Source organism: Sphaerodactylus townsendi, linkage group LG02 (assembly GCF_021028975.2).
Source record: "Sphaerodactylus townsendi isolate TG3544 linkage group LG02, MPM_Stown_v2.3, whole genome shotgun sequence".
Classification (NCBI taxonomy): domain Eukaryota; kingdom Metazoa; phylum Chordata; class Lepidosauria; order Squamata; family Sphaerodactylidae; genus Sphaerodactylus; species Sphaerodactylus townsendi.
Window position 1 is genome coordinate 54404061 of NC_059426.1, and position 72089 is coordinate 54476149.

Sequence of the window (72089 nt, forward strand, 5' to 3'; positions counted from 1 at the left end):
TATCTAAGCTTAATTGTGCTCTCTCAGGCTTAATTGGACCTCATGGGAAACATCTAGTCACATAAATTAAATATGAAACATCAGTATCTGAAGGTTAATTATTAAACTGTAAAAACTGAAAATGTCTTTAAAATGGAAGATATAACTTTGGAATCTGGATAAGAGCCACTGACTTACCCTGGTAATATTCAGAGTTTTCCTGTTTTCCAATCTGATATCAACTTAGGAACTTTTGAAGGACTTTAAAACAGCTGGATCCTTGGGTTTTTTCCTATCTATTTGTAACATTGTGGTGCTTTTCAAAAACAAACACAGTTGCACTGCAGATTCTTTTTCTATGATGTGGGCAGATCATTTGAGTCTTTAGTATGCAGTAGGCACACTCTCTTCTTCTGGAATGCCAATTTCATGAGAAGAGACATGCATTTTGCTGTACCCATGAGGTTCACCTGCAGCCCCATTAGTATCTCATCACAGAAAACTCCCCTGTGATCTTGTGTGAATGATATTATGGCCTGACTTTACTACTTTGTTTCCTGCCCCTCCATTTTATTGTCTTATTATTGATAGAGCAGAGGAGACAAGTTCAAGCAGGCCACTGTAGAGATGGAATAAACAAACAAATAAGTTTATGTTCAACTAAAACTTATAGGGAAATGTTGCCAAACTCTTTACCATCTATCATTGTATTCTAAGTACAGGCTTTCACTGATTACAACTTCACCTTAGAGTAGATCTTCTAGCCCAGGGGTAGGGAACCTGCGGCTCTCCAGATGTTCAGGAACTACAATTCCCATCAGCCTCTGTCAGCATGGCCAATTGGCCATGCTGGTAAGGGCTGATGGGAATTGTAGTTCTAGCCCAAGTTTCTCAAGTTTTGCTACATATAAATATATGAGAGTTTAGAAGTCAATTAAAATTCAAACCATATTGTCTCTAATGTATTCTGAATATACCAAACTAACGACAATTCCTGGAAATCTGTGGAAAATGATTATCTGGTATCTTGCTGTTTCTTTTCATAGTTTTACAAAGTGCAGGCAATGGGAATGACTGCAAGAGGAGAGAGTGACTCTGCAGACAGGGCATCTTTTATCCAGAAAGCACAGCAGATGGCCTAGCAGGCGATAATATTCCTTAATGAGTATCTCTCTGGACAGAGCCATTTACTCTGCCACTCCACTGACCAAATGAAAGAGATACTTAGGTTGGACAAAGATTCTTTAGGTTCCTGAGACTCAAAATATTTCTTCCTGTTTTAAGAAAGAAGACATTCTAGTATTTCCTCTTTCTGTTAATCATTGCACTGTCCTGTTGGTGTTGGAAAGATTTTCTTGAACCGATATAGATGAAAGTTATTTTTATTTTACTTGCTATTTCATTTTCCACTGTATGGCTCCAAGTGACTGCTAGGCACAAGATCAAACACTTTGCTTGTACTCTGCAAATGCATATAGAGTGGTAAGAGACAGAAGCAGAAGGGAAATCTAGCCTACATGATACATAAGACAAATTTTTGTGCAAAATGTCACAGGTTTGCTGAAAAAAACACAGAAATCTAAAAAAAAGTTTTTTTCCAAAAACACTGAAATGATAAAAGTTCTTTTGTAGCTTTAACAAATGGATTTCCTCAGCAGCTGTTGCTAGGCAACCATGCATTCCAGGCTGGGTTTCAATGAGTAAAAGGTGAGGGGGTAAGGCCCTTTTGAGGTCTATCTTGACCTTGGAGGGAGTACTGGAAATTTTGGGAGAGTCTGAAGAGAGCAAGCTGAGGGGAGGGGCTTCAGTTAGATATAAGGCCATAGAGTCCACCCTCTATAGCAGCGAAAAGCAACCTAGTAGCAAAAGGGGATGGATCTCTGTAATCTGTAGATCACTCGTAATTCTGGGAGATCACCAGGTTTCACCTTGAAGTTGACAACTTTAGACCTGGCAGCAACCAGTGTGTGACTTGATACTGTTGAAATCAGATGGAGGTGCTGTGAGACATAGAGAACCTGATTTGCGCGACTCAACTAGGCCTGCTTGCTTGCTACTGTTCAACAGCGGGAAACCTATGAAAGCCAGTGTAGTGTGGTGGTTAAAGCTTCAGAGTAGGGTCTGGAAAACCAGGGTCAGAATCCCCATCTTGCTGTGGAAGCTCACTGGGTGATTTTGAACCAGCCACTTTCAGCTTAACCTACCTCATTCACTGGCTGTCATATGCCTTTGGAAGAGATCAAGGGAGCTTTTACCCTTCTAACTGTCTGTTGAGGTTGTAAGACAGTATTATTGCAGAGAACTTCAGGGGTACCCTGAGCAAATACTCTGGTGGGGTGAAGGTGTTTTTAGATTGATTTTTAATGTATTGTTACATTTATTATTTTAATGTTTATTATTTTATCTCTTTTAATATTGTTTTCATATTGTTATTTCCTCCTTGGCTTCTGAGATGGTCTGGAGAGAGGAAATATTGAAATATTTTGAATACCATAAATAAAATGTATTCCGAAGCAGACGACCTAAGCGTGTACGGAGAATGCATATGAGTGGTATAGGATCAGCATAGCAAGTTTTGTGACTGACATGTATGCATTGATTAGACTGTGTGTTCATGTGTGCACACTGTACACACGTAGGATATATAGGTGATCACATGCAAAGAGCATCACTCACAATTTGAGTTCCTGTAGATGAACATTTTAGTGAATGCTGCTATTACCAGTGGGGCTTAGCCAGTGGTCTGAGTACATGAGTGCCTGTGTATGTTCATGCTTTCACTGGATGCACTTAAGAATTTCTGACTTTTTAAAATTGATTTCTGACTTTTAAAATTGATGTTATCACCAAGCTCTGCATCAACAGTCCATTTGAATAAGAATCAATTATTAAATGAATAGGCTTTCTCTTGTGGTTGAGATAATTGTGTTTTGAAGTTGTTATTCTCATTTTTCAGTTAACATGATTTCATTTTTTATACAAATATTCAGTCTGTTGGGAAAACTAAGTATCCTGCTTAGTGAAAATATTTGCAGACAAATAATGCAACTTACTTATTAGCATGATGACAGCCAGTACAGTGTAGTGGTAATGGACTAGGACCTGGGAGACTCCAGATTCAAATCCCTGTTCTATCATGAAATTTTATTGGATGGTCTTGAGATAGTTGTGTGAACTCGGTCTAACCTACCTTGTAGGCTTGTTATGAGAATAAAATGGAGAGGACAGTAATGTGATCTGCTTTGGGTCCTCATTGGAGAGAAAGGTGGGTTATAAATAAAGTACATAAATAAATATTATAAATCCTGAACAGTGTGGTATTTCAAGATTGTTAACAAACACAACTACCCCACCCTCTCTATGCTATGTTCAGTAGAAGTAATTTGGAGTACATTCAAATATTAATGTGTTTTAAGAACAAAGAGGCCTGTAGGTCCCACCATATGCCTGCCAGTATCATCACAGATGACTCCATCTGATCTCTCCCAATCTTTCCTACCTTCTCCCTGCCATGCATGAAGTATCTTTTTCATCAAGAGAAATATCTGTAGCTTTATTGCTCTTTTTTGAGATTTGTGGAATTGTGTTATTGTCCTTTTGGTCATATTTTATTAACTGTCTTCGATGGATTTTGCGTGGGCCAAAAACAGCAGAGTGAAAACAGTATAAACCCTTTTACACCGTTTTAAACCCTTTAATGCTTTTTTCACACTGCTGTTTTTGGCCCATGTGGAATCCACCTCAGTTTAAGTAGAAATGGCAGGAACGCATGGCTGCGAACATCAAGACCAGCAACAAACAGTTCTTCAAGTACATCAAAAGTAGGAAGCCAGCTAGGGAAGCAGTAGGCCCGTTAGATGACAAAGGAACAAAGGGTGTGCGCTAAAAGATGACAGGGAGATTTGCATCTGTCTTCACCCAAGAGGAGGTGAGGAAAATTCCTGCACCTGAACCATGTTTCTTGGGAGGTGAATCCGAGGAACTAGCGAAGATAGTGGTAGACAAGGAAGAAGTTCTGGCAGCCATTGATAAACTAAATGCTACCAAATCCCCTGGCCCAGATTGCATTCATCCAAGAGTTCTTAAAGAGCTCAAGCATGAAATTGCTGATCTTCTCACTTTAATATGCAACTTATCCCTGAAATCAGGCTCTATCCCTGAAGACTGGAAGATGGCCAATGTCACACCAATTTTTAAGAAAGGATCTAGGGGGGACCCGGGAAATTACAGGCCAGTCAGTTTGACATCTGTTCCTGGTAAATTAGTAGAATCTATCATTAAAGATAAAGGGTCACTATCCACTCACCATAAGCCGCGGGGTCACCTCTTTAAAAGCCACGGGGGTCCTGGACGCTCCCCACATCTCCGGCGCTCACTGCGCGGCTGCCAGGGATTTACCTCTCTCCCGCCTCCTGGCTGCGCGGCAAATTAGCTCCGCTAAAAAGAGCAACTTTTTTAAAAACCCCGCGGGTGCCGCGGGGTTGTGGGGAACCTCGGCTGTTTCTTGGCGGCTGATTAAGCTGTGGCAGCGCACCTCCACGGCCAATCAGGGAACAGGGCGCCATCTTGTTAAGTGGGGGTGTCCCCGTCTAAAAGTCTTGGCGTAGTGATAGCGTAGAACGTGTCGACGCACGCAGTCAAGTCGCGTCTTCCGTCTCAACTTGTTCAAAGCCGTGCCGAGCAAATGGAAAATGTCGGCGCCGAGCGAATGAGGTACAAGAGGCGTGCGTCGCGAGCTGGCTTCTGCTTTCACTTCCAAACACTGCTGATGGCGTGTCTCCACAGAAAGCGCAGCCAATGATTTACTGCTGACGTCAGCATGTGCCGAAGTCTTAATAGAGGGCTGTTAGCGCCTCTTTGATGACGTTCACACTCACGCTCGTGCGAACCTATCATAAACAACCTCTTCCCAGCCAATCACACTGGAGACCCGCCCTCGGCTGGCCGCCACTTTCACGTAACTCATGACGCACACGTTCGACGGCCAATCGGAGCGCTCCATTCCCCTCATTGCAACGGAACTCCCGCTCTTTGCTGCCCGCATTATTTCAAGAATTGCAAACGTGTGGGGAACAAGTGTCTCCGTGGTCAGAAGCCACGGAGGCTTTTCATTGCGGGGTCGCAGCGGCGTTGCAGTTTAGTGAGGTAAGTGTGTAGTGGCCTAAAATTATAAAACATATAGAAAAGCAAGACCTGCTGAGAAAGAGTCAGCATGGCTTTTGCAGAGGCAAATCCTGTCTTACAAACGTACTAGAGTTCTTTGAGGGTGTAAACAGGCATGTGGATAAGGGGGACCAGTGGACATTGTCTAGTTGGATTTCCAAAAGGCTTTTGACAAAGTTCCTCACCAGAGACTATTGAGAAAACTCAGCAATCAAGGAATAAGAGGGGAAGTCCTCCTATGGATTAAAAACTGGTTGAGAAACAGGAAACAAAGAGTGGGTGTAAATGGGAAGTTCTCACAATGGAGAGATGTAGGGAGTGGTGTCCCCCAAGGATCCGTTTTGGGACCAGTGCTCTTTAACCTATTCATAAATGACCTGGAAGTAGGGGTGGGTAGCGTGGTGGCCAAGTTTGCAGATGATACTAAATTATGTAGGGTGGTAAGAACCACAAAGGATTGCGAAGAGCTCCAAGCGGACCTTGATAAATTAGGTGAGTGGTCTAAGAAATGGCAAATGCAGTTCAATGTAGCAAAATGCAAAGTGATGCACATAGGGGCAAAAAATCCAAACTTCACATACAAGCTACAAGGGTCAGTGCTATCAGTCACAGACCAGGAAAGGGATTTGGGTGTCTTAGTTGATAGTTCCATGGGAATGTCAACTCAATGCATGGCAGCTGTGAAAAAGGCAAACGCTATGCTGGGGATAATTAGGAAAGGAATTGAGAATAAAACTGCAAAGATTGTCATGCCCTTATATAAAGCCATCGTGCGACTGCACTTAGAGTACTGTGTCCAGTTCTGGTCGCCGCATCTCAAAAAGGATATTGAGGAGATAGAAAAGGTGCAGAGAAGGGCAACAAGGATGATTGAGGGACTGCAGCACCTTCCCTATGAGGAGAGGCTGCAGCGTTTGGGACTCTTTAGTTTGGAGAGGAGACGTCTGAGGGGGGATATGATTGAAGTCTATAAAATTATGCCCATGGGGTAGAAAATGTTGACAGAGAGAAATTTTTCTCTCTTTCTCACAATACTAGAACCAGGGGGCATTCATTGAAAATGCTGGGGGGAAGAATTAGGACTAATAAAAGGAAACACTTCTTCATACAACGTGTGATTGGTGTTTGCAATATTCTGCCACAGGAGGTGCTGATGGCCACTAACCTGGATAGCTTTAAAAGGGGCTTAGACAGATTTATGGAGGAGAAGTCGATTTATGGCTACCAATCTTGATCCTCTTTGATCTGAGATTGCAAATGCCTTAACAGAACAGGTGCTCGGGAGCAACAGCCACAGAAGGCCATTGCTTTCACATCCTGCATGTGAGCTCCCAAAGGCACCTGGTGGGCCACTGCGAGTAGCAGAGAGCTGGACTAGATGGACTCTGGTCTGATCCAGCTGGTTTGTTCTTATGTTCTTATGTTCTTATGAGATAAATATTTTAAATAAAAATCACTCAAAGTTGGTTTCTATAGTAGTATTCAAATATCAGACAGTCTGGTGTGATAAAATATCTTATAATGATATGTCAAGCTTGTGTTTGAGGAACTCATCTGATTTCACTTAATGCTAACAGCATCAATCAATCTGTTTCTCAAATGAATTTTCATTTATGTATGAAATGCCAGATTTAGAAGCCACAGAAACAACCTGATTTCTTTTTAATCCCTTCTGACTGAGTTTATTAAAAACGGAGGGTTTGAAGTTGAATGAAAGATAAAATAAAATATGTATTCTGTGCTGTTGCAATTAAAATAGATGGCTTTGATTTTTTGTGCACCTTACACTTGTCACAACAGTGTGTAGAATGAATCAATTGAGCTGGATAAATGTCTAGCAATGCTTTTAATTGCAACCACTCTTCTGATCAAGTAATACCTGCATGAAATGACAATAACATTTATCCCAAAACACATGAAGTGATTAAAGCTTCATTTTGCTTTTGTTGTTTGCAGAAATCTCAGTGTCATTTGAACTGACAAAAGACTGGATTTAGTAGTAACATGTTTCTTGAACTTCCCTGAGTAACACACAAAATGTCTATTATATGGTTTAACTCAGAGAGAACTGAAGAACCTTTAATGTAATGGCTGAGTCAGCTACACTTGCTCCCTTCTTCTGGTCTTTTTTATTCACTTTTGTATCTTGTTATCTTTCTAAGATTTCCAGCTCCAGATTGGGCATTTTTGGGAGATTTGGAGATGGAGCCTGGAAAGAGTAGGTTTAGGGAAGGGGGCTCCAGAAGCTATAATGCAATAGAGTCCACCCTCCAAAGCTTCCATTTTCTTCAAAGGAGATGATCTCAGTAGTTGTAATTCCAAGAAATGTAATTCTGGAAGACCACGAGGATCTACCTGGTATCAACCCTGTCTTTCTTTCTTTCTTTCTTTGCACCAGGCCTACCACTGAAAGAACACTTTCTACTTCCTCAGAAGCTTGAAGGAAATGTCAGGAGAAAGGCATTGGAGAAAACTTTAATAGATCCACAAATGCCTCTTTTAATTAGGTGGGCTACACAAGGCATGAATAGAGCCACAGCCTAATAAGAACTAACTGGGTGAGAAAAATGGCTTCTCTTCTCCCCACTGTCAACTCGATTACCTTAAATTTTGGACAACTGTAATCCATATCCCTCCATGCTGGTAAGCTTAGCGTCTACACTGCTGTTGAAGGCTGTTTGAAGACCACAGCTGGTACATAAAGCTTTATCTACCCTGAAGTGTACACTGTTTATTTGAACTGCTTTCAATATTACTGCTATTACTGAACTATAGTAGTCCAAATGGCCATAGAATTTCTAGTCTCTTGTTCCTACCATTGTAACATACACAGGCAAATGTCAATACAGTTCTGAGCAGAGGTATACACTTCTAAACTCATTGACTTGAATGTATTTAGAAAACTTTGGCTTGCACTGTGCATCTGTAGGGAACTGATCAGCCATGGTTATCCATGCTCTGATTATTTCAAGGTTAGGTTACTGTTATGCCCCCTAGACCTTTAAAGATTTCTCAAAAGGAAGTCTCGTGACGAGGCTGCGCGAACATCTTATAGGACGTTTATGAAGGTCTATGAGATGGCGATGAAGGAGGCGAAGAGAGTATTCTTCTCCTCCTCTCTCGCATCTGCTAGCTCTCGCCCAGCGCAACTGTTTTGCACTATTCGGTCGCTTACCTCATTATCGGAGGGTTCAAAAAATGATCAATTGGCTATTAGCTGTGAGGCATTTATGAGCTATTTCACAGATAAAGTTGCGTTGCTCCACCAGGACCTTCCTGCCACCTTGGAGACAATTTGCGAACTGGAGGCTCCCTTGCCGTCTTCTGGCCCTTGTTTGGCCCAGTTTTCCCTGCTCTCTGAAGCCGCTGTTGACAGAGCCCTGGCTGCTGTTAGACCTACTACCTGTCCTCTGGATCCGTGCCCCTCTTGGCTTATTAAAGCGTGCTGAGAGGAGTTACGACCCCACCTGTTGAATATCATCAATAGCTCCCTTGAGCAAGGAGTCTTTCCTGGTGGGTTGAAGGAGGCAGTGGTCCGCCCACTCTTAAAAAGACCGTCATTAGATCCTAGTGATCCGACCAATTACTGCCCCGTTTCGAATCTTTCGTTTCTGGGGAAGGTGATTGAGAGAGTGGTGTTGGAGCAGCTTCAAGGTTTTCTGGAGGACGCATCGGTCTTCGATCCCTTCCAGTCCGGCTTCCGTGCTGGGCATGGGACGGAGACTGTTCTCATCGCCGTCACAGACACGCTCCATATGCAGCTCGACCGAGGCGGATCGGCGCTGCTGGTATTATTGGATCTTACCGCAGCGTTTGATGTGGTCGATCACGATCTTTTGACCCACCGCCTGGCCGCTTCCGGGGTGCGGGGCACTGTCTTTCAATGGAGTGCCTCGTTTCTCCGGGACCGGAGTCAGCAAGTGTGGTGCGGGGACAAGGCCTCCCGAAGGTGCTCGCTTTATTGCGATGTACCTCAGGGAGCGCTGTTGTCCCCGCTGTTATTTAACATCTATATGCGACCCCTTGCTCAGCTGGTATGGAGCTTTGGGCTGGTCTGTCATCAGTATGCTGATGACACCCAGCTCATTCTGTCAATGGAGGGGGAAGCCGTCACCGCCCCTGCAGCTCTGCAGCATTGTTTGGAGGCAGTTGCTGGTTGGTTGAAGCAGAGCAGGTTAATGCTGAATCCAACAAAGACGGAGATCCTTTGGCTAGGCCGTGGGGGGAGGCGGGGGACTTTCAGTTGCCGGTGTGGGAGGGGGTCTCATTGGCACCGACCCCCTCCGTCTGCAGCCTGGGGGTCCACCTGGATTCGTCTTTCAATGGAGACCCAGGTGGCCCATACAACCCGGGTTGCGTTTTTCCATCTTCGCCAGGCCCGGCAACTGGCCCCCTTCCTCTCCCAGGCGGATCTGGCCACAGTGGTCCATGCAACGGTCACCTCCAGATTGGACTATTGCAACTCGCTCTAAGCGGGCCTTCCCTTGCGGCTGATCCGGAAATTAAAATTGGTCCAGCATGTGGCGGCGCGTCTGCTCACGGGCGGTGCCTTTAGAGATCATATTATGCCTATGTTGCATCACCTGCACTGGCTCCCAGTTGAGTTCCAGATCGTCTTCAAGGTATTGGTTCTAACCTTTAAGGCCTTGTGCGGCCTGGGACTCTCGTACCTACGAGACCGTCTGGCCCCATATGTCCCACGTCGGTCCCTGCGTTCTGCGGAGGCCAATCTGCTGGTGATCCCCGCCCCCTCTATGATGCGGCTGGCCTCCACCAGGGCCAGGGCTTTTACGGCCCTGGCCCCTGCCTGGTGGAATGCTCTCCCTCCAGCTGTCCGGGCCCTGTGGGACCTTAATGAGTTCTGCAGGGCCTGTAAGACTGAGTTGTTCCACCGGGCCTTCGGAGAGACCAGCTGCTGATGTGGGTGCCCGAAACAAACATTCTGAGAAATGCTCTAAGACCTACTGTCCTTCTCTTAAGAGGAGTTTTAATAGTCGGATGCCATCTATTTTAAACTTAAATTGGTTTTGATAACTGAATGCTGCATTTTAAGTCTTAACTTAACTTTTATTTTGTTTTATTGTCTGCTTGTTAGTGTTGTACACTGCCCTGAGCCCTCTGGGGGAGGGCGGTATAAAAATGCAATAATAAATAAAATAAATAAATAAATAAAAACTTGGAGTAGTTTAAAAAGGTATATTTTTATTCCAGTTGTTACTGTTTAGTTGTATTTTAATATGTTTCAATATGACTTAATGATTCAGTTTAAGGTTTTTCAAAATGTGATATTGATAATGGGAATTTATTGTATTGTGATAGTATTGTAGGTTACAATGGGACATTTTTCTGAAGACGCATGCTAAAAATCTTTTAAATGCATAAATAAGCTGCTTATATACACATCGGGGAGGAAATTCCAAGTCATTGTTCCCCAGCTTTTCAACTTTTTTCCCCCCTTTAAGTCTGGCAGAGCCAGGAATGTCTTCCAGCTGTAACAAAAGACTAGTGCAGAGCTGAGACACTTGCATTTCCTAAACAGTTGCTCCCTTCAGAAAATATAGCCTTCTCCATTTCATCTATTCCTGGCAAGTGTGTAAGTGGGGGAAAATATCCATGTACCTTCACAGTCCAGCTTCATTTCTCACTATTCAGAAATGTTAGCCTGTTGCTTTCAAGCACACCTGGTTACTGCTTGTCTACAGTTTTTATGTGGCATAATATCTTCACATGCAGTGTGCAATATTAAGCATGTATACTCAGCGGTAAATTTCCCTGAGTACAATGAGGCTTAGTACCTAGTAAGTGTATTTAGGAATACAGCATTAGCCAGTCAGGTTTATTTAGATGATTATCAGTGTAATCCTAAGACTTCTATGTCTTTCTAAGGCTTCAGTAGACTGAGTGTGTGGCTACAGGCACGTGAGGCTTATGGAGGGTTAGGGTTAGGGTTAGGGAGTGGAGGATCCCTTCACCCTGGCTTTGTTTGCTTTGGTGATATCACCTAGTTCAGGGGTAGGGAACCTGCGGCTCTCCAGATGTTCAGGAACTACAATTCCCATCAGCCTCTGTCAGCATGGCCAATTGGCCATGCTGGTGAAGACTGATGGGAGAAATGGTCCTAGTATCTGGAAAACTTTCACTGATTTCAGACCAAATCTGATTGCTATATGATAACCTCAGATTTTCTATGAGGAAGGTTGATTATCTTAAAATAGTATTGATGGATAGCCAGTTTGATCTCAAATGTTTGGAAAACATCTTGACTTCCAAATCCTATTTTTGCCCCATAATTAAAATCTTGGTAAAATTCAATGCAGCACTACACCCAGAGGTGGGATCCAGGGGGTTTCGAAGGTTCTGTAGAATCTGTTGTTAAAATTTAAAATATAACTTTTTTAATACTTAAAATATTTTTATTAAGTATTAATGTTTTTAATTCTTAAAATAAAAAGTGATATTAAAATAGTTTTAAATACTTTTTAACAGTCATTATTTGAATCCCACCATCATCGGAACCTGTTGTTAAAATGTTTGAATCCCACCACTGACTACACCCTTTTTGTCTGTGCACTGGATACCATCTTTGTGGTGCTAATTTTTGAAATTATTGAATTTCCAAACATTTATAAAATTCATGCATGGTAAAATGGATGCAAAATGAGCCCTTCGGGGATGGGGCGGTATAAAAATCCAATAAAATAAAATAAATAAAATTTTGGAGAAAATGTAACTATGGCCCTTTCCGCACGGGCCTAATACGGCGCCCTGGGGACAGCAAAAACACCATCCCCAGGGAGCCGTTTGCACAGGGGGTGCAGCTGCTTTGCAGCCGCGCCGCCCAAGTGGCGTAAAGCCGCTGTTTTCCTACCTCGCTTCCTGAGTGAGGTTTATGGAAAACGGCGGCTTCGAGCCGCTGCCGTGTGAACGGCAGCGGCTCGAAGGCGCCTTCCCTCCCCCTATGTCCAGTCAACCTACCTCCTCTGCGGCCCCCCGGCGTGTCGCTGAGGCCTGGGGACATACCCCCTCTGCCCTGCGACTCCGGAGCGGTCGCGCAGGGCAGGGGGGCGTGTCCCCTGGCCTCGGCGACGTGCCGGAGGGCCGCAGAGCAGGTAGGTCGACTGGACGATGGCGCAGCGTAGCGCCGTCTCCCGGTAGGTTCTGGGACCATTCATGCAAACGGTCCCAGAGGGGTTGGGTCGGCGTCATGTACGCCGAACTGACCCCTACCGTGGCTGTGCGAAAACGGCCTATGAATCAATGGGAGAGTCTTTGGACTAAAGGAATTAAATTTACAGTATGCCAAATGCTAAGAGAAAACTGGAATAACAGGTTTTCAGACAGTATATTGCACCTAAAGATATAGCCAATGGAAAAATTGTTATAATAGAAAATGCTGGAAATGTCAGAATACAAATGTGTGGTGGACATGTCCAGCAAGGAATTATTGGATTATGCTACATGGTGAAATGCAAAAGTTATTAGAAGTTAAGTTTATATTAGATCCAAGAAATATGTTATGAAATATTTTGTCAAATAATGTGTAATGAACTGTTTAAATATATGGTGACAGCAGCCGGAGTTGTATTTGCAGCAAGATGAAAAGCAGACCACTAGCCAGATCTTACAGAATGGATTAACAAAATAATAGAATATTCAACAGTGGGATAACAGGTACATAACAGACCATCCACAGAGTATGGAAGAAAATGGAATGTTCTTTTGGACTACATAAGCCAAACACTCAGATAACCAGGGATAACACAGACCATATATATGTATATATATACATATATATAACAAAATGTTCGTCTTAGATCTTATTTAGAAGTTGTAAGTTTGGACATTAATAGACATAGGCAAGCTCCACATTACTACTTTATCTGTAACAATAAATTTTAATTAAAAAAAATAAGAATTCATGTAAAGATTTCAGGTATGGACAGAAAGGGTTTTCCCCCCTTCTGAACCAATTCATCATTTTTAGTTGTCATATTCGTATTCTGCCAAGGATCTTTGCATATAAGGAGCTACCTCATTTTATTCCCACATAATTAAATTAGATTGAGAAATAGTGTTTGATTCAGTGAGGGTCAGGGTGTGTAGGCATCTGAACCCATGTCCAAATCCTGCACACCTTCCACTATGCCACACTACACTGGCTTAGGAAGACAGCAAGTATTACTTTTTTAAACAAAGTGATAAAGTTATTTTGATCTACTCTTATCTTCTTATAGATTTTCCTCTAGTAAATGAGATACACTTTTTGTGTAGCAAAATACTAAACAAAGCTATTTCAAGTGTTTAATACCTGCATAGTCTTTGGACAACCACCGTTAAACTGGGATAATGTGTTCTTTTTTCCTTTTAATTGCGATTTCAGTGCTTTCAGTAATTGCAATAGTGGCATCTACTAAAATGTTGGTTCGGTATTAATAAGAGAAACCATGTCTAATCTTTGAAAGCAATAGTGTTATCTGTAGTTGTAGAATTATATACTTACAACAAAAGACTTAATTATTTCTACTTCTACAGTTTAATCTGGGTTTGGTAGCATACAATTTTTGAAGACCTTACAATGTCTGCTATTGTGACCAGTGCACAAGATGTGTGAAAAACCTAAATTATATAATTTACTAGTTTAATTTTCCTGTCAGTGAAGTAAGTTTCTATCACAAAAATCTACAGTACACAATGTGATGATGGAGAACACTAGAGTATGTTCCTACAGGTAGGTGAGATGTGAGGAAAATTGTACGTTTTGAGATTGATTCCCTATGCTTTCCGAGCTGGATTTAGCAGATAAGGTTAATATGTAGTTGTCTAGGTAATATTCCTGTCGAAAAGCTTAGCACACAGACACTTTAATCAAGGACAGGAGAGATTAATTGTGCAAGCAGTTAGGCTCAGAGTTTCCAGTCCAAAATTCACCTCCCCAAAGTGGTCATCCTGGACTGATCTCTTCTTTCTCCATCCAAATCTATGCTTGAACAGGAATTTCTTCTATTAATTTATATAGTGGCATTTTTGTTATTAATATGCAAAAAAAGTTAATGTAATCAACAACAGTTTAATACAAGATCTTAGTCTGTGAAGAATACATTTGTTCACCAACCAACTACCGCAAAAGAACTAAGAAAGGAGGATGAGCACTGATGGTTGAAATAATGGGGGGGGGAGCAGAAGACATTGCCAGCTGACAGCGCTATTTTCTGTAGTGGAACACAAAATAACAAGTTCCTTAGATTGTGGAGTAATTCAAAGAGTTCGGGTACCTCATGGCAGTGACTTATCTGAAAGTAGGGGAAATCTCTTCAGTGAGCACATGATCTCATTTCATTCTCACAACAGTTCTGCAAAATACCTACTGAGAAGGAGGTAAGGACCTAGCATCTCTCACATTACATTGGCTGTCTTCTGTATCTTGAAGAGCAATGAGCAGTAATCATTCTACAACATGTAGTTTTTGGAAGAAACACATATTGAGGAACTGAAATAGTTAGTTAATAAACTGCAACAAAACACTTAAAATACATTTTATCATACTGACAAGAGTGTGTAAATACAATGGAAGCAGACCTATCATTTTTCTCTAGAATGTTTTAATGATTTCAGTTTGTTGCATTAGTTTAGACCATTACAAAATAGCTACCCACCAGAGACCGAATCAGACCTGACCTTCTTAAAATGAGCAAATTAAGCAGATGAATTAGAATGAACAACAGAAAGAGCGACACTGTCATTCCATACTCCACATTGCAAACATTTAGAAAGAAAATGTTATCAGAATTACAGGGAATTACTTCAGCTGATATTACTTCAGCTGATATTCTAGTATTTCTATTTTGTTGTCCATCTGATTAGGAAGTAAATATTTACTAACTTCCTTTTAGACAAGTAATAAACCTCCTTTCAAAATGCTTTGCCCTTTCAACATATTCTTCCTACAGTAAATCCTGCTGGTTTGATTCAGTAATTCAGTATGTTGATGTCCTGAATTGATTTGGCAAATAGATTTTTTTATATAACGTGACCTTCTTGGGATGCTTTTTCATATGTCAAACATATCAATTGTTTACTTCATGCATTCCCCCACCCCCCCAATGAAATCAACATAATACCAAATGGATAACTCTCTCTACAATATGTTCTGTGAGGAGTTGAGGAGGCTTATGTTCTAACATTTTTAATAATGTAAAATCACATACAAATATATAAGCATTCTTTTGCAACTCAATGCATTATGATATCTGGCCCTGATCAGCTAAGTTATCCCCTTAAACATTAAATTCTGAAAGCATCAGAACCAAACCTGGGAATAGATACAGGACATGGGCTGGATATTGGTGTGCATAGTAGCAGAAACTAATGCCCAGAATTGTCTCGTATCATTGGATAATACTGCTTAAATTAGTCTGTCCCATTGTGTGTTAATGGCATACATCCTCTTGTAATAATTGAGCAAATTGTGTCCTGAGTTCGAAATATTCTTGGGGGTGGAATTGTGCCATTTGAATCTGTCTGCCTGAAGTACATAGCCCATGTATCGTTGAAGGCTTTCACGGCCGGAATCACTGGGGAGTTGTGTGGTTTCCAGGCTGTATAGCCGTGTTCTAGTAGAATTGTCTCCTGACGTTTCTTCTGCATCTGTGACTGGCATCTTCAGAGGATCTGATGGTAGTAAAGTAAGTGGAGTATATATACCTGTGGAATGTCCAGGGTGGGAGAAAGAACCATTTGCCTGTTAACAAGTGTAAAGGGTGCAATTAGCAAGATTAATTTGCATGTGTTGAGTGGATCCACCCATTTAGCATGTGAGTAACCATGAAAATAGCATAATCAACTAGTGAGTTGATCATCTGGCATTGTAGTAATCATCTGCATTGTAGTAGCTGGGCCTTTTGATCCCTTTGATTGCTTACTGCCTAGAGTGGTGGGTGGTGTTCTGGGTGGTGTTCACTAGCCCTTTGACTGCTTACTGCCTAGAGCAGGGGTAGGGAACCTGCGCCTCTCCAGATGTTCAGGAACTACAATTCCCATCAGCCCCAGTCAGCATGGCCAATTGGCCATGCTGGCAGGGGCTGATGGGAATTGTGTTTCCTGAACATCTGGAGAGCCGCAGGTTCCCTACCCCTGGCCTAGAGTCATCCTTTGTCTGTGTGGTGTTCATTAGTCACTGTCTTGATTCTAGTGTTTTTCAGTACTGGTAGCCAAATTTTGTTCATTTTCATGGTTTCTTCCTTTCTGTTGAAATTGTCCATGTGCTTGTGAATTTCAAGGGCTTCTCTCTGTAGTCTGTAGTTGTCAGAGTGGTCCAGAATTTCTGTGTTTTCAAATAATATTCTGTGCCCAGCTTGGTTTACCACTTGTTCTCCTATTGCTGAGTTTTCCGGCTGAAATTAGTCTGCAGTGCCTTTCATGTTCTTTCATTTGTGTCTGGGCGCTACATTTGGTGGTCCCTATGTAGACTTGTCCACAGCTGCACAGTACATGGTAGACTCCTGCAGAAGTTAGAGGATCCCTCTTATCCTTTACTGAATGTAGCATTTGTTAAATTTTCTTAGTAGATCTGTAGATTGTTTCAATATAGACAAGATTCACATATTTATGTTTCTTCATCAGTTTCCCTATACAATCAGTGATTCCCCTGATGTATGGTAAGAACACTTTCCAAAGAGCTGCATCAGAAGAGCTGAATGACCAAGAACAAACCACAGGAAATAAGATAAACAGTCACCCAGAGAGAAAGTGTTCTTACTATACATCAGGTGAATCACTGATCGTATAGGACAGGGGTCTACAACCTGCGGCTCTCCAGAGGTTCATGGACTATAAATTGACCATGATGGCAGGGGCTGATGGGAATTGTAGTCCATGAACCTCTGGAGAGCCGCAGGTTGCAGACCCCTGGTATAGGGAAACTTAAACTTAAAGAAACATAACCTCGAAACAACCTACAGACCCACTAAGAAAACCTTGTGGTTTAATTCTTGTGCCCATAATTTCCCTTCAGTTACTGGATAGAAATGGAGAGCTCTAGTAGAGTGCATGTCCAGCTCAGTTGATAGATATCTCCTTGGACCATACTTGACCCAGTGGGAGAGAAGGTCCATTTTTGGCATTGGATCTTCTAAGAGGAGGGGACCTTGGTTTAGATGGGTTGGTGTCCTTGGAAACAGTATTGAAGCCATGTTGTTCCTGTAACAGAGACAGTATAGACTGGGTTTGAGTTCCAACTAGAAAGTCTGAGACTTGAGACGACTAAGCAGTCATTGTGAAGTGAGGCAGGACAAGCCAATCTACTAGTAAGTAAACTTTCTTTCAATAGGTCTAATCTCTCTAAGATCCCTTCTTGTTCAAGATCTGACAGAGATAGAAATGAGACTTTAAGATTATCTTCCAAGATCACATTGTTCAGCAAAGGAACATTTTGGTTACTAGCATTAGAGCACAGTTAAGTCTGATCTAGATATTCCCTATTCACCACATTAGTCAAGTCAACATTTGGTTGGTTTAAAGTGGAAGAAATTGGTAGTAACGGTGATTTAGTCACCTTCTTGAATACACAAGAAGGAAAAAATCCCTTGAAAGCAAGGAGCACTCTGGAACGAAACAGAAGTGATGGAGTGCATGGTGAATTAAATAATAGAATAAGCCCCTGACACTGACTTGAATTGTTTATAACTTCCACAGAGGTCAGGTCACGTTGCAATGCCTTTCTCTTAAACAATGTGAATAGGTGTGATTTGGCAGACCACATTGTAGTCCAAGACAGCCAGCATCCTTTAAAGTTGCAGATGATCAGACAGACTTTGTTTGTAGAGAGAACAAGCTGATAGAACCATTCTTTCCCTTTCCCTTTTGTGAATTGGAAGGGGTTGGTTATAGACTGAAATACAATCTTGGCAGCTGGAGATTTGTTAAGAGTAGCAGTCGACCTCAGGCTGATGAAAGAGTCAATTTTGGAGTTAAGGAGCTGAAGTTCCTTACAGATGTATTATATGGTCAGCACCATAAGCTGATATAGACTAGACACCCCGGCCACCTCCCCAGTAACACTCCCTTTTCTATCAGTAGGTACAGGTTCACATGTATTTCTAACAGATCCATTTTCTATTGCTCTATCAGCTGCCCCAACAGCAATATTTTCATGAGTGAAGGCCTCTTCATTGCATGCAGGTGTGCGAATGCTCGCTCTATTGACCACTGACACAATTCTTAGTTGGAACAGAATTGGGCCGCAGCCCATTTATTTGTAACAACATGAGAAGCTGGGCAAGCATAAGGGGCACATCCTGGCCACCAGGCAGCCACCGCTGAACCTGGGCCCTTTGGACAGCCACTGCTGAACCCGGCACCATCCCCCAAAGGGGATTGGGACAGAAAGTTACTAGGTGCCACTTGAGCACAAACCCATTTAGTGACCACCCTCCCTGCCAGGAGTAGCAAGCTGTCAGGCAGAGCCCCAAGGCGTGCACCATCCACTACTCCCAGACCTCTTATTGAGGCCTCCAAGCCTGATCTTGTGGAATTAACATGACTGAATATCTTGCCCATCTTAGTTCCTATCTCCATCTTCCTCACATCTTTCCATAGTTATATGTTCAGCATCATGAGGTATGAACCTGTCTTCTTACCTGAGGGTAAACTGAAGGTCCGAAGCTCTGCCCCCCGTTTGTGTTTTTTTTGTATTTTAAAGTGTTTTTTTTTTGGCCTGCAGGGAGCGCAATTTTTAGGCTAGCAGTACCAAAATTGCAGGGATTTTTCAGGAGACTCTCCTTATGATACTGCCCATGTTTGGTGAGGTTTGGTTTGGGGAATCCAAAGTTATGGACTTCCAAAAGGGATGCCCCATCCCCCATTGTTTCCAATGGGAGCTAATATAAGATGGGGGCTATACCTTTGAGGGTCCATAACTTTGGACCCCTTGAACCAAACTTCACCAAACCTGGGTGGTATCATCAGGAGAGTCTCCTAAAGATACCCTGAAAATTTGGTGCTGCTAGCTTAACAATAGCACCCCTGACAGCAGGCACCCCCCAAATTTCCCCAGATTCTCCTTTTAAATCCACCCCCTTCAGCATGGATTTAAAGGGAGAATCTGAAGTCCTCAGTTTAAACATTGAAAGGGATGCTTTTTCAGGGTAGGAGATAATCCACTCCAAAATAGCATCACTTTCAATGTTGTTTTGACTGGGGACCCCAGATTCTCCCTTTAAGGTGGATTCAAATCTAGTTTAAGAGCCATTCAGAAAATTACGACAGAAATCCTAAATCAATTTACTCAAGACCTTCCTCAGACCTTTCCAACAGAATTAACTTCCAAGAAAGCATTTTTGGGATTGCACTACTAGTTTCTTATGCTTCTGTGCCAGTGAATAAACCAGAGGAAACTGAAACATCCTGTTCTGATTTAGTCTTGTTTTACTTCAGTGTATTTGCATACTTAAATCATTCCCACTGCCAACTGTTCTAGCTGCCTTTACTCATAAAAAAAGAGTATGTAAAATGACATCTAGTAAAACAAAGTGCACTCCAAGGGAAGATAAAGATTTGTTTTGAATAATCAAGTACACAAAAAAGGCAGGTTAAAACTCTCAAAACTGCAGACCTTTCTAAAATCTACTTCCAAAGAATACAGGAACAAATTATTTTAACCCATAAACTTGAAATGGGGGAAATTTAGAACAGTTTTCTATTCTACTCTACTGCAGATAAATTCCACTGGTGTCACTTAAATATCAAAGGCAAGTCATTTTTAACAGCTCTCTTGCTTAATTCTGAAGCATTCCTTGCTTTTCTACTGATAAACATATCTGGAAAAATAATATTCATATGCCACCTTCATTTTACATGTCTTAATTTTCAGTAGAAGAAAACATGATTAATTTTTTTATGAAGCAATGATATTGCACAATGCTTTCGAGTTCTCTGCGTATTAGCTTGAATCCACACATCACTGGATAGTGCAACTTCTGTTATAATGGTACAATAATTTTAACTGGATTTTAGTGTGTGGACAAGACAAATGCACAACAATAATACAATATTCAGTAATGTGCTGACACACCCTAAGAAATGGCCTTTCCACAGAGGGGCTTCTCCCATGGCTAGTTTAGTGTTGGAGCAGAATTGGAGAGAAAGATATTGCAAAAGGTGTTAATTATTATGCAGATTTTTCACTGGTTCTTTTTCAACAGTACCACTTGCTCTTTTATCTCTGGTCCCCAGTCTGCCATTGACTAAGCGAACAACAGCATGGACACCGGGAGAGTATGGCTTTCAGGTATCAAGCATGCTGGAAGAGTGTCTGATGACACTCAAAAAAATTCCTTCAACTCGCACTGAACAAAGGTAGTATCTGTCAAAACAGGATTTCTCAATGAGCATCCAACTGCACAGCAAACATTTTCTGAAATGAAAGGGATTTTTGAATATGCAGGCTTTTGATATGGCTTGGGTGTATACTTCTAGTAGAAGAAACATTTCAGATACCTCATTCAATGCCTAGGTGTTTCAATACACATGAAGTAGCTCTTGAATTCTGTCTCCTCTGTCTGGCAGCTTAATAAGGAAGACGCAAGATGAGTGGTTTCCCTCACCAATCATTTAGTAGAAGTTGTGGTGAAGTGGCTATGATAAATGGTCCACCACCTAGTTAGCTTCCCTGTTGTCAACCCAGCTGCAGAATTCAATGGCACTTCCAGTGTATTATTTGTATCAGCACTGATAGAACAAAATTACTTTGTTGTAAGAAAAAAAAGGGCTGGGTGAATTCTACTTCAGCATGTTTATTGAGAAAAACTCTTAAGCTTTGCAAAGCCACACAACAGTGTATAATACATTCATAAGTTTAGTCATAAATATATGTGAAGACAATTAATGAATAAATATGTGCAGGTGTTGTTATGTGAAACATACAGAGAATCTAAAAAGTTTTTTTCTTTATATACTGTTATGGCCTGTGTGCAGATCTTTTGCTCCCTGCTCAACATCACTATTCTCTTTTCTGAAAGTCCAGACTTTAAGGCATTGGTCCATAGTTTCCATCCTCCAAAACCTCACCCTAGATTTTTATTCTTCCAAGCTTCATCAAGTTCTGAATCAATCCAGGCTGGCAACAATAATTAGCTCTCCTGATCAAGGGCTATCAAGGAAGTGTAACCCTAGCAGTTTTCAACAACAAGCTCTTCTTTGTCCAAAATATTCACCTTGCCCATGACCAAGAATACAGACATAGATCAGTTCACGATGAAAGTACACAATTCTTACTGAACCAGGAAATTAAAGATCTGACATCAGTAAATGAAGAAACAGAGTGGAGTATTTATACCATTTGGGTGGAAACAGGATGATAGGTAGAGGATATGACAATTCTTCAAGAGATTGGGTGTTAGATTGTTGCATGTTTCTAAGGAGATAGTAGCTGATGTTGTAATATACATGCAGTGATCTTCCAAAATTTTCCTTACCCAAATTCCTATTCAGATTTTAAAGATCAAAATTATTTGATCTTGTTCTTGAAATGGAATAAGGATTAATCTATTTTTAATGTTTATGTCAGATTTTGTTACAGAAAAAAATGGGCATATACAGTTTGCTGTACGTTACATTTGCTTCTGTTCACTGCATTGATAAACTCTGAAAAAACAATTCTGATGTGACTGCACTTATGGTTGTTATCAAGATTATTGTAGTATGCTGCTTTATCATTGAACAGTATGTGTTCTGCATCTCAGCAAAATATGACATGTACAAGCTGGGGTAGTATTCCTTGCCCGTCCTACCAGAAAAATCTCCTTCAAATCCATCCCAGTCTTCAAAACAGCTAGACTTCCTCTCCTCATATTACTTTAACTGCATCTCAGCTCTGCTCTTCTCCACCATTTACTGGCTGTTTAGTCACTTGTATTCTGCCTTGCAGTGAGATCACTTTTCCTTCAACTTTCATTTATGCATGTTTCTTCACCTCTCCCAAAGCTGTCATGCTGCAGATCAGAGAGGCTGTGAGGTTTTCATTTTGTGTTTCCTTGCCAGGGAAGGCAAGCAGGAAGCAACGGGCAGGCAAAATGCCAATGGGGAGGAGAAAACCTTGCAGCAGGAGACTTATTTTTAAATGGAGAGCCATGAAGGAAACCCCACAGTGAAGCACCCAGCCACATCAAAGAAGTGCACAATCTGCCATTGTCAGCTTTCCAGTTTCCTTGACATGGGCCATATCCCTCAGTGCAATATCCTTCGGTGCAATGGTTGTAGCCCTGCACGAAACATAAAGAACCCTGGAACAATGATCTCTGTCATCATATCAACAATACTGTTTTGCAGAACATACAATTGCATAAAAATGTAGAGCTTAAGAGCTTACAAGTTCTCTCATAAGAACTAAAGGAAATTTAAACTGTCCGTGTTCAACTCTAAGACTTAATTTTAAGAATTTACCTAGTTAAATTGGAATTCAAGAGTCATGGAACTCAGGGCAGAATGTGCCATGGAAATGACAAATAGACAGACAGATAGATATTTGAAAATGTTTGGACCAACCACAGAAGACACGTACATTTGATTCTGAATGCCTAACATTATGCTGGCCACATCCTGAATCAGTCATATTAAATGTATGTGTGGACCTTAAAGATTATTTGTATACCTTGCATAGCTGATTCATTAGATCCCAAAGATAATGATGATGGGATCCACTTGCCTTACTCACATTAAAAATCATTAAATAACAGCTCATGGATTAATTGGGTGCAGGATGTGAGATCTTCAATATTTCTATTGTGTTCAATAAAACAAACTAAAACTGGGGGATGTCTTGCTAATCAAGGATTTTATTTTGGATAAAGACAGTTCTGCAGGCATGGATTGAGTATAGAATGTATGTACAGAAACAGAAGCTGATTTGAAAAGCAGTATGCTTCCCTGCATTGTCCCACACTAAAAAAAAATCCCAAGGAGATTTGGTTTTTAAGCATTACTATGCTGTATGAATTAAACACTTGGCATATTGCTAATACTTTGCATTTCAGATGAAAAATCAGCACTGTTGGCAGACACATCACCTTCATCAGAAAAAAGCAGGACTACAGTTCAAAGTATCTATGGAACATTTTGCTTTAGAAACTCTTTCCTTCCACCTCCCCCCCCCTTCCCCAGTGCAATTCCTAGATGTCTAAATGTGCCTACATGATCTACATAACTATCTGAAGGACAATGTATTGTCAAAGGATTTCAGAGCCAGAATCAGCAGGCTGTTGTGGATTTCAATTAATAATTTTTTTAAAAAAATTCCCAACACAAAAAAGGGCAAACATATACCACTATATACCCCACATCCACCATTAACATTAATACAGAATAGAAATAAAGGCCAATTACACACAAAACATCTGCTGCACGATGGGGGCATATGTCTGCCACAGCAAGATCACGTGTACAGACACATTTCCTCCAGCCTCTCTTTTACTTTCTAGGCTTCCCGCAGCAAGTGAGACCACTTTTAGCATGAATTTAATTTTGTTTTGCTGCTAGAGCTGAGAGATTTTCCAATGAGCACAGCTTTGCCCTGGTGCCCTTCCCTCTGCCCACAGCCAGCCTTTCTAGCTCTGTCCTCCTCACACCTCGCACTGCAATCCATGCCTTACCCCTTGTCCCATTCTATATTGCCTGCTCCTTCTTCACAGAGTTAATTCCCACACCCACATAAAAACCTGTGTACAGTTTAAGAGAGGAAAGTATCTTGAAACTATTGTGGTGCTGTGCTACACCATCTGGCTAAATAATTGGTCCTAAAATGTCTGCATTGATATATAAATGTACGGCTGTAAGCTAATGACCATCCCAACAAAAGCCGCATCAAGATATAATGATAAACAGTGATTTATACTCTTGTAGTTGAATTGTCCAAATGCAGACTTTCCGACAAACAAGATTCAGTGGCTGCCAAACAGGAAATTTAATCTATTTTTCTAGCTGACTTGTTCATCCTTCTGTATAATAATTGTTCTTTCTGATGTCTGAATTCACAAGCCATAATGTGTTAAGTATCACCACCCCTTGCAGCCATCTGACTGCAGATATTAGTGCAAAAAATAAATCCTTTCTGATGGAAGCAAACTGGTTTCCATGTACAAAATGTGTTACTTTTTTCAGGTAAACTTACCAGGGTTTCATGCTATCATAGAATGGTCCTACTAACCCGTGAGCCCCATTCTGTTGCAGCTTTCTGAGGCCCCTAGGCACTCTGGTTCTCCCCATCCAGTAACTCATCCTCTCTCAAGTACATTCAACTCTCAGTGGGATTTGCTTGCACTTTTCTTCCTGTACTCCGTGACCTGGGCTCATTTCTAGAAATTCACACCAACAAGGGTCAGCACTTTTAGCTTTTCTCTGAATGACCATTTTAAAGGTTCTGCCAAGCACCTGAATCTTCCAACACCACCATCACCAACAACAACAGATTTCCATGGCAATGGGTTACAGCAATTGCATACTCCCAGGTAAATAGAGGTATGGCAACCAATTGCCTCCTTTCTACTGACCCTCCATTTTAGATAGCATGGTCAAATAGTGGAGGTCTATGTGGCACAGAGAACAACTACCATATTTTAAAATAGAAAGAAGGATTTATTGGAAAAGAAAAGTTCACTTACATACTTAGCACAGCAGCATAACAAGCAAGGAATACAAAGAAAAGGTCAAAATATGCAATGCTCTGTCCCTCCGCCCTGCTCATGGTCTAGCTAGTCTTGTTCTAACTCTTTAAACTTAAAAGTTAGAGCGTTCTAAAAGCTTCCCATTACCTTTGAGTCTGCCCAGGTTTCCTGCCCTTTGTCTCTTTCACATGAAACTGACCTTCATTTTAAATGGAATACGAGATGAGAGCTTCCTCCTGTCACACTGGGAATGTGTTTTCTCATCTCATGTTCTCACACCTTTCTAACGCAGCTGCTCACGGGGCATTGGAGAACTTTGATAATGCAAAGGGCAGAGCTTCCAACTACATTAGCTCTCTCTGTGAGTGTGTGTTCTTTAGCATGTAAGAGCTGTCTTTAGCATGTGGGTGAGATTTCCAAGCACAGTCTGTTTTCTTTAATGTAAAGACTCTTTATTAAGGAGGAGTAGGAGTTTAGATTTATACCCCACCTTTCTCTCCTGTAAGGAGACTCAAGGTGGCTTACAAACCCCTTTCCCCACAATAGACACCTTGTGAGGTAGGTGGGGCTGAGAGAGTTCCAAAGAACTGTGACTAGCCCAAGGTCATCCAGCAGGAATATAGGAGTGGTTCACCAGATAAACCTCTGCCACTCAATATAAATCAAAAGGTGCATTAAAATCCATTAAAACAGTAGCAGCATCATAACTCACATAAACCCATGTTTTAAACCCATGTTTTAAAAGTGGTGCCCAAACCCCAACTCCCTACTCCAAACCCCCTTTGGGACCAGCACATTGCTGCAGATGATATGTCCAGATGGCACACGGGGCATCGGGAGGGGGCAGGCAATCCGCAGCTAGCCTTCCCGAAGACCCGGTGGAACAGTTCAGTTTTACAGGCCCTGCGGAACTCACCAAGGTCCCGCAGGGCCCTAACAGCTGGAGGAAGAGCGTTCCACCAGGCGGGGGCCAGGACCAAAAAAGCCCTGGCCCGAGTAAAGGCCATCCACATCATTGCGGGGCCAGGGACCACCAGTAAATTTTCCTCTGCAGAATGCAGAGGCCGAACTGGGACATATGGGGTAAGGCGGTCTTGAAGGTATGAGGGCCCCAGGCCGCGAAGGGCCTTAAAGGTCAAATACAGCACCTTGAAGACAATCCGGAATTCCACTGGGAGCCAATGCAAGCAGCGCAACATGGGGGAGGTATGGTCCCGAACCAAGCCACCCGTGAGGAGACGAGCCCCTGTATGCTAGACCAGCTTCAGTTTCCGGATTAGCCGCAAGGGAAGGCCCACATAGAGCGAGTTACAGCAGTCTAACCTGGAGGTGACTGTTGCATGGATCACAGTGGCCAAGTCAGCCTGGGAGAGGTCGAGGCCAGCCGCCGGGCCTGGTGAAGATGGAAAAAAACAACCTGGGTAACATGGGCCACCTGGGTCTCCGTAGAGAGAGATAAATCCAGGCGGACTCCCAGGTTGGGAGTTGAAGAGGTCACATTCCTATTTAAAAAATAGATAATACTTCAAAAAGAAGAAGAGTTTAGATTTATACCCTCCCCTTTCTCTCTTGTAAGGAGACTCAAAAGGGCTTACAAACTCCTTTCCCTTCCTCTCCCCACAGCAGACACCTTGTGAGGTAGGAGGGGCTGAGAGAGTTCTGAGAGAACTGTGACTAGCTAAAAATATATATAGTGAGTCAGAGACAGTATCTTGTTAAAAGAAAGGAAAGTCTCCATTACAGAGACTTAATATTATATTATTATGTTATATTTGGGATCCTCTATGTGCATATTGTTCATTGTGTTGTTGGTGTTGGTGTTGTTGTGTACAATATGTTGTTGATTAAGAGTTGTTGTTCTGGTATGTAGATGTTTGAATTATTTTCATTAAAAAAGAACTATGACTAGCCCAAGATCACTCAGCAGGAATGTAGGGGCGGGGAAACAAATCTGGCTCACCCGGTAAAACTCCACTGCTGATGAAGAGGAATGGGGAATCAAACCCAGTTCTCGAGATTAGACTTCACCTGCTGTGAACCACTAACCACGCTGGATCTTTTGGTAGTATCTGGTGCTGTTTCTGAGGAATGATATGTCAAAAATCAGACATTACTTTGTCATCTTTCATTAGTATGGCAGCTATGTAATTCCCAGAAAACAAAAATCTAACTTCTGTCACCAAGATATTTCTAATTTCTCATTTGAATCAGGATAATTTTTCCTGCACGAGACTGCTCTCGGCCCAGAAACTTCACCTGGTTGAGAATGCGTCAGCCTGATGATTACCAGAAACAAATATGAGGCAGAATAGATTCCTTTTTGGAGAAAAACTTTTTTGGTTGTTAGTTTATGGGTTTAGTCCAGTGAGTTGGTGCCTTAAATGGCTTAGGTCTTTGCAGCCTTACTATATAAACTTCCCTGAATCTGGAGGGCTGGGCTCTCCGGGCTGTGGCTCAGCTAGCAAGCAGTGCTTGATGAGAGCAAGGCTTGACCAGTGAGTGGCACTTGGTGAGAGCGAGCAGGAACAGGGCAAGCACCAAGGATGTAGGTAAGGGGGGGTTCTTGGGTTCAATCCCCGCATTATGTGTCCGAAGCTCCACCCCTCATTTTAGGTTTTTTGTATTTTTAGTGTTTTTTCAATTGTTGGCCTGCAGGGATGCTGGTTTTAGGCTAGCAGCACCAAGATTAAGGGATTTGTTGGGAGACTCTCCTGATGATACCACCCAGGTTTGGTGAGGTTTGGTTCAGGGGATCCAAAGTTATGGGCTCCCAAAGAGGGTGCCCCCATCCCCCATTGTTTCCAATGGGAGCTAATATAAGATGGGGCTACACCTTTGAGAGTTCATAACTTTGGACTCCTGAACCAAATTTCACCAAACCTGGGTGGTATCATCAGGAGAGTCTCCTAAAGATACCCTGACAGTTTGGTGCTGCTAGCTTAACAATTGCACACCTGACAGCAGGCACCCCCCAAATTTCCCCAGATTCTCCTTTTAAATCCACCCCCTTCAGCATGGATTTAAAGGAGAATCTGAGGTCCCCAGTTTAAACATTGAAAGTGATGCTGTTTCAGGGTGGGGGATTATCCACCCCAAAATGTTATTTAAATTGGGGACCCCAGATTCTCCCTTTAAGATGGATTTAAAAGGAGAATCTGAGCTCCTTAGTTTAAACACCATTGAAAGTGATGCTGTTTGGAGGTGGATTCCAGCATCACAGTGGCCGCCCATGGGAGGAGGCCTTGCAAAACTCAGATTTTGCACCAGGCTCCATTTTCCCTAGCTACGCCTCTGCCAGGAGGGGAGGGCAGAAGGGACAGCCAGCTGCTGGCTGGGAGCCCAGCCAGTGCGGTGGGGTGTGGGGTCAGTCTGCCATCTCTGGCCTCGGAGAGATGCTTTTATAAGAACTGAGGCCAGGGGTGGGGCTTGAGGAGGTGTGGACCCGCCCCCAGGGGCAGGTAGGTGTGTGACCCCACCCCCAACCCCCCCATAAAAAATTAATACCTAAGTCACTGGCGCGCACTCATGCTTTCCCACATGGGCTCACTTGTCTGGCTCCTGGAAGAACTGTCAAAGGGTAGAAAACTTACTTGGGGAATATTTCAGAAAGGGTGGGCTGCAACTCAGCAGAAATGAAACTGACATGATGTAAAGCAGGGAGATCAGGTGGCCAGGTGGGAAAAAATAAATTGCTTTTGCTCCCATGGTGTTCCCATGGCAGCAGATTTCATTTCATTTCATAACCTTTATTGGCATAAGAGGCAGCAGATTCCCACTCCTCATGAAACCCCCTGGGTAACCTTAGGGCAATCACAGTTCTCTCAGAACTCTCAGTCCACACAGAAGCAGGCAATGGCAACCACTTTCCAAAAATCTCTTGCCGTGAAAACCCTACAGGGTCGCCATAAGTCAGTTGAGATTTGATGATTCAGGTGCGTGCACGTGTGCACACACACACATCCACCCAACTTGAGGGATCTTAGGTTCTAAAGTTTTTTGGCAGCAGATTCAATGTGGAATTTTGAGATAAGATCTCAATTTTAGCCAGTTTTGAAAAACCCAGGATGAGGGAACTATCGTGGGACAAACTTGCTTAAGGATCAGGAACTATGCTAACTTCTTGGCCAAACCAGGATATTTCCCTTCCTCAACCCAGAATACGTGGACTTTGTGAAACTGACCTAGGATGCCTAATCATTATACAAGTTTCGAAATGATTTAAACTCATAATGTGGATGTGCTTAAAAAAACTGCTCATGATTTGCCTTTTAATTGGTGAGCAGAAACTTACTGTAGTCAACAGAAAGACTTCAGGGAATTGACTCTGGCCTTGTATTCTAAATAAAATCATTCTCTATAAAACATTAATATAATGTTTCCATTATGTATGCTTTATCAACTCTGATACCTTGGGAATCACTAACTTTAACTATTCCCATCTTAACATCCAATTAACGAAACTTAAAGGTTGCTATTATAAACCAAGGTAAAGTTAAAATGATTATCTTTGTACAATTACCAAGGGCATGTTTCATATTAGCATGCCTTTTTAATGGAAAAAGTTATCGGGAAATAACTGAATGTAGGAGGTATTCAGTGATTCATTTCTTTTCTACGCAGATTTTTCTCTGACCTATTAAAGAAATATCAGCATAATCATATGGAATTAATTTTATTTGAAAGTAGTATATAATGAGTGAGAGATTAATAATGGTAATATCAGAAACTTTTTTTATCATTCTCCTGCACTTAAGAGAATAAGAAGTTATTACAAGTGTGATACAACAGACAGATGAAAAAGCAATAATTAAGGTATTTTATAAATTGAAAATAAAAATGTCACGTTAATGTTTTTCTTAAGACCAACTCAAATAGCATGGCTCTGACCTAGATAGCCCAGGCTGGCTTGATTTCATCAAGTCTCAGAAGCTAAGTAGAGTTGACCATGGCAGACATTTGGATATGGTGGCAGGCAGGCTGCCAGCACAGGGGAAGGGGGTAGACTGGGGCATTCCGGGCCCCTCACCCTACAGACTTACACTGCACAAAAGTGTAGTGTAAGACTGTTCTGTGGAGTAATTTGGGTGGCCAGAAGTGTAGTAGCAAAAATTTAGCAATTTTAGGAACAAATTGATTTGGGGACTTCTATTTACTATAGTAAATACTATGAGTTAAAATTTCTGAAATTTCTGAATAAGATGTTTATAAGCAAATGACATACTGTTTCATGGTATTAGAAAACTGACAGTTTTTAGCTTGCTGGAGTTGCCTTTTGAAATAGTGAACAAAATGTTCTTGTATAAACATTGCGTTATTTCAGATCTCTTTAGATGTAGACTCAATAGAGGAAGGTTATAGAAGATAACCATCAGTGTTAGCATTCCAATAGCCATTAAGGCTTCAGGAAATGTATCTTGTTCTCCTTCCTTGTGATTGAAATACAAAGTGGGCCCTTTTGTGTTTACCTCTGCAAAACCAAAACTAGTTTTGAAATGTAGATGTGTGCAGAAAGAAGGATGACAAGAGCGTAATTTGTAACTTCTCAAGGATGGCACAGCGTCATCTGGACTGAGCGACAGTGTTCCACTACTCCTGGACTTTGATAAGGAGGAGAATAATGATACAAAGTGTGAACTGTTTATTGTCTTGTTGTCTTCAGCTCAGCATACCAAATGGCAGCAATAAATTCTGGAAACTAAGTTGACCCAGGGGTAACCCTTAAAGCTCATTTAAATGCTAAACTCCATGCCTACAGTGCCAAAAGCCCTCCTCCAACTGAACATGGGATGTATGATGTGGGCTTTGTATGTTTAGAATGATCTGGGAAGATCCCAAATCGATGTCATAAATGAGGTATCAATGATGTGACTTTTACAACTTATAAACTACTATATTCTGCTTCTGTACTTTGCTTCTTGCCTTCAGAATTTCTGAGATTCAATTTATTTCAACTGTAGAGGAATAAACCCTCATTATTTATCCATACCTATCACCTCTGGAGTCTTATTGGCTTAACAGACTTTGGGGCTCACTGATATTAGAATGTGCTATATCAGTTGAATTTCATCTTTCTCTCCTTTGCAGGCCACCTGAAACCCCTGCAGATGTGGCTGTTGCCCTACCCTTCATACCCTGCTCTACTGAAATATGGATCTCATATTATTCCTGCAATATGTACTGACAGATGCCAACTCTCGTGTGTGTGTGTGTGTGTGTGTGTGTGTGTGTGTGTGTGTGTGTGTGTGTGTGTGTGTGTGTGTGTGTGTGTGTGTGTGTGTGTGTGTGTGTGTGTGTGTGTGTGTGTGTAGCAGAAGTCCAAGCAGAAATGCCTGCTGGCAAAATTAAAACACTGATTGAGTTATTCCAGATAATGAAGGCTGGAAGTCTCATGGACTGTATCTTGATTACCACACCCCGCCAAGCTGGTGTAACACAATGGATCCTGAAGAACTCCCTGATACCAGACTTTACATTTCCTCTGCCTTTTAGAAACCATTTCCTCAACAATTGTTCCTTCCCTGCATTTCCTCTACCTTTAGATATCATCTCCCTAACAAACAATCCCTTCCTGATCCACTCAAAGCCTCAGCCAAATTTGAATACCTAGGCAGAGACTCTCAAAAGACAATCTGCATAAGCCATTCAAGGCTTCCCTGATACAATCAAGAAGACAATAGATGAGCTACTAATTAGCTCAACCCAGCAATCCCAACATGGGAAATCCCAAAGGATCCAGGAAAACAAAACTGAAACTTACTGGTTCCCGCCTCTACCTGTGCAAAAGGGTACAAAAGTACTGTGCACCCTAGCCTCAGCACTCTTTACTGGCTAAACCTTTCTTGGTATAGATGGTTTGAGAGACAATATATCGTCCTTCACTTGGGTTCTCAATGCTGGCTCTCAAGGCTGGCTCTCCAGGCTGGCTCTCCAGGCTGGCTCCAGCTGCTGCTGGCTTCAGCTGCTGCTGTCCCCCACTCTCCATGCTGGCATAGGAATCCTTGCCTTCTTCAAGACTTCTCCAGCTGAACTTAGGTAACATATAGTCCCCGTTGCTTCCCTTCCCAATCTATCATCCAAACCTATTTTTCCTCCCTGCTTATATCACTTAGGAACTGTGTATATGCTTCTTTATGCCTCACTGTATGAATGTCTGCACCAAAAATTTATAAAAATATTTAAATTCAAATTGGTCTCTTTGTATTCTCTGTGGAACGTTTCAAAAGCCAGTTCTGGTATAGCTGTCTAAAAGATCCCACCTAGCCTGCCTCTCGCACTGTCAAGCCAAGTTATTCCCCATTGTTACTTAAAAATATATATATTCTAACTGTTAAGCTATGTAACATGGCCACCTGAAGCCCCTGTGGAGTTGCCATCTTGTGGTGCTATCCCCAGCCACCTTCATGTTCCTCCCTATCTGGATCGTGGTGTAAGAGTTGATAAAATATCTCTCTAATGGTATTAAGCTGTTCAGACATTTGTTTTATAGTCAACTGGGCCTCAGAACAGGGCAAAAGGGTTTCTAAATGCACTATACAGGTTCCTGCTGCATCAGTCCCAGTGTTTTCTCTTGTGTGTATTGGAATATGACCTGGTGTTGAGTGTGTGTTTTAAGTCTGCACCTCTGCAGGGCTTCATTATACAGGCCAAGTGATCGTACAGCATCTCCTCCAGACTGATGAAACTGTTGAAAGTAACAACATCTGGCATGCAAAAGAACTTAGAAGAACACTCAGCAGGGGGTGGGCATATGATTAGCTAGATGGGATGATAAGATCAGAAACCCTTCTATCCTTTTGTGTCACCTCATGTTTGTCCTTAGCCTGATAATCTCCAGTCTAATTTCCTCCTTCTTCTTAGAAGCTCCTCATTGTTCTCTCACCTTCCCTAGCTAGTGTCCCTAGCAAGCTATCCCTGTTCCTCAGAATTCCTATATGAAATGTAGTCCCCTTATAACCATTTACTTTTATCTTTGATCAGTGAGTCTGACACTTCTCTGCATAACTAGCAATCTGCCAACAGATACTGCAGTGCTAGGCCTGGTGGCTGTAATTCAGGAACACATGCAGAAACATTTTCTGCTGAGCCTTGGTTATGCCTTTAGAAGGTATTCTGTTGTGATGTTTCATAAGGTGTGCACACATAGTTGCACACTAGTGGTTTGCAGCCAGGAAGGATACAGACCTGGCATGCTAAAGTTGCACATCTATAAATGCACATAGGTAACAGGTATGGAAGACTTTACCCAAGACTCACATGACAATTAAAACAGACACCCAAAGCTGCTTAGATTATTGAATGCAGCAAGAAAGTAAAAGTACATGTAATATGTGCCTTACAAATATCCAGGAATTCTGGCCACTTACAAGATTCAGGGGTGGAGGAATCTTACAGAGGGTGAAAGACCAAGACCAAGAGAATACTAGTGCTTCCTGGATGTCACAACCCACACATAATATACCAAGATTTGTATTGATGACAGCAATCAAGATTTATGAACCAGACCCACATAGAATATTATTCTAGCATAAGACATAGAACTTATTGGTGAATACCTTTTAAATCTGTTTTTTCCCCATATCAAATGAGAGGAGTCAGGGAGCAAAGGTGATAACTTTGCTACAGGCTTAGCAGATTGCAGGGTAGTTTTTTATTTGTAGAAACTGAGCTAGATTGATGCTTTCTAAATCTTTGTGCACATGCTACGCGAAACTGCCACTTTTTGTAAAATAAAGCAAGGTTATAGTTTCAAGGTTATATTAACCAGGGGGGGAAACCTTGTCATCCAGAGTTAGCCCTCGCAGCACCAGGCATATGGAAATCATCTTTTTTGTGTGTCACTTTAAAAAGGGAAATGTTGAAGAGAAAATGAGAATATTTGAGGACTTCTCAAAAGTCCCTGATAACTTTTTGCCTCGAGCTCAGTGAATTAAACTGAATATGCAAATAGAATTTCAGATGTCTAAATACCAGTTGGTAGGTTTAGTTTTAGCTGATGCGGGGAAAGCCCTCTTTCTTATTGAATTCAAATTAAATTTGCAATATCTTATATCTGGGGTCATTACAATGTCCTGGGCTGCCAAGCAAATCCCAGTCTGAGAAAATTGCTTTTCTCTTTCTACTACTGCCATGCAATAGAGAGAGTAAATGAAATGACATAAATGTTAGTTTTATCCATGAGTTGCAAATACTGTTTTGTCCCCTGGATGTACCAAATGAGTTAGGTGCTGTTTCCTGGGTAGCCGCAAAAATAGGTTAATTGAATTACTGGTGGCTATACATTCAAGGCTGTAATGTGTCAGAGCTACATAACTTGTCAGGCATCAGATCCTATACAGCACACCAGCAACTCAACTAGTCTCCAGTTTTTACTACCTAAATGGGTCTTTGAAAATCAGATTGTAAAGCACGATAGTTATATATGTGCATGGTTGACCATTGTGTTTGGCTTTAGAGGAAAGGTCACATTCAGCTATCACTTTACAAATTTTCAGAATAGTTACTGGTTACTTTCCTTACAAGGGCCTCCAAGTTTGGTAAATATTAGGCGAGGGAGTCCAATTTTATAGGCCCCCAATTACCTCTATTGTTTCAAACAGAGGAAAAACAGGCTTTTTGCCCCCAGGGAAAAAGCAAAGAGGTATGCCTGTCAGCAACCACAGGTAAATGCCTCTCACCCCAAGAACCAACATAAGCCCAACTGAACCAAACCACAATCCAGTAATCCAGCAGAACCACAAGTCAATGTGGAAAAGCGAATGTCAAACCAGAGAATCACAGCACAAAAAAAAACAAAAACAAGCCTGGAGCACAGAACTCAGGGTTCAGATGTCCGCCAGAACCCTGACCCACTCTGTGAGTGCAGGCCCAACAGAATCATTGTCAAAATGCAGAAGAACAGCAATTTTAAAAAAATTCTTTCTTTTCCTTTTTCACACCAATTTTTGCTAGCCCAACAGGACAAACTCAGAACCCTATCAGATTCCAGGTTCACTCAGGCAGTGCAAGACCAGCAAAACCCATGTCACACTAGAATGGGAACTGAAGAGGTGTGGGGGTGCAGTCCCAGAGGAAGGAATGGCAATGCAGAACTCAATGTCAATCTGTCAGTGCAAGCTCAACAAAAGTAATGTCAAACTAGAGCGTCTCCAGAGTGGAGACAGAAGAGACAGATTTTGCAAGCCCTGAGGAAGAAATTGCAATGCAAAATGCCCACCAGAACCCAGTGCCAGTCTACCAGTGCAAGCTCAACTGGACTAATGCCCACCCAAAGAATCACACCAACATTCCACAGCCAAGTGTGGGGGGGAGGGGGTGCAAACCCCGCAGAACCATTCATTGTACAAAATTACCAGGACAAGCCACTGACAATCTGCCAGTGCAAACTCAACAGGAGGAAGAATGTGCATCCAGACTGAGAAAAAGAAATTCAAGCACTGAGTGAGCATTGCAACTGTGTAACATTGAAGGGAAGACAAAACATTGTAAAACTCCCCGCCCCCCCAAAAAAACCTCCACCTGAAACTGACAGAAACAGCCCTTTGAACTCCCAGGAGGTGAAGGAAACCAGCAACTTACAACTGCACATCAAAGGGGAGGGGAGCAAAAAACATTCCCCAAGAGCCATCAAAGTCTGGCTCTTGATCTTCTCAAAAATGCTGATTTTTTTTTAGGGGGGATGGAGGTTTTTTAGGACCTTTATTCCCCCTAAAAAATCCATGAAATGTGTGGGAGAGCTAAACTCCCCTCCCCCCCAAAAATACCTATAAGATATTTTGGGCTGTATTTAGGCTTGGTTTCAGCTGAATGCACACCCCTAGAAGGCTGAATTAAATATTATGGATAGTGGATAGTTCAGTACTTCGATGTATTCAGAACTTACAGGTTACTAGGTTCCGTACATTAGCAGCAAGAGTTTCTAGCTGAATATTCCACTGAATAATCCTGCATTGTTGTATTCTTTAGTAATCCTGTGACATGATACCCTCGATCAGGGATAATAAATGAGAAACAGAATCCCATCTCTTCCAGTGAAATTGGAATGGCATTGCAACTTGGATGATTTTGATCCTCGAAAGTTATTCTCTGCATACATGAATATATGAGAGATATGCATTTGAGCTGCTAATTCTTTTATTTGAAGTAATCTCCTTGAATGGATAATATTGAAAATAAGGAAGGGGGCAGGTATCTCTACAGCCGCAATGTCACTGCAAAATAGAGATTGCGGGAGATTTTGAGATGACCCAGTGGAAAATGAACTCAGTTTGATAAAGGTGGCTAGTAGTTATGCTCTATAATGAAAACTGCATTTAAGCTCAGGTGAAATTTTATGCAAATTGAATCCATTCGGCATGACTTAAATGGAGATATTTCAAACCTGTTTAAGAGAAATTCAGAATGCATCATTATTCCTGCCATTCATTTTCATGCAGTGCTGAATATTGTTAGGGTTTATAATAGCATATTATCATGTAAAATGGGACACAATTGCCCTGCACATTATCATTATGAGAGAAACCATATCGTTCAGCCTTGTAGATTAATGTGTTTCAACACAATGACAATGTTGTTGCTGTGGAGTTCCTTTCGTAGGTTTGTGGTCCTATTTGTGCTGCTTTCGAGGCTCAGAATTGGATCAAAACAGTTTTTGAGTTATGTGTAACTATTTTCCTTTGTTTGAAATTTTATTACTAAAATGCTACAATTCAAAACATCTTCATAAATCTTTCCCATCAAATCCTTTAAGCAAAATTCAAACAATATTTGCATAGAAGAAAAAGGGGAAAAATAAGAGAAAAGAGAAAACAGTCATTAGAAATCTTATTCAAATAACCTCTTCATTTAAGTACAGCAAGGACCTTTTCTCTAGGGGCATTTGTGCACTTGCAGTTTGCTCCACAGTGAGTGTACATTACCTTCAGGTTAGATTCTTGATTGCACACCCATTTTCCCTGCTCCCAAACTTACTGCTGCAGATGAGAGAATCCCCGTGGTTTCTGAAAGTGGGGAAACTGTGTTAATCTCACTTCAGGGAAAGCAAATGTGTTACTCTCGCTTCAGGTTTTCTTGCTCCTTTCCACATTTGAGATCTATCAGAAGGATTTCTTTCTTTCTTTCTTTCTTTCTTTCTTTCTTTCTTTCTTTCTTTCTTTCTTTCTTTCTTTCTTTCTTTCTTTCTTTCTTTCTTTCTTTCTTTCTTTCTTTCTTTCTTTCTTTCAAGTCCAAAGGTCTATCAATGGAGCAAAGGACCATGCCAGCAAAGTAACAAAGAAGTCAGCAAAAAGAAGTCAGCAAACAAAATTGAAAAGGCAACAGGCAATGGAAACAAAGAAGTGGTGGACAGCAGTAGTTCCACCATTATGTTCAGAGTGATCTGAAGGGCTAGACCAAAGAAAGGGGGGAAAAGAGGCCAAGGGGGGATTGCAAAGAAGTAAGGCAGAAGCAGATGGGAAAAATGGTGGATCTGCTGGTCTAGGGATGTTTTACATGAAGTGTAAAGTACTTACCTGGAATGTGAACAGGCTGAACAACCCTAAAAAGAGAAAACAAATCTTTCAGCAACTTAAAAAAGAGAAAAATTCTATTACATATTTCAGGAAATGCACATACGAAAAAATGAGGAAAAATATCTAGACCCTTTCTGCACAAGAAACTCAAAAAGTTTTCAGGCTGCAAATAAAACATTTCCTCCATCAAGTTCCACATTCTCTCTTTGGTTCCAAAGACATTTCCAAGCAGCTTTCCCCCTTAAAAAAACTTTTATAACAATTATTTTAACTGAAACATTTTCAAGCTGTCTTTCCTCACTGTACAGTCATATTTATTATGTTTTATCTTTCCTGCTGCCATTTTCCATGCTTCTGTGCCATCACCCAACTTTCCACTTGGAACCATTTTTTCACATCCCTGATTTCACTCCTCCATTCCTTTCCTGCTTGCTACTTTATTTTAGTCATTACTGCATGGGGTTTTTTGTTTGTTTGGTTGAATCTATGAAACATTGGCTGTTCCTGCCCAGCCAGAGGCAGTGGGTTCCCACTGGCATAAATGAAGCCGGTGGAGCATCAGGGCCGTTTGCATGGCCCCATGTGGGCAGTCCCAATGCCGCCTCTGCCCGAAGGGTGGCACCGCACTGAGCCATCCAGGGTGTCTGTGAGGGACTTACCTTGCCTTTCTTTGCAACTCCGGGGTCACAGGGCAGTGTGGGCGTGTCTTTCCAGCCACCCAGAGCTGCAGAGAAAGGCAAGGTAAGTTCCTCGCAGACACTGGAGGGGCCAAAAGCGGTGGCCTCACACCGGTGCAGTTCACACCACGCCAGCAGGAAGGCACTGCTTATTAAAAACCTCGCTCAGGGAGTGAGATTTAAAAGCAGCATTTTCGAGCCACTTGGGTGGGCCCAGCATGGTGCTGCTGCAATGCAGCAGCACAGTGCCCCAGGGACGGTGTTTTAACTGTCCCTTGGGTGCTGTTTTCTGCTCATGCAGAAACAGCCATTGATTAAAGAGAGCAAAAATCAATTATGTATTATTTCTATGAATTAACCCCCTCCCTTAAAATTTAAACCCTCATGGCAACAATAAAATGCTTGGAGGAGGTGAGTGCAGACAAACATTGTGGTAAAGGGAGAAATCAAAAATCATTCTGGAAACATTCTAGATTAACTGTGCAGAAAGGCCCAATACTTTGACTTGTGTCCAGAAGCATAACACCTTCCTATTTTCTCTATTATTTGGTTCTATCATTTGTACATGCTGTTAGACGTTTTCCAGTGTTCAAACATTACCAATTTATGCAAGATAATTTTGTAATCAGAAGTTGTATCAAATTTTTGCAATAATTCAGTTAAATTTCTCAATGATTCTGTCAAATTTTGAACTGAGAAAACTGTGTTCCCACAAACAATATTATTTTTGGTTTCTCCTTGACTCACTTATCTAACCCACGGTCTACTGCAAAAATTTTGACACAAATTTTTGTGTGTAGTACTTGCTAAGACAGAATGAATTCCATCCCCATTTAATCAAGGTACTGAGTGAAATCTGAAAACAACAGTCCATAAATTATGAGATCACAGTACTGACATTGGAGACATGAGGGCATTACAATTTTGATTATATTTTTTCTCAGTATGAACTCATTTGTGCCTTTTATTAAGGACATAAGAACTGAATTTCTGGATCAGGTCAAAAAGTTTATCTAGTCCAACAACAAACATTCTTGAAAATTAACAAAAGTTCCTTCAAGTGTTCTGCACTTTGTCAACTCCATTTGTATTTGATTTTATTAAACACAGTTTCATCCTGCTCTTCATTCAAAGAGCTTGGATGCTGTCATCATTCTTCCTTTTCCATTTTATTTTGAAAGCCCCCTCATTCAGGTTCCCTGGAACAGTGACATAAAAATTTTCTAAATAAATAATACATCTCTGGGAGGTTGGTTAGGCTAGAAGAGGTAGACTGGTCCATGGTCACCCACTATATTTTATAGCAGAGTGGGACTTGAATCTGGGTCTCTCAGTTCCTCATCTGACATGCTAACCATTATACTGCTTTGACTCTCAAGCAAGGAGTTTTATTCTAAATTAGCCAAAGTGCATTTGGAAGCACTTTGTATTGCCAGCATCCATACTGCTATACAGATTATCTCCATATTGTTCTGTGCTGCTGTACACTTCTGTGACAATAGCTATAGCTTAATGCAAAATCAGCCTTGCTGCTGCCCCATGATAAAAAGTCAGTATTTGATGCTGATGCTGTCATCATGTGTGGTGATTCACAGGCCTAAAACCTTGTGAAAAGTCATTCAACTAGCAGGCCAAGCTTTCTAAAGCCCAATACCAATTATTTGGGAAGTGTTATCTCTCAGTGCTGCCAGAGTTAATTTTTAAAGGTTTCATTGTACAGAGCCCTGTCTAAGGCCTCTGCTAAGAAATATTACCATTATTCAGTGTCACAGATTCAGAGGAATTAGAGATGGAGGGTGCTATCCAATCCATCTCTCTCTGTCAATGAAAGACATATTATCAGAGACACATTTTCTCCTGCTTTGTTCATTTATATTTTAAATTCTTTAAGTGATTTGGCAGCTGAGGAGGGTTACCACTACTTATTCATCTCAGTTCCATATCCTAATTAATCTGTATAACTGTAGCTTCACTATTGTTCATTCCAAAGCTTCCAGGTTCCTTTCAAAAAATACATCCCTTTTTACATAGTTACTGCTTCATCAGCAACATTAGCAATGTAATAGACTTTTCCCACACCAAAGAGGGCTGCCATTTTCCCACTGGGGGTAGGGTTGCCCCACCATCAGCAGGTGATTCCCAGTCATTACTCAGCTGGCTGGTGGAGGGGATGGTGGGGAACAGGGGGAATATCAGCAGTGTCCCAGTGAACTGACACTTCTTTTATTCAATTTATAGATGACCCTTCCTCATTATTTGAACAGGACAGTTTACACCAATTGATTAAATAAAGCAATAAGATCAGTAAAATAAATTATTCTCATTTACATCCTGGCACCATTAGCCTCATCCAAGGTGAATAAAATACTGTCAACGATCAGCCTGCATCTATATTTTTGTTGGCATAATTATGTGCCAGCATATGTGAGCATTCCCATACTAAAATGGCTCAGTGAGCCAACCAATGCCTGCCCCACCATCAGGCATGTCCCTTTTAACAGTGGCATGAGCCCCTGCACCAAATGTGTGCTGGTAGCCTGGGCACCAGTGTAAATGCCTTGGCATCAGTGTTTGCATCTCTTACACTGGTGTAAATAGCCATTATGCTGCTGCTGGGATCATGCCACCTCCAGAACTTCAGGATTGTGCTCTTTGTTTTGCAGTTTCAGGAAAGCAGCCAAAATGTCAAGTCCCAATTGGTTTATGATATATTTGTTGGGTGGATCTCAAGCAACAGCTAGTTCCTGGAGGTGTGGGTTTAGTGACTTTGAACATGCATAATATTAGTCATGACTTCTGTGCCACTGAGAGTAACAGGAGAAAGGAAAGGAAGGTGGATATTGTCAATACAATACAGAAAAGTGGGTCTTCAGTCTGAGTGAACAAACCTGATCTGAAAATATTTTAGATGTCATGGAGTATTGTGGCCTATTGTGGCTTATTGGCACAGCCAATCTCCCTGCAATTTCCTTTCTGGCACAATGATGGATTACAGATTGCCTGATATCACTGAGCTGACTAGTTAAAGACCTGCTAGAGGCTCTAGTAGTGATACCTACATACAATGACTCATGGCCTCTCTTCCCTCTTTCATCTTTACAATGGCTTCCCTATAATTTACGGGGGATAGCTATTACTAGTAGCACTAGAAACCAAGTCAGACTTTCTGTGCAAAACTTTAATAGTATGATAGGGAAGCTGGAATTGTTCTCTAGCTGGAATTGTTGGTAAGATGGAAGATGGGAAAATTATCCAAGTCAAAAAAGCTTTTGAACTTATTCTTCACTAGAGCAAATATGAGTTTAGAAAGATAATAAACCTCATTTCTATCTGTATTGTTCTGATTCATATTTCATTGCTGGGAAATAGTGTTTACCCTCCAATAACTTACCAAGAAATGGTATTCCAGATATATACCCACATCATATATGGATCTGTGGCACAGCATTGCCAAACAGCAATTGTCTGTCTAATGAGTGTGATAACTCCAACAATGTCAATTTTATTGTCTAGAAAACAGACCTAGGCAAGTTTCTTCATGCTGCTGTGTAAATTTGAAAATTACCAACAACACCTAAGGGTATTACACTGCCTACTCCTACATCTGTGCTGAGAAACCTATTTTGTAAAAGTCCAGAAATGTCATTCAGCAGCCTTTTAATATCGCTGTTTCCTAAACAACAGTGATTGATTTTGTTTGGTCTGGCAAACACAAATTATCCCATAATCATTTTAGCCTGCCAGCTATGGTTAGGCTGACTTGTCTCTATTTTAGAGGGAGAAGTCAAGGCTTGGTGTGAAAAACAGAAAGGACAGGGGACAAGTAAAGCATTTTTATGTGCATCTATTGAGGAAAAATCACTTCAATTTAATTGTCAATACAAAATAGCTTTCATTTGCCGGGGATGTTAAAAATAAATTAAAAATTACTTGAATATTGGTTGAAATTTGCCCTCCAACTTTTCAAAATGTACTTCACAAACCACTGCTTTTTCAAACGTGTGCATCAGTTTGTTCTAAAACGTGACACAATGCACAAATGGAACTTCTCAATCACTGTGAACTATTAATGTGAATAGAGGCAGAGCAAAAATAGATTATATAATTCACTTCTTTGAAGAGTGGAGTTTGTATGTGGATGGTTGGTTTAAATCCAACTGAATTTGAAAGGTGGGTCTATAGCTGTGGCAACTTCTTTAGCAAGGGTGCATTTAACCCTATTCTCAGAAAATGGGGGCAGTCTGTGGTTCCCTTCAAAGGAAAGAAATGGATAAAGGTCAATTCCTCACAATCCAAGTATCCCGGGTTAACAAGGGAAATATCCTGGTTTGGTCAAGAAGTTAACATGGTTCCCGATCCTAAAGCAGATTTGCCCCGGGATGTTTCCCTCATCCCAGGTTTTTCAAAAACTGCTAAATTGTCAATCTTTTTCCACAATCCCATGTTGAATCACTTCCATTCAAAGGCCACAGGAGCAAAAACAATTTATTTTTCCCATTCCGTCACCTGATCTCCCTGCCTTACATCATGTCAGTTTCATTTCTGCTGAGTTGCAGCCCACTCTTTCCTAAACGTTCCCCAAGCAAGTTTTCTGCCCTTTGACAGTTCTTCCAGGAGCCATGCAGGTGACCCCATGTGGGAAAGAATGAGCTCTCGTCCTGTTCCTGCTCACTCTCACCAAGCGCCACTCGCTGGCCAAGCCACAGCCCCGCCAGCCCAGTCCTGCAGCTCCAGGCTCACATTTCCAATGGGATCCTGGGAAGGGCCAGGAAGCTCTTCTAGGAGCCAGGCAAGTGAGCCCATGAGGAAAGCATGAGTGCTCACGTTGTTCCTGCTTGCTCTCATCAAGCACCACTTGCTAGCTGAGCCACAGCCCGGAGAGCCCAGCCCCACAGCTCATATTTCTCTGTCCTACAATGCTGGAAATCAGCTATACTGGGTTTAAAAAGTTGGATTCAAGTTAGTGCAGCATGACAAAGTTACTGTGGGGGCAGGGTTTATCTCTGTTGGTATTATTCTTGGTTTTGTTTAAAAAATAAATGTGCACCCTTATCATTACTTAAGAATACTGAACATTTTCATGAACATGCCAATGTTGTAACTCCTATTTGTGCTTTTTTCCACACAGCAGAAATAAAAACATCTTATTATTATTATTATTTATAAAATTTATTAAAGTAAATAGTTATATAATACAAAAATTGGAAAGATAAATTATAAATTAAGAGCTTTTGCAGACAAAACACTTCTCTCTATATATTGTACACTATATATATATATATACACTATATATATTGTACAATGTATAGTGAATGAAGTAGACTCTGTTATATATCTGTTGGTATTATATATATGTTATCTTGTAAAAAAAGCCAAAACAAACAAAAACAAACAAAAACAAAAACAATGTACAGTGATTGGTATCTATAACACAATTAAAATCATTTCTCCCCCAATTGGAAGTTTCATTTTTTTTAAATTAGTTCATCTAGAAAGAGAAGTGTTTTGTCCGCAAAAGCTCTTAATTTATAATTTATCTTTCCAATTTTAAGTCCTACGAAAAAATTGTCTTGCTGAATATTTTGTAGGAGAATTTCCAGCACCCAAATAAACAATTGTGGGGATAAGGGACAACCCTGTCTGGTACCTCTATAGATATTACATCTATTTAAGGGTGTACTGTTTATTTTAAGAAAGGCTATTTGTTCCTTATATATTACTTTTATAATTTCTTTTAAAAATCCTGTTATTTCAATTTTTTCTAGTGTTTTAAACATAAATACCCAATTGATTTTGTCAAAACTCAGATAGATAAGATAGAAGAATATTTAGAAAAGTGCAAACCTAGCAAAATCCCAGAAGGAAGTTTAGCAGATCTAAATAGACCATTTACTGTTGAGGAAACCAAATATATAATTAATAAGTTAAAACCAAACAAATTACCAGGACCAGCCAGATACACCTCATTATTTTATAAACGGTACGAACAAGAAAATGTAGAAATACTTACCGAACTCTTTAACATGATAGCGCAGACAAAAGATGTACTGAACTCCTGGAAGGAAAATCATATTACCTTAATCCCCAAACAACATGAAGAGATACCAAAAACAGATATGTTCAGACCCATAGCACTGTTGAATACAGACTACAAAATTTTAACATCTATAATGGCTGAAAGACTACAAAAATATCCAATGTTTGGATTAATGGAGATCAAATGAGAGTTTTAACAAATAGGTACAGCAAAAATAGTTTAAGAACAGTAATAAATGTCATAGAAATCTTGAAAAACAAACCAGGGGAAAAAATGGCACTTATTTTTTTGGATGCCAGAAATAAAACATCTTGAGGACTGTTTTGGGGAAGAAGTTCACACAGCTCTCTCCCCCAAAACATCTTCATAATGTTTTTTTTTATTCAACCTGGGTTGTTCAAAAATTGCTAAACTAGCAACCTTTTCCCCAGGTTGAAGATGTCTCCTGCTTGCTGAGCAAACAAATGTTTCCCAGGCAGGTGTCCTCTGCTTGCAGCTCATCCACATCTGTTTCCCTTTTAAAAATAGATGAATAAAGTTCATTTTGCCTAGAAATCCTGTGTTGTTTTTCCTTTTTGTTGTTTTGAGGGGGATGTCTGCAAAGCTACAATGGCATGATTAGGGAAGCTTGCAATATGTGCACATGTGTGCTGTTGTAGTCTCACAGATATCCCCCTCAAAACAAAAAAAATGGAAAAATTGCATGCACAGGATCACCAGGCAAAACAAATGTTATTTATCTACTTTTTACATAGAAATCGCATACGGATGAGCTGCAAGCAAAGGGAACCTCATAGAAACCTTCACCAGATGGCAGACACCGGAGAATCCTGCAGCAGCACACAAAATGGCAAGTGCAACTATGAAATTGACAAGAGCTCTGTAGGTCAGCAGGCAGGAAAAAAGAAACATTTTGGCTGGCAACTCTTGTGTTCTCCATGCTGTGGAAATATGAAATGCCAAAACAAATCTTTTTAAAACATCTGCAGGATGTTTTATTTCTGCTGAGTGGAAAAGATGTCTTTCTTCCAGATGAGATTGTTAATAACCTATAAAGCAGGTATATCTTCTCCTAAATGTCCAGAAAACTGAAGGATTCCTTGGGTAAAAGGAAAATGTCACCTGAGGGGTGGGAGGAGGTATAAGCAGCCATGAGTGTCTCACTGAAGGTACAGAAACAAGAAAGAATATAGCAATCGGAATAAATAGATGTAATCACAATGAAAAAAAACATTAAAATCAAATTACTCAAAACTAAACTAAAAGCTGTGTGTTTATGCAAACAGGGAATACGGTCTGACTTTTATCTCTATTGTACCAGTCCATGAGCACATGAAACTCCAACAATATCACCATAACTTCAGATAAATAATTCAAAAAGAAACACTACAAGTCACCAGTATATAGCAGCTCCCCTGCTGGTACAGATCACGTACATAAGAATGTAGCAATGCTGCAATAAATACATCATAACCTCTAATAAAAATAGTTATTACTGCTATAAGCAGGTTATAAGCTCATAGTGATTTTAAAATATATATATTTTAAAAATATTTTAGTCAAAGAAGCTCCTATGCCAAGTCAGCATTGTGGAAATGAACTGTTGGGGAAAATAGCAAACATTTATTGTCCACCAGCTTTCTTAGTGGAACTCAGTCTGACATTCACTGTGTGTTTTTTTAGCATAATTATTTCATAGCATTTGATCTAATGTATCTTTAAAACTGAAGCATATTCCCAAAACTTCCTTAGCTTGCAACTATATACAACATCTTGAACTATAGGTCAGGAAGTTAAAGTGCAGTAGTCTGTAAGATACCTCATGCAAAACATACCAGCATGATGTAGTTGTTAGGCATGGCAGACTTTAATCTGGAGAATCTGGTTTGTTTCCTCACTCCTCCACACAGTTTTCTTCTAACTTTCTAAGCCCCCACAAGGTGTCTGTTGTGGGAAGGGGAAGGGAAGGCGATTTTATACAGCTTTAAGACTCCTTAAAGTTTGAAAAAAGTGGAGTATAAAAACCTGCTTTTCTTCAACATAGCACAAGGCTTTTAAACCAAATAGTATAGCAATAATTAAAATATATGAGAAAAAAAATTCAGTGCTCTAGAAAGAAGTAAATATTGAATGGAAATCCCTGGCCCAAAAAAGATCCGGCTGGCCTGAACAAGGGCCAGGGCTTTTACTGCCCTAGCCCCTACCTGGTGGAACAGGCTCCCTAAGGAGACCCGGGCCCTGCAGGACCTTCAGAGTTTCCGCAGGGCCTGTAAAACGGACCTGTTCCACCAGGCTTTTGGCCAGCCGGGATGACCATCTGACCCCCATACCATCTTGGTCTCCCGTGGGCGGGAATGGGGTTGGGATAAGTCGCCATCTGTAAATTGTAAATTTTAAATTGTTTAAATTCTATTAATTTAAAATTGTTATAGATTGTTTTATATTTGTATTATGATGTTGATGTACACCGCCCTGAGCCCTTCGGGGGAGGGCGGTTTAAAAATGAAATAAATAAATAAATAAATAAATAAATAAAAATAAAACAATATCAATATCAATATTAAAACAAATCAAGAAAAGAACCATCCTCATCTGCCAGATTTCCAGGTTTATATGTGTTCTGCCTTTTTTTTTTTTAGGGAACTCAGCAGGGTTTATTCTAAGCTTCCTCCTCCCCCTCCCCATTGTACAAGAAGCCAGTGTGAGCACAAAATCAACAATCCTGTTTTGCATTTCATAAAATTGTTCCAATGGAAAAAGGAACAATGTGAAAGAGAATAGGAGAGGGGCTTACCACAAACCTATGACGGGAGACCTTAGCCTATTCAGGATTAAAGAGAAAAGACTGAAACTAGAGACTGAGAGTTATATCTTAGAAGAAGTATGGACCAGCTTGCTCTGTCTTTGGAGATGCCTGTGGTCGATTGCCGTCTTTGTTCTGGCAAGCAGCATTCTGGCAAATAGCATGAGTTTTCCAAGGCTGAGAGATGCCCCCGAGATTTGTGCATGGCCTGGACATACTGAGTCAGTGGCAGAGGCCCCCCAACAACAACAATTCCTACCCAAGGGACCTGTGCACAAGGGGCCCAGTGGTAGGGGCCCCCATACAGTGTGCAAGGGATCTGCACTGGACAGTCAAAGCTAGGTGTGCCCAGCAGAAGCATGGCAGTGGTGGAAATGGCAGAAAACCTCTATGGAGCACCAAAAACAATCATCTTTGGATTTGTGGACATTGTATTGTCGAAGGCTTTCACAGACAAATTCAACTGGTTGTGGTGGGTTTTCTGGGCTGTATGGCTGTGGTCTGGTAGATCTTGTTCCTAATGTTTTGCCTGCATTTGTGGCTGGCATCTTCAGAGGTATATCACAGAGAGACTACCGGTAACTATCCTCACAGAAGGATCATCAAATTATAGGAATTCAGTGCTTCTATCTCAGATGAATACCTTTACCGATCACCTCATTTGCATTGCCATTGTTCTTTAGCTGTAATTTCATCAGCTATCTTCCCCCCTTCAGGCACTCCTGAGTTTGGAACATCAAAGTTTGGCACACCTGAGTTTGGAACCTCAACCCATTAGAACAATGACCCAACCATTAATTGATGTTTGTCTCTTGTCTTTTCCCTAAAAGGCAAGACTCTTATTTGTCCTGGGAGATTAAGGGCCTTTCTGCATAACTATGAGGATCCCTTTTTCCCCATAAGAAGCCTCCTCTCCCAGTAGCTAGTGTTCAGTATCTCAGGACTCCTCTCAGTTTGTGATATTTATTTAATCAATATTTATTTACAGCCTTAGGCCAGATATTACAACAAAATACAATAAATATATAGAAAAATGAATTGTAAGTGGAATAAAACAATAAAACAATATATTCAAAATATGTCACTCCTATTTGGAAGTTACTAAAAACCTTTTGTAAAAACACCAAGCAAACTTAGTGACATTAAGGGTTATCCTCTCAACAGTCCCAGCTGTTAAAACAGAAAGAATGTTTCTAGCTCTACCCAGAAATTTACCAAGGATAGGACTGATAAAAAAAAAATCTTGTTCCTGTCTCATATTATTACAGTCAAAGATAAGATGTATTTGTGTTTTGAGGCAACTATCATGAAAAGAACAAAGGCTACCTTCCACTTGACTCTTGTTAAATCTCCCAATAAGTATTGGAAGGGCATTATGCCTTATCAACATGAAACTTCTCAGATTTATATTACCCAGTTGATTCACATATGTTGACAGCTTTAAGTCATTCCTAACATTGGAGTCAAAAAGACACTATTTGATTCTGTTTTTATCATGGCTTCTCTCCACATTCATTATTCTCTGGTTAATTATTAGTTTGGCTTGTTTACAGTCCATCACTGCCAAGGATTCACTACAGAACCCGCCAGTTCTCAACTTTAATTCCACCCTTTTCTGCCAGGGTGAAATAAATGGATCTTTACTTATGTCATGCAATATGCCCTTGTTGGAATCAAACAATCAAAGACAGTGGAGGATTGCAAACAGCCAGATCCTGGCTTCAACCGATAACAACCCCGCATCTAATCTGATAGCTGTGTTAGAAATACATGGGGGAGCCTGAAAGATAGAATATAGATGTCATTTTATTGTCGGACTTGTTACCACCCTTAAGGGGTTTATTAGGATCTTTTGCAATTTCCTTCATGGGTAAGGCAGTGATTCCCTTCGTTGTCTGCTAAAACCTCAAAGTGGTTGGCAGTTGTTAAAAAAATCCTCTAGTTTAGATTGCTTAGCTGAAGGGGAAGGAGGAGTTTCATCTAGTTCCCTCATTCTCTTTTTACAGCCAATAATTACAATTACTGTTAAGAGCCTTCACTGCAGGAGGGCTTATCAGTACATATACTGTCATTATAACAGTTAAACAAACCACAAGACAGTAAATAAATAACAAGCCTTTTCAGAGCTTGCCAGATTATGCTGCAAATCAGGAAGCCTGCGAGAGTTCCAGTTTGTGATATTGTTCCACAACACATTGTTCTTCTAGAGCGAAGTGAGGATTCTGTTCATTGGACCATTCTGTTTATTGGACCATTCTGCTCCAAGATCATGTGACTATAACCCTTACATCCCCATTTCTCTCATCTATTCCAGATCTAAACCCTCACAACTATTTATATAGAGCCCTCCGGGGATAGGGCGGTATAGCAAGTTTAATTAATAATAATAATAATAATAATAATAATATTCTGTATGTGAGCTGCTGCTTTGATTATTGTGTGCTTGTGTACCCCATTATCACTTAATAAAAATGGTTAAACTTTATTTACTCTCCTGGGGAATTTTCTTGTAAAAGCTAGTTTCCTAAAAACATAGGCAAGGTCTTGAGCTTGCCCGACCTTTGGTTAGCCAAGTGTCTGCTCTCGCTAACTCCCCACTCTAAAAAGTAGAGACTTTCACCACTTCAGGTAACACTAGATTGCACTGATTCAATCATCTCCCAGGTCAATGTCAACAGGGTCCTGGCAGCTGTGAGGTCTACTACGAGCCCATTGGACCTGTGTCTTTCACGGCTGTATGCTGATGATCCCCAGTTATATCTGTTGATGAGTACCCAGTCAAATAACATCTTGAATATACTGGTCAGCTGTTTGTAGGCCATGGTGGGAGGGATCAAAAACAGCCAGCTGAAATTAAATCCAGCAAACATGGTGAGGTGGGATTGGGGTGCCAGCTCCCAGCCATTGAGAGTGTGCAATTGATACCTAAAACCTTCATCAGGAGTCTGGGTATGATCCTGGATGGATCCCTCTCTATGGAAGCCCACGTCACAAATGTGGCTAAACTGGCACTTTTTCATCTACTGCTTCTCCCAATATACACACCCCTTCACTGCTCAGAGACCATTACACTTGGCAGATAACAACTAGTGGACAGTGGCCTGAAGACTGTCTGGCTGGAGCCAGACCAGGGTTGGAGCCTTTTTAGCTCTTGTCCCAGCCTTGTGAAATGATCTGCCCAATGAAACCAGGGCATTGCAGGATCTATCACATTTCTGTGGGGCCTGTATGATGGAATTTTTCCTCCAGGCTCATGGCTGACAAAAATGAAAGTATTTATCCATCTCAGCTGGCCTCCTTTTTCTTTTTCCTTTTCTTCTTTTTCAACCTTAAGGTCAAGTGAGTATTAACTCATTAAATTGTTTATCCCATTTGTTGCTCAGTTTATTTTAAGGTACCAAGATTGAGATTGAGCATCACAGTATTTTACTGTTTTTCTTAAGAGTGCATGTTGTAAACTGTTCTGGGCCTGCCACGGCATGGGAAGCCGTCTAAAAATTGAGAGAGAGAGAGACAGAGAGAGAGAGAGAGAGCAAGTGAAATTCAAGCACAGAGGAGACAAAATTTGTTTGGCATCTGATAGAACATGATTCCAGTCTAATAGTTCAAGCTGTTTTAAAAACCTAGTACAAGCTCTATCAAAGCTTAACTCTGACTAGCCAGAGATGGAATCCCCTAATCCTGCCATTTTAGAATCTAGAAATTGGCACCATGTAAACAAAATATATCTTGCTTTCAATGTGCTAAGAACTCAGGATAAACTGTTAATTCTGCCTCTTAAATGGCTATTGTGTTTGCTGACAGATTAATTAGTAAAAATTATTTCCCACTTGAGATCTACCAGTTTAATGGTGTTGGAAAACTTCATCCTTGATGCTGGATATCACATGGAGTGGTTCAAGACTTCATGGCCACCATTATCATAAAGGAAAAGTAGTACAAACTGTATAATATTGTCATGAAGTAATGATATACAACACACTGACTCACTATGGTTTTAATGAAAATTTGACTTTTTAAAGTTTCAGGTCCAGATGCTACACACATTCCCAGTAACAATTTATATTACAATTATAAATGCAGGCGAAACGTCAGGAGAGAATGCTGCTAGAACACGGCCATACAGCCCGGAAACCACACAGCACCCAAATATATTACAATTGGTCCCACTGGAGCCACCTGTGTGTTTATTAACAACAGTGTTGACATAAAGTCAGGGGCATACCGTCCACAGGGACAGGGAGCTCAAGTGACTCTGGGCGCAATGGTGGGGGGTGCAAAATCATCCCCCGCTCCCCTCCTCCCCATGCCAATCCAGCTCAGAAAAGCTGGATCAGCGCAGGGGAGGTGCCTAAAGACAAAGTCGGCCTGCTGCCATGGCACATGTCTGAGCCACCTCCTTTCCTCCCAGGGCCTTAGGGGTGGGGGGTGGCGGCTCAGATGGGCACTGAGGTGGCAGGCCACCTCCTGGGCTGCCTGCTGCAGCGCTCTACCCCCTGCCTCCCTGCAGGCTGGCTTCTCTCCTCCCCAGAGCCTGGGGAGGGAAAGAGGTGGCCTGCAGGGAGACGGGGTTAGCTCAGTTGGGTGCCACTTGGATGGATACCACAGCAGCAGGTCGGCCCAGAAGCTGGCCTGCTGCTGTGGTGGTCATCTGAGCCGCCCTCATTTCTAAGCCCTGTCCCCAAACACAGGGGACATAGGGGTGCCCAGGGGCAGGGGGGTGCCTGGTGCAGGTGTTGTCCCAGGGTGCCATTTCCCCCCAATATGTTTCTGCGTAAAGTACAAAGGGAAATATCCCAATCAATTCTTTTCTGATTACATGAAAATAATACTCTTGGATTTTTATGTTAGTAGAAATGAAACAAGTATCATTTTGTGTCAAACGTCTCCTTGAACTTTTCATGTCTTACACCTTTATAATAAAACCAGTTCTATCTTACCTTACTAATACTAGATTTGTCAATGCGGGCAAGGTCACCATAATGTGTTATGCAGCTCTACAATGATTCAGATAATTGTATTATTTGTCATAACATCACAGAATTTCTGAAGTTCAGATTCCACTTCAGGTCAAGGTTATGTATGCAGGTTAAAATATAGGTGATCTCTTATGTGAAACAGGAAGGACATGAAGATAAAGGATGTTTTTATTCACAGGAAACTGAATGGAGGATACTGTTGATATTAGAGGGCCTAAGAACCTGTTCAACTGTGAATACAGTTTTCTCATGCATCCATACCATCATAGAATATATATGAAGGGAACTTCGTTAAAAAAAAACCCTCAGGCTTATCTCAGTCTTTCTGCTCAAGGAAAATATTTGTCTTATTTCTAACTCAGGAGTATTTAATATCTTTTTTTGGGAGGTTATGTATACAGGATGATATAATTGAATTATTTTTAAGTTCTATTTGACATGTTTGAAGAAATAAGTTTTTGATGTTTAAACTATTGGTTACAATACCATACGGGAAAAAAACTGGAGACATTTTGGGTTTCAATATTATTTTATTGGAACATTGCTCATTTATTAATAGCTATTTGGTGCAGAGTGGTTCTGGTAGTTGACAACACTAGCTGGTAATTATATTTTGTTTAGAAGATAGTAATCATGTGTCTCTTGGATAATCACAACTGTTGTATTTTGAGCCCCACCTATACACATGCACACACAAACACACAAGCTGACAAATCTTGAGGCAGCTATTTTAAAACCATCAGTAGATCTTGTGTAACCTTCATACACCAGTCACCTTTCATATTTTCCTTTCCAATGTTCACACAGTTCATATAGCACATTATGTCCAGAACTCCTTTGTATTCCAGTGCCCATATGGAGTTCTATGTAGAAATATTTGCACAACATTAAAGTGAATGAGAAAGTTGCAGCTCGTAGAAACCTGTTTGCATACCTCAGAGTTTCTTTGTGCACTCTGTTGTTATTATCAGGGGAAAATGAACATCACCAAGGGCTTGGATATAGTTTGTATAGACACAACTTTCCTACTGTCAGCTATGTAGAGGGAAAAGCCCCACACACTTATTCAGCTCTTTAATTATGACCATTGCCTTTCCACTAAACAGCTTCTGTTGGTGTGGTTTTATTTTTCTGCTGAGATATAGGATGAAAGTTATAGATACTTAGCAGGTGTTTTATAGTTATTTTTCTTAACAGCAACCCCCCAAAAAATCCTGTAAAGTCCATTGCCATTAACCAGCAGAGTCCAATTCTCCAGCTATTTTCAAGTACTTTTGAGCAATGCAGCATACATCTTGACAGAAGGCCAGTTTCAAATAGAGGCGGACCCCTGGAGTCTAACAACTAAATTATTCACAATTTTGCTCAGGAAGATGCTGCAGTACAATACTTCTCAGCAAGTCTCTTTACTAATGACAAGAAAAGGTTATTTATATTTCATCCAGCTTGGTGCCAAAGTTATCCTTGCTGCCTTGCGGAGGCAAAAGATAATGAAGCCTCCCCCCCCCCACCACCACCTGAAATGGACACTGTGCTTGCATACTATTCTTCTAGGCCCAAAGCTTTCTGCATCTCCTGTCACATGTGGACACATTGTCCACGATAATGTTTCTGCAGTGTTTTAAGAAGAGCATTTTGCTGGCAAAATTTCCTCGGTTACAAAGGAATATTTAAAGTGTTGGCATGCAAAGAGTAATTTACATCTCCATACGGTATGGAAAAGACAATCTGCAGACAGAATCTGGTTTCTTTTTTAAAAAAAAGAAAAAGACAGGATTTGTTAACCTGAGCATTGTATTTACTTATAAATAAGTCATCGCTGGATCTGTGATCTATGCTGGATACCCATGCCTTAAATTCAGCCCAGAAATAATGAAAGAGAAAATGAAAGTAGGAGGTTATGGGTTTCCTACTGCTCTGCTAGGGGGCAGAATGGACCAGTATTACCTTTGGGTTTTACTACTAATCTTGATGCTGAATTATAGATTTTGAGAACTAAGAAAAAATAAAATATATATACCCAGCTGAAGGCATAAAATCACCAGAGAAATTTTTCTATGTCTCTCCTATTAATTTATTGCGTGCAGTTATTCAAGGAAGTAGTCTCTTGTATCTTACCCAGATTTTAAATTCAAAACCAAGAGGACTTTTTGCACTTCCTAAAGTAGCCCATCAAATTTTATGTAGACATCAAAAATAAGGATGAAGGAAATGGCCCACCTAGCTCACAGCAGTGCATTGAATTTGGTCAAGTTATTCATTTCTGATTTATGACAGAGATGGAGCTTAGGGGCACAATAACCCGCTGAATATGACATTTGAAAAGACACAATGCTAACTTGAAAGAGAAAATAAATGGAATCAATCTTCTGTGATCTCTATGCATTTAACTGCCACAAGGTCCCCCAGTTTTAGCACAGTAGGAAAAGAGAATTTCAGTGATGGAAAGCATGTTATGTTTTATTGATATATAGAAACAATCTTTTCATATCTCCTTGCATGTGCATTGTGTTCCATGGCATGTCTTCAGCCATTTCTGTACTGGTCAGCAGTATTTTTATTCAGACTTGTTTTACTTGCAGGGTTTTGACTTCATCATTTTATATTCTATTTTCATGAAAACCAGAGTTTAACTAGTTCATTTCATTCAGCAGTTCTCAAACCCCACATCTTTCTTTCGGAGGTGTTTTACTCCCCAGAAACAAATTCTTGAAACATATTCTATAAAAGACATTGATGCAAAATCTTAAATATTTTAATCAGCAGGAAGTCCCATCGGTTTCAAAGGGAGCATCTTCCAGGGACATGTTTAGCATCACAGCCTTCATTTTTCTTCTGGTTGTGAGTGCTTGAATTCTGCAAAGTGGCAGCTACTGAATAATTTAAATTTAGAATGGTCATATTGAGGCCACTAAAGGCTGCATAACAGTTTATGTAAGAATGTTTGCTGATTGTAAGTCACTTTGAGACTCCTTAAAGGCAGAGAAAAGCAGGATATACAAAAACCAACTGTTCTTGTTAGAAATAGAGAGCAAGTGCAGGCGTGGAACACTGTGATCTGACCTTTGTGTGTAGGTAGTCATTTGTAACAATTACACACAATATGGATTTACATGACTTTTGAAGTTGGGCATACAACTTCTTTTCAAAGCTGTCTGCAATGACATTCCTTTGTGATGAGGATCTTCATGACACTTCCTCCTTTTTCCTATGAGTAAGACCCACTCCACATTGGCCAATAAAATTGGGTTGGGGACGGTATAAACACCGTTGTGGGCAGGAACTTTGCATGGTTTCACCTTGAACACAACTCTAACCCACCCCCAATCCACTCCATCAGCCTCAGAGACTGTTATATGAGAATCACTCAATGAGCGATTCATTTGTTTTATTACGGAGTACAGCCAGGGCTGAGTGAATAGCCACAGCTGTCAGCCACTTTAAACAGACGTATCGATCATTGAGTGATTCTCGTATTAACCCCCTCTCCAGCTCCCATTCGCAGAGCCGGGAGAAAAGGGGCTGTACCTTGGCCCAGGGGATCGGCCCTGTCTGGCAAGCAGGGACTAGGCAAGAGGCGGCAGAGAAGGGAACCACGGACATGCCTCCATACGAAGCTGCATCCGTTTTCCCTGGCAACCGTGAGGCCACTCGCACGAGTGTGTGCGAACAGTCCAAGGGCTCCACTGGAGTCAAGTACCTGGTGTGATCTTGCCTCCCCAGCCTATGTGGAAGTAGCCTAAGTGTTTCCTTTCTGGAAAATGCATAACAAATGAAGTAGGCTTTTAAAAAGTGCTTTATTTGTACATATAAATAAATAAAAGTAGTCATGCCACTTTTTGCCTTTAAAGAGTTAAAACTTCTTCCACCTATTTGTTGAAAATAGCAGGGCAAGGCATACTTTCTTGCTTTATAAAATAGTTCATTCCATGCCCAAATGGCAATTGGAGTAGTTTTGACCCGTTTGCTACATGGCAATGGAGCATAAAGGTTCCAGTGGGAAAGGTTTGGAACAGCTATTTAAACCAGATCCCATTCCCTTCTTGTGAGCTTTCACTGCTGCTGCTGACTCATCCCACCTGCACTAATCAGAATACTGCAGGTCTACTTTAGAGCCCAGCAAGAATCAGGGAGGGGTCTTTCGGTTTGGCTTACAGCAGTGATTCTTAATCTTGTGAGCATTCAAAAGTTTTGGGGAGGTAAGAAGTATTTGAGCTTTTAGGAAGCTGTATTGCCAACTTGCAGTGGTTTCTGACTGGAGGAGAAATGTTTTATGTTGCTCAGCCTGCCCTGAGAATAAAATCACAAAACCTAGAAACCACATCCCAGGTCTTTAAAACAATGATCCCCAGCAAAGAAGAACCAAAACTGATAGTGAAGAGTTGACTTATAGCTGTCATGTACAAGGAGTCATTTAATGCATCCCTGAGATCAACATTTTGTATGCAAATAAATACAATAACCCTGGCTGCAGTTGGTTTTATGTCCTCATTTTTTACTTGTGGCTTGGCCAGCATTTGGTAGTAATACTGCATTCTAGGTTGGCTGTGGATAATTAAAGGCTAAAAACATTGGCAAAAATGTAAGCTTTCCTGGGTTTTTGTTTGTTTGTTTGTCTAGCCTCCTCCACAGTTTTGGTAAGGGCAGTTGTTGCTGTTTGGCCTAGTCTGTAGGTATTGATCAGACTCAAACTAGAGATGGTTGGAACAATTACCAGGACATAGGTAGGTAGTGAGCACTACAAGACAAACTCCCTGAGGAAGAATGACGGACAGTTTTCCCAAGCAAGCTGATACATGCAGCCAGAGGATTGTGGAGGGTGCTGATTACCATCAGCCAAGCCATTTTGGAACACAGGGGTAAAGAAAAAGAGGTCTGGTACCACTAAACACAATTTTGTTATGGAGGTTAGGATGAGCAAGACAATATGTAATGCCAGCTGCATTTGGAACTAGCATAGAGTTGTCCAACAAGTAGATGCTGCCTGTTAGTGGTAACCAATGCTATTTTAAAGAGAGAGAACAAAGTGAACTGCTATTTTATGCAGATCAGTCATTAGTAAAACCTCAATTAATACATATATTGGTGAATTTTCAGAGTCTAGGAACATATGTGCGAATCAGATTTTGCCATAGCTGCACAGAAACAAAGACTACAATAATTTCACTCAGAATGTGTAGCTGAGCAATAGTTTTACAACCAATCATTTTTGAATGCACTTTAAGGGTTCAGTTTTGCTACACTACTAATTTATGAGTTAGTTGCTTTTTGGGGGTCACATCCTTATACTTACTGATTATTATTCATATGTTGTCTACTCCTTCATAGAAATGGAAGCTTTGCAAAAGACACCAAAGGTTTATTCACAAGGAGCTCTAGCTGGTAGCTCTAGAATGAGAATTTAAATTGTTCAGATAATGAGCCACAAGGGATTTAAACAGCAAACCAAGAAGTAGTTACAAAAGAAGAAAAAGTCCTCTCCTTTGAACTCTTACAAGAGAAGGAGCAAGAAGTCAGACAAGACAAAGAAGAACCTCTCTAGGAAATGGTAAAGCAGAATGAAGAGGCATACAGTCATACATAAGACCTATCAGCAAACCGTGACTAAGAGGATGAATAGAATTTATCAACAGTGGTAGAATTCCAAGCTGTATAACTGAGACCTTATGATTTCAGTTTATCCCTTATTCAAAATATGTAGAATAGATTTAACCACACTGATGCATGGAACAGGATACTTGTACATGCTACTTTCAAATCTAAGTGCTGGGAAAAGAGAAATATGCAATTGGGACCAACATGTAAAAATCCTGTCCATTCCCTAAAAATTACCAAACCAGGGTGAAATATTCACTGAGCTAGTAACAACCAATCAGGAGTCCAATTGTGCTTGACTTTCTCTGTATGTCTTCACATAGGAATTTTGCTCATTTTAAAGGGGGGGGGGCGGAATGCCAAACAATAGTTAACAAAGGCCCCTTCCGCACACGCAAAATAAATTAGATGCACCCGAATAACCGGGGGCAGCCATTGCTGCTGGGGTGAGCAACACAGCAAAATAAGGGGCTTGCATGGCCTGGTGGCATGCTGCAGAACCGGGTGCAATGATTGGCTCCCAGCCGAAAAGGCAGGAGGAGCCAGGGTATATTAAGATGCCTCTCCCAGTCCGCGCCCTTCCCAGCGGCGAGACCCAGCAAGGCGTGGCCCACCCACCCTCCCTATGGTTAAGGGGTTGGCGGGGTTTGGGTCCACTGTCGAGTCCTGGCTGGTTTGCAACTGTGTCGCACATCTGGGGAGAGAACGAGCCTTCCGGCTGGGGCTCCCCAGGCTTGTGCCCTGCGTGAAGGGGAGGCGGGGGGTGGAGGCGTGGCAGGCTGGCAGGCCGGCAGGCCGGGTCGCTGCCCGACACCCCAGGGAAGTGGGGTTGGGTCAGTCCGATAGGCGGTCGAGGGCTTAGCCGATTGCCCGAGCACCCCAGCAAGCACGGGGAGGAGGGCGATCGGCCATTAAGGCGGCCTTGCAGGGCTTAAGCTCGGTGCCCGTCTCCTCAGCATGGGCGGGAAGGGTGGAAGCAAGCAGGAGTGTTATCTCTGGGGCTTCCCTTCCCACCAGTTTCCCAATGGAGATTGGGATGTGATGTGCGACCCGTTTGCCGCCCAGCTCTCATGTATATAGTTCATGTTGTTATGTTATTGATTATTAATAAACGGGCTGCGGCCCATTCCTTTCCAGCCTGTTGTTGTTGTGTGTTTATTGAGCGAAGTAAGTCTCACCATCTGCAGCAATGTGTTTTCCAACCACTTTCACAACTGTTTGCAAGTGGATTTTGCTATTCCGCACAGCTTCAAAGAGCACTGAAAGCAGTTTGAAAGTGCATTATTCTGCATGTGTGGAATGAGCCAAAGTGACTGAATGTCAAAAGCTGAGGTAAAAACTGCAATATCAAGAACAAAGCCAGAGACAGGAAATAGCTTTTTAGTGGGCTGAAAACTTTTTGATTCAGGCATTCTTCAGCATGCTGTACACATACTTCCCCTTCCCCACAAGTATGTTTGAAGTGCTATAAATTCCCATAGAATCTTTTTATCAAAGGCTCATTCCGCACATGCAGAATAATACACTTTCAAACTGCTTTCAGTGCTCTTTGAAGCTGTGCGGAATAGCAAAATCCACTTGCAAACAGTTGTGAAAGTGGTTGGAAAACGCATTATGGAAGGGGCCAAAGGCAGGGAGATGGTTTGGAAAATAGATTTTCCCAATTGCTTGGTAAGGGATGTAAGAGAAATGAGTGCATATCTGATGTCCTGGCATGCCTAGTATTGCTTCAGATATCCACACAGGGGTAAATTGTTTTACAATCCACCACCGATAGTTACAGTTCATATGGTCGCTACCCAGATTTTAATTGGGAAATTAACTATTAGAGCTGGTCTTACTTGTTTGGATTTTATACCATATTTCCATATTTTAATGTTACGTTGCCATATAGTTAGATCATTTCAGAGTCATTTGTTAACCTTGCCTAGGGGAGCAATTAGAGAATGTAGTACTCAACAGGATCCAGGGCAACAAATGTACATAGTGCAAGTGTAACCTCAGCTTGTGGGTTCTGTGGGGCAGTACTTGGAAGGAAAGAACCAAATTTAAACAAAACAGTTTACTTCTCCTTACAAATAACATTAAACATCAACATTTAACATTTACAATTCAAGGTCCTGTTCAGGTTTGCATTTCAAGTCCTTATATTTACACTCTACTGATATTGCCAAGTCCAATTCTTCTTTGCTGGTGGTTGGTTTTGAAGACTTCAGAGGCTTGGTGAACGGGATTCAAGATGATGAAGGTTCCCAGAAAACTCTCACCATTTACATACACAAAAACCCTGAAACAATAAATTCTAACATTTAAAATATAGCAAAAAAATAAACTCCCTTCCCACTAGTTCCCCACAACATTGCAGTTACCTTAAACAAGGTGTTAAGGGCTTAATAAAATCAATCAAGGTCCCAGCCTGGTAGCCTTGCTTCCTCCAACCTCATGAGTTCTGCAGCATTCTGCTTCTTTTCAGACTCCACCCCTTTCTGGGTCATCCCATTCTGACACAGGGGTTACACAAGCAACACTGTCATACACAACTTTCAGTCAGTCTAGAATGTATCTCGCTTGGAATAGTCTTCCCAAAGAGTAGGTACAAGAAATTAAGTTAAAAAGCATTGTATATATTTGTTCATTGATTTTTCAGATTTCATGTAAAGATTTGCAATTCACCATTAGTTTATATTTGGAATGCTTTTTCTGAAATTATGCTCACTGGAATTTTATCCTAGCTGTCTCAGTTTTGAATTTGTTAGTTTTGGTTCTGCAGTGGAACAGATGCATTTGGAATTCTTCACTGTTCCATTTTATTTATTATTACCTGTAATAGGTAGGAGGGAAGCAAAAATGCCATAATTCATGGTTCTGCAGCTGTAGGCCACCACTCATTTTTCAGAAAACTGTTGCAGATGTGTAAACAGAAGGGATTCAGAAAAGGGAGCAATGCAATTGAAGAGATAATTGAACTGTTTCAAGACAGAATGCATATTAGAGAGTTGTGACTGGGCAGGATCAAATAGAAGCCTGAAGCAACACCAAAGTTCCCAAATGAAAAAGAACTGATTGATGTCACCCAAAATAAGCAGCTGTGTAGAATGTCTAATATGAAAATAAGAGGTTAAACAGAGACCTGCCATAAAACCCTTTCAGGCAGAATGGATGCCTGTATTCAGCGTATAATCAGAGCAGGAAGTAGCTGCCAAAGTGAATGGTATAATAAAGTAGTATACAGTAACTCGCTGAAAGGAGTTGACCCTGCAAATATCCTAGAGCAAGGAAATCTATGTATCATTCCTCTTGGTTTAAAATCAGTAGAGCAATGCAGTATATCACCCCACCCCGTAAATTGTACGACTTAATTTTTGATTGTCCACCCATACCCTGTATTAGCTGTACTGTGTATGCTATATAACTTTTACATGCATATAAATAGTCAGTATCAAAAAATTTAATGATGAGAAATGGAAATGAAGGTCAGTGAGGCTTGGGACCAGCTTTAAACTGCAGGCTTCCAGCTTGCTGTTTAAAGCTGGACCCAGCCAGCTGAGGCTAGCAGCAAACTGGTGCTCTGAACTCCACATGGACATCAGGGTGGGGGGTCACTGGCCCCACTCTCGAACTCCCACTGGCCAGCTGTGCCCCACAGCCTCAGGCACTGCTTTAGTAAGCTATTCCCCTGCCTGTGCTCTCAGAAAAGGCAGAAGTCCAATGACAGCACCAGCCTGGTGATTTGGCAATGGCAGAGACTTGAGAATAAGACTAGCTAAAATGTTGGGAATTCTATCATTCTAGGTATAGTAGAGCTTAGGTGGACTAAATGCTTTGCAAATTTATTGGCTAAATTCTATGCAAATTTAGAATCTGAGGCAGGATTGAGTCAGAAAGGGAGATTCAGGGTTCTTATTGGTAAATCTAAAGTTTGTAAAGGATCTCAGGTGAAGGAAACCCTTAACCAAACTCAGGAATGAGAGACCAGCAGCTGTGCTGCAATTTTGGTGCCTCTACCTTGAAAAATACCTCCCAGAGCCCCATAAAGATTCCCCTTAGGCTTCATTATACTCTATCAGGAATCTTTGAGGAGCACAGAGAAGGTTCCTTTAAAGGTAGAAGCACCCAATTTGCAGCATGTCTGCTGGTGTCTCTCCTTACAACAGTGGTTCTCAACCTGGGGGTCGTGACCCCTTTGGGGGTCAAATAACCGTTTCACAGGGGGCGCCAGGCTAGGATACATTTCTCAGATGTGTTTTAAATGTTTAGGTTTTTTGCATTTCGGCCTGCAGGGGGCGCAGTTTTAGACGTATCGGCACCAAAATTTCAGGGTATCATCAGGAGACTGTCTTGATGACACTCCCAAGTTTGGTGCAATTTGATTCAGGGGGGCCAAACTTATGGATCCTCAAAGGGGGTGCCCCTATCCCCCATTCTTTCCAATGAGAGCTAAGGAGATGACAGTGCACGCTCCTAACAGTTAGAGCTTATGAGACACCCTTGCAACTATGAATGCCCTCCGCCCTCCCTTATCTCTTCATCTAAGCCACTGTCAGTTTGTTTGTTTTTCTCAGAAGCAGAAGTTTTCCATGTGCGGTAGGCCTTATGCCTGAACTAAAGTTTCAGTTTGAACAAGGTATGATCTGCCACTTAGAAAGATCACAAATCTATCCAAAACAAGCAGTTTCTCCCATCTCAGTCATCAATATGAGTGACCACTAATACTTTCGATTTGTCCAGATTGAACTGCAGTTTATTGGTCCTCATCCACCTCATTATTGTTCCCAAACAACAGTTCGGAACAGTGAGTCCGCAAAGCCTGGCTCATCAGAAAAGATGAAATAAATAGATGTCATCAGCACACTGGCAGTGTTCTCTCAAAGTTTCCAATCACTATGAGCAGTTTCATATAGATAATAATATGGGCTACCATAGACAAACCCACAGTGCAAATGCTTTTGTCTCTGAGTATCATCTTCTGGAACCACATATACTTTTTCCTACTTACCAACTTCCATATGATGCATCTTTGTCATTATAGACAGCATTTATCATAGCATATATTTTAGTTTACATAAGAGATATATTAAAAACCCTGAAAATTCTCTGTTCAGTGTTAACTACCCTACTGACTATTCAAATCTATTGAAATGCAAGTGCCAGCTCCAGTCTTAATCTGTGTTCTTCATTTCTAATTACCCAGAAATTCTGCATCCTTCGTCATATCATCTAAACTATCATTTGCTACTATAATAGCTGCAAGTGACTCGCAGTCCTGTGTAAGTGGCAATATCAGCAGAAATGTCACTTTCTTCCTCTGTTTAGTCTCCAGTGGAGATGTCAGAATCCCATCTTTAGAATCTCTGATCTTCTCAGCTTCCTCCACTTAATCCTGTATGTACTACCAATTCAGGCACACATTTGGAATACATATTTTAAAAGCAGAAGCAAAACATGGATTCTAGTCAACATACACATTATGTTTTCTAATCAGGTGTTTATTAGTGGGGCTTTGACTTCCATTCAAGTTCCAGCCTTTCAATAAGGGTTTTATTTATTTATAATTTCATTTCTAGGCTACCCTTCCCCATACCGGCTCAGAACCACTTTCAACAGTACAATTAAATAAAATTTAAAAACAATCAGCTACACAACCCATGGCATCCTAAGTACAACTTATCAAAGGGAAAGACTTAATAAATACAATACTAATACATCAATTGTAAAGAAAACAGGAAAACCTGAAAACAAACTACAGAAAGGAAAGGAAAGGAAAGGAAAGGAAAGGAAAGGAAAGGAAAGGAAAGGAAAGGAAAGGAAAGGAAAGGGAGGGAACAGAAGCCAGCCAGCCAGTTGGACACCACTGCTGCCCTCAGCCAAAGACCTAGTGCAGTGGTGGTGAACCTTTGGCACTCCAGATGTTATGGACTACAATTCCCCTCAGCCTCTACCAGCATGGCCAATTGGCCTTGCTGGCAGAGGCTGATGGGAATTGTAGTCCATAACATCTGGAGTGCCAAAGGTTCACCACCACAGACCTAGTGGAACAGTTCTGTCTTACAGGCCCTGCAAAACTATCCCACAATGCCCAGTTCTCACTTGACATAATGTTCCACTAGGTTGGGGCCAAAGCCAAGAAAGCTCTGGTCCTGGTTGAGAATAGCCAGGTAGTTTTAGGGTCAGGGACCATTAGTTAATTGTTATTCACAGAACACAATGATTAGGCTATGTCAGGCCTACAGTCATGCAATAGGTTTCATGGATAATCAAGATTTGAACTTGAATCTGACACCCTTATACTACATGCCACTGACTTTCACATGATCATCAATGCAATGCAATTTGCCCCAAACTGTAGCACAACTCTCTGTGTTATGCATTTGGGTCCTCTGTGGCGTGGAACTATTACCATGTACAACACTGTAACTTTTGGAACTACATTTTGGATAATGACATGCAAAGTGTAATGATGTGTAAAACACTTAAAAATATCCATAGTGGTTGTTCATGGCTAGCTGACCACTTTGCTTTGTATCTGCATTTCCTTTAGGCTAAGTACTAAGATTCTACCACACTTTGTTGCTGTGCTAATTAACTCTGTTCTGCAGTCTCTAACAAGCCATAAAAATAAGCCATATTTTTCCATACAATATACAGATATATTTTGGCAGGAAACAACATGACATCATTTTTGATGCGTTTCTGTGCAGGATTTTGGATACAGTCGTTACTTTCCCCTATCCTGATGCTGCTGGCAAATAATTATTTCATTGTATTAATAGCATAAAAAGACTCTGGAAAGCAGGCATACTATTGGTCCTTCACATGCTTTTGATCATAGAATGCAACTTCGAGCAGCCAGCCAAATAAAGAAACCTAACCTGATTACTCGTCTGCGATTCAGTTGATCCATTGATTTAAACGGCATTAATTTGAATATGTGTAGAATAAGCCTCAAGTTAAAAAATATGCAGGCTTGTAGTCGTCTTTGTTGGTATGAATGTGCAGGGGATTTGCATCGTAACAAAACCTGTTGTGGAGAAAAGTAAAATAATGGGTTGGATCCAACAAGCTTTGCCACTCAGTGGTGGATTCTGCACAGCGGAAATCAAACATCTTTAAGACATTTTTATGCAAAGGACTGTGAACAAAATTAAAATAGCTGTTAGTGCCACTCTGCGTAAATTTGGGCCCTTTCCGCGTGGGCCAGGGAAACGGGGTCAAACCGGGATACATGATCCCAATGAAGGCCCAGGGGCCGCTCGCATGCTCCTGTGCTAGCAGCCCCACAGCTGTTGTGGCTTGCAAACACACCTCTGTATGGAGGCACATCCTTTTTTACACTCACCTTCTTCCCTATGCAGCCCTGCAGAGATGGGGGGCAAGCCCCCGCATCCATGATTGATAGCTTGGGGGCCAGAGGGCTGGTCACCCTCTCCTGCAGAGCTGCACAGGAGAGAAGGTAAAGTTTTTTTTAAATGCAGCCAAAAGTGGCACCTGCATCCTGGGGCCCTTCACACGTGCACAGTGGCAACCCAGGATATTTTAAAAGAATTGCGCATATTCTCAAATATCCTGAGTTCTGCCATTTAACCCAGGGCAGGACCGATTTAGGGGCAGGAGCTGTGTGAAGTTCCCACACCAAACGGTTTTAATCCCTGCCCTGACCCGGGTTAAATGGCCCGTGCAGAAAGGGCCTTCCACAAACACAAACTGGTGAAAGAGGCCATGCATTACTTGGAACAGAATGGCTTTGGGACAGGTCTTATGCAGACAAAATATTGTCTTAGGGTATAATTTCCTTTCTACATCTCACTAGAGCACTGCATGAAGCAATAGTGTTTCCATGAGCAGTTTAAATTATCAGAGCGTAGTGAAGCACCTTGTATTACAGAAGAAGCTAGAATATAATTAATAACAAACTAGTTCTGTATTCTCATGCCTATGTAGGCACACGGTTATTACCTTGGGCATTCCATTAGCATCTACAGGAAATGAAATGTGTGCACAAGTCATTCTGCTGCCTCTTTTCTATCTGTGATTGGGGGATGGGTTTGGGCTCAAACTGTGAAGGGAATCTGTTGCTTAAGGTGGAACTCCAACATACTCACTTGACCAGAATTCCCACAGAACACAGCAGAGTTTACTAAGTGACTATGCTGCAAAAATGAGGACTGATTCTGAGCCTGTATATCCACAGGCTTTGGTCTCTCAGATCCAGTTATACTATTCAGCCAATTGTCATCTCCACTTTGTATCCTTACTCAAGAGTAAGCTCTCTTGAGTAGAAAGGGACTTCGTTCAAGGTATGTGTGCTTAGTGTCTGGTAGTGCCATGGTAAGCAGAGCTTAAGTCCATTAGGCTTAGAAAGTCACTGGGTTTAGAAAGATACAACTGTGTTCAGGATAGCACTAGTAGCCATGCAGCCCAGTCATAAGTAAACAACAGCAGTTCTTCAAAGCAGGAACCTGTGCAGTTGAGTTTTTCCAGCTCTCTTGAAGGATTCCTTCCTGCTTTTTTCTGACCTGAATGAAATTGCCATTACACCCATCAGTTTCATCACTTTCTGGGTTTTGCTGCTTCTAACAGTCACAAAAACATCCTAGAAAACACAGCTTTTGTTCCGATTACCCATTGGCAGCACCCTCAGATTTTCAGGTACTTCAATTTCCGCCTGTGCCATACATGGAAGGTAGACGTTGGGGTACAGTTTGTGCACTTTGGAAAGCTCCAAAGCTCCAAATTAGTGACTAAACCAGCTGTGCCAAGAAACAGAACAGAAGGTGGTGTAACAAAAGGGAAGACCAATAAACTCTTAGGCCTTTGGGTATTTTAATAGAACAAAATGTGATATATATTTACAGTGGCTTCAAACACCCCCTTACAGCACTGTGTTCATAGTTCATCTGTGGGCCATAAGTCTCTACCAATATTGTTCTCTGGCACAGACTATAAAATGCAATCTAAAAAGGACCTGGTTGAAAATAAAAGCCAATATCACAACAGGATGGATGTTTTCTGGTGCAATATTTTTTACACATTGATATTCAAGGTACATGACTCATGGGAGGCTACTTGTTTCACAATGTAAATTAGGAATTCAGATGCTATTGGGGCAGGGAAATGGATATGAATTGGTTTGCATTGGGGATGCTTTTTTAAAAATATATACATTACAAGCCATAACCCTTATATCTTTTGTGGGTGGTATTTTGTTCTCTGCTGTCTTTCAAGACTGCCTCTGATTTTTATATACGTTTTGTTATAATCATGCATTGCAATAATAAGGACTGAGTCATGGGGAGAAATGAGTGATGCCTGCCTTGAGCAGCCACTATTTCAACGTTCCAGCTTAGTTTATGTCCATTCTTTGGAATGGAATGTAAAGACAAACCTAGTCACTTGTACAACTTAGTTCACCTTTAGTTTTTGTTTCTTTTATATTGGCTGTAACAGTCATGTGCCTTGATTTCAGAATGAGCTATGGGACTGAGACCACCCTGGTGACTGTAGCTGATGACCTTCATCTGAAGGTCGGCAAAGGCTTTATTTCTTTGTTGCTCCTACTGAATTTATCTGCAGTCTTTGATACTGTGGATCATGCCATCCTTCAAAGGTATTTGGAGTCAGGAGTGGGTGTCAGAAGATGTATCTTGGACTGGTTTAAAAAATTCTTCATAGATCAGACTCAGAGGGTTGCTGTTGGAGAACAGTTATCGTCAGTTTTGGGGTTGTTTATAAAGAGCTGTCTTATCCTCTTATCCAGCCTCTATGTCAGGGGTAGGGAACCTGCAGCTCTCCAGATGTTCAGGAACTACAATTACCATCAGCCCCTACCAGCATGGCCAATTGGCCATGCTGACAGAGGCTGATGGGAATTGTAGTTCCTGAACATCTGGAGAGCCGCAGGTTCCCTATCCCTGCTCTATGTAAAGCCTTCAGAAGAAGACATTCGTAGCTTTGGAATTGGATGTCAACAGTATGTGGATGACATTTGCTCTACATTTCCTATACAAATCTCCTAGTGATGCAGTAGCAGTTTTGAGCCACTGCTTAAATGGCTCAATGGCTGAAAGTGAGCCAACAAAGATGGAAGTATGGCACTGAACCAACACTTTCGTATTGGTGGTGGGTGCAGGCATACGCAGAGAGCTGAGTAGCACATGTGTTCCCTCCCACTAGTGTCCCAAGACCTTCTTCTGAGTGTTTTTCTTTGGAAAAGGGAATTTTTGTATCAAATCTTCTAGGTTCTACTGTCCTGTATCTTTGGAACTACCAGCCAATAGGCACCCTACTGGCTCCCTCTCCCCTTTGCAAAGCCAGGATCCTGTTTCGCAAATGGTGGGGGGGGGGTGTCTTGCTGTGGGAAGGGGGACTTGCTGTGAGAAGAAGCCCTGTATGCAAATGTGCTTAGTTTATCCTTGAAATACCCTGCCCACCTCCACTTTAACTTGGTTAGTCTGGCCACCTGGATCCATGCCATGGTAATGTCAAGACTACACTATTGCAATGCACTCTACATAGCTCTCCCCTCAAAATCGACTCAAAGAGTCCAATGCATCCAGAATGCTGCAGCTCTGTTATTAGCACGAGAAGGTTAGAGCATGAATATCACACTCATTCTGCAGTCAGTGCATTGCCAGCTCATTGGTTACCAAGCTCAATTCAAGATACTGGTTATCACAAAGTCTTTCATTGTCTTCAACCTTCATTTCTGCAAGACTTTTTTCTACCTCTGTGTCTCACCATGGCAACCTTGCTTATTGGATCAGTGCCTTCTGCAAGTGCTACCAAGGCCATGAGTGAGAGCGACAACTGCCCAGATATGTTCTTCTTCTGTAAAGGTCCTCATTCTGTGGAATGACCTACATAAGGAGATCAGAAAGGCTACCATGTGCTTGACATTTCATAAACTATGTAAAATAAAATTGTTCAGGATGGAAGGAAATATGGCTGCATCATAACAGATTAATCCAAGAAAATCCATTCTCTTTCTACTTAAGTAATACCAAGTTCTGGATTGTGTAACATGCCATATTTAACACTTATGCTTTGTTCAGAGGACTGCTTTGTTTCAATTTTGCTACCATCCCAGCTCTATTCATTGCTTATTAGATAGATCATCTTATTGATTACATTGAATAGCATTGTGAAATCTGCCTTGAATTTCAGTGAGAAAGGTGCACTTTAAATAATGAAAACAAAATTATACACACACACCATGTGGTAGAAAATCTCTCTAAGGATTAACATCATTTTTCAGAAACATATTATCCACCAAAGCAAAGTAAGAACATGAGGACACAGCTCAGATGGCATTGAGTCAGTTATCATGACTGCAGTCAATTAAACATTGTCCCCAGTGACATTCAAATTTATGCAATGCCTTATTGCTCATAGCCAGGAAAAGAGATTCTTGCCTCATAACTGAATTGCTATACATTTATTTTCTCAATCCAAGTCAAAATGTTGTTGTCTAGTTCATCTCCCACTGCCTCCAGGTTTGCTTTAGACAGAAGCACTTTTCAGTCATTGCTGTTTTGGTGCTTAAACCATACGTAAGAGGAGATTGCAGTACCTGAAAGACTGTGATCATCCATATTTTGCAGATCCAGTACATGTGACAGAATTCTTTTGTGTGGGTGGTGGAGCTGGAAAATTCATGCATTGCCATATTGACACAAATTGGTGACCATGACTATCTGGAGGACTGCAGAAAGTCTGATTTCCCCTTACACATAGTTTGAGGTGAACACCACTTAATAAGTGGGAGAAAATAGATGGGAGGTGCACTCTAGTAAGCGTTAGTGAGAGGATACTCCTTCAAAGAGTGATAACTCTCATTTTCTTGCACTGAAGACAAGCAGTTTTCAAATTCCTATGTGAAAGGTGGAGAAAGAATCACGGAGAAGCAACAGAGTAGGGCCAGAGGATCATGCAAAAATAGAAAAGCTCTCACGTCATGACAATTCTTTCTTTTATAATAATCTGAAAGCCAGGAAAACCTTTGCAAGAGCAGAGCTCAGCGACAAGCTGGTTCAAACTGAGGCAGTAAATTTGATCATAAGTGTGCGCTATAGGGATAGTATCTCACCAATCCTGTCAGATCTTGACTGCTTGCCTGCAAATGTCCACTGCAACCTCAAAACAGGCTGTTCTTAAAGAACAAACTTTATAGTCTGATTTTTAGAGAATGAGGTTCAATGTTTAGATTTGGCAAATAATCTACATACAAATAATCCAGCTATATATGTATCAAATGTCATAGAATCACAGAGTTGGAAGAGACCCCAAGAGCCATCCAGTCCAACCTCTTGCAATGCAGGAACAATCAAAGCACTCCCAATAGATGGCCATCCAGCCTCTTGTTTAAAAATTTCCAAAGAAGGAGACTCCACCATCCTCTAAGGCAGCATATTTCACAGCTGAGCAGCCCTTACTGTCAGGAAGTTTGGGGATCTCTTTTCTTATAGTTTGACTCCATTACTCCATAGTTTGACTCCATTATCCTAGCCTTTGGAACAGCAGAAAACAAGCTTGCTCCTGCTTCAACATGACCTTTAAATATTTAAACATGGCTATCATGTCACCACTTAACCTTCTGTTATCCAGACTAAATATATACAACTCCCTAAGTCTCTCCTCATAGGGCATGGATTCCAGATCTTTTACTATTTTGCCTTCCTCTGGACATGCTCCAGTTTGTCAATATCCTTCTTGAATGGTGGGGCCCAGAACTGAACACAGTATTCCAGATGAGCACTGAACAATGCAGAGTAGAGTGGTACTATTACTTCCCCTGATCTAGATTTATTCTCCTGTTGATGTAGCCCAGAACTGCATTGACTTTCTTAGCAGCCACATCCCACTGTAGCTTCATGTTCAGCTTGTGGTCTCTTAAGAGTCCCAGATCCCTTTCACATGTACTGTTGTCAAGCTGTTTTGTCTGTTTGTTTTTAATGGAAGTACCTTTATGAGTCTGGTGCCTTTATTGGTGAGTGAGACCCAAGAGCAAGATATGTAGTGAGAGTTCCAGTCTTTAGATAGGAAGTTGTATTTACATGAAGAAATTGTGGCAGTGAAATCAATAGAAAGGGAGACATTCCTGTGCCGAACTAACAAATCGATACAAAGGGGGAGGTGAAAAGATTGGGGAATGGTAAGTCCATTGAAGATTATGGGAATACATAAATAACTGTCATTTGATATGTTCCAAATATTTAGAAGACAACAGAACATGATGATTGCAAAGGGGTGGGGGGAGAGAGAGAATTGCTACTGCTGAAAGAATGAAAAGCCAGAAAATTACAAGCTTGAATAAAGAGAGAAAAGCTAATAAATGCTCATTTGGTTTCCTGGCAATAACCAGTTTCTCATGACCAAGCAAAAGGAAAAACAAAACCTCAACCTCAACCTCAACAACTATTTTTTTCAATCCTAATTAACCACAGAATCACATGAGACAGACTTTTAAAAGTTCTTCTTTGCTCTGACAGTCATTTTCTCCTGGTTTGCCATTCTTTTAGTATTTCCATCAAGCCATGCACTTGGAAGAAATGGCAAAGTTGCCATGGAAATGGCAAAAACTGATAAATACAAAGAGATTTGTCTCCTTAGAACCCAGGATGTCTAATTAGTTTAGGATGGCTCAAAAAAGAGGGCATGATTTATTCAAATGTGATTTGATGGCAGAAATAATGGGATTCTTCTTTCTAGAAAACATGGTTCCCATTCCAGGGGTAAGTCACCAGCAGAGATAGCTAATGTGTGGGGGTACAGGGAATATCCCTGCATCCACTCTTGTGTCCAGGAAGGGGAAGATTGTGTCCTTACTGAGGAGGGGAGGTGATGGGAGGTAGCTACAGAGGTACTGGAAATATAGCTGCAGCACCATGCAGGTACATAGCTTTTGAATGGCTACTGTAATCAGCATGAGGCGGGATGATGGCATCATCTGCTGGCAGTGGGTTCTACCAGTCGTTCATAAGCTCTGCACCTGCACAGTACTGTTGCCACCTCCCATAGTTCATTGGTAAGTTCATCACCTTCCTCTCTACCTTCAGAGGTGCAAAGAGGATATTCGCTATGATCCACCCCATTAGGCACCACTGATGGTGAGTTGCAAGGTTATGATTGAGATTTCCTGTCCCTCCTGGTGCTTATTGGTTAGAAAGTGAATTCTCCTCCTTTCCTTACCAAACTATTCTGGCTAAGGAACCACCACCATGACTCTCACTGAATTGTCTTTGGATTGATTGGGCTACTTTCTACAAGTAAGTGTAAAGAGTGTCCAAGACGACCAGGAATATCACGAAAGAAGCTTCCTTAGGCGGGAGCCTGAATTAAGCATGTCACCCACTGTCTGAACATTAGCTGGGATTGTAATGAAGCCCATGGGCTCATTATTATTTAACCTTCCGATACTTTTGTTTTATTCATGGATTTGAAATCCAAGATGTCACTGCTTGCCAAAGGTAAAACAGAAGAGCAATTGTACTTCAAGAAATTAAGCAGTTGATTTAGAAGCAGTTTCTGCCAACATCTGGGTAACTGAAAAACTGAATGCCACCCCCTCCCCACATGCAGATCTCTCATCTAATTCCTTTTATCTTAATGGATGACACTGTAAAAAAAAAAGAAAACATATTTCTTGTTGTTTTGCCAAGCAGTGCATGCTATTCTGTCTCAATGCCTCATTCCCTTTTGAAAC